Source organism: Artemia sp. Qi Xiang Cuo, chromosome 7 (genome assembly GCF_049724085.1).
Source record: "Artemia sp. Qi Xiang Cuo chromosome 7, ASM4972408v1, whole genome shotgun sequence".
NCBI classification, from domain to species: Eukaryota; Metazoa; Arthropoda; class Branchiopoda; order Anostraca; family Artemiidae; genus Artemia; species Artemia sp. Qi Xiang Cuo.
The window spans coordinates 77,581,297-77,636,975 of NC_142800.1; the positions used below are offsets into that span (position 1 = coordinate 77,581,297).

At 36.6% G+C, this 55,679-nt stretch overlaps 1 protein-coding gene and 1 pseudogene across 6 annotated transcripts; both read left to right on the top strand.

Annotated features, from left to right (window-relative positions):
• The first annotated feature begins 9,742 nt into the window (after positions 1-9,742).
• On the top strand, positions 9,743-54,961 carry LOC148950712 (RNA 2',3'-cyclic phosphatase ANGEL2-like). Of its 6 annotated transcripts, none has more exons than XM_089092585.1 (5): positions 9,743-9,840; positions 41,012-41,352; positions 44,954-45,123; positions 48,697-49,427; positions 51,259-54,961. In XM_089092585.1, exons 2-5 carry the CDS (start codon positions 41,070-41,072, stop codon positions 51,428-51,430), a joined length of 1,356 nt encoding a protein of 451 aa, XP_088948711.1. In that variant the 5' UTR covers positions 9,743-9,840; positions 41,012-41,069; the 3' UTR covers positions 51,431-54,961. The 6 variants fall into 6 exon arrangements, with proteins under 6 accessions (XP_088948711.1, XP_088948708.1, XP_088948710.1 ...); XM_089092582.1 differs by lacking the exon at positions 9,743-9,840 and adding an exon at positions 20,233-20,390; XM_089092584.1 differs by lacking the exon at positions 9,743-9,840 and adding an exon at positions 20,250-20,307.
• Positions 17,109-18,447, top strand: LOC148950713 (uncharacterized; annotated as a pseudogene).
• Positions 54,962-55,679: the final 718 nt, after the last annotated feature.

The following is a 55,679-nucleotide window of genomic DNA, read 5'->3' on the forward strand; positions in this document are numbered from 1 at the left end:
CTTTGGTTGGTTTCTTTTATTTTTTTTTTTTTTAGCACTGAGGACGACTCGGCGGAGGTCTTTGTCGACAAATTTGCTTATTTCTTCTTCTTCATGGCTCGCCACTGGCTGACAAAATCCTCGTTTTTTCACCTTTTTTATTTTATTTTTTATTTTGTTAGTTTCTTTCCTCTCTGAGTTTCATTTACCACGTAAATAAAAATTCAAGCATTGAACGACATGATTCTTTCTATGGATATTGTGGTTAAATAATTACCAGCGGCGTTCAGTTGTTGTAATGCAGCGGACTTCCCCATAGATGTCAGCCTCAATGTAAAACTTACTCCGTTGATTTTCCACAACCTTTATCGATGCACAATCATGTCCTTCGTGGATGTATTTATACAACAGACCTATACTGCCATCATTTCAAACATCTTTTTCAAGGTTCAAGATTTTTATTTCACACAAAATAAACAAACGCAAATAATTGAATAAAGCCAAGAGGGAGCTCGGTTTGAAAAGAAGTCTAACTATTATTACTTCAATCTTATATCCACCAAAAATAAAGATAAAATTATAAGGAAAGAAAGATAAACCAAAAACATCTCATAACATAGAGCAGGAGAGGGATAAAGGAGTCTACCCCACCTTGGCAAATTTCAAATATAATACCAAAAAAATATACATAAAGTTAAATCATCCCGTCATCAAAGGTTAATAGTATACTCTACTAATTCTTTAAAAATGATCGGCTATAAATACTTTTAAATTTAGTATTTTTTTTAAGGATATTTGCTATAAAAAAGATTTGCAATCCTACTCAAAATTTAGCTCTTTTACGCTCCAAAATGAGTTGACGAAGAAGCGAGTGAGGGAAGGGTGTGAAAAGAATAAGTGATTCATAAAATAATCTGCCGGAGACAGAATATAATAATACCAGAGCGATAATTGAAAACTCTCAAGTTGACTAAGATTATTTTTTAATTACATTGATGGGATTTTTCTCGATTGCAGTGGTCCAATCTACGGTGATAACGACAAAAATACTTTGCTTTTTTCATCATCCCCTAGAAGAGTAACTTCTTTCGATTGCATTGGAAAACCGAAGTGGTACTGTAATTTTCCATTTTTATTCATCATGCATCTGATGTCTGGATTTAGCTCCACTCCACATGGATTATCCTCTTTAACATTAGTTCTTTCAAAACAGGATAGGAAGTTTTGCAATTTCACCTGAAATTAGATCATTAATTTGTATTAGACTCTGGTTTTAATCATCATAATCCATGATGTGCAGCAGATAAAAGTGGTAGTCAAGGCTAATGAAATTAGGTTGTATGCACATGTTTGGTAACCTTTCCTAATTTTTGTTTTAATCCAAATTATTGCTTATTCCATCTAATATGTTCTGCAATTTGATTGACGAGATCGGGACTATCTTGAGTAAACTACTCTATGGTAACATCATAATCATCAGGTATAATACGCATTGCTTCTTTAATTTTCAACAAATTTCCAATCAGGATTACAAGTCATAGTGATGATGAAGTCTGATAAACCAGAGCAATAGCCATTGTATCGGTAAAATGCTCTGTATAGTAGCGCCTTGATCTGGTGAACGAGAACGGTAGTATTATCTTTTCACCAACAACAGTTTTCTGTTTCGCAGCTAATTCGTTGATAAGCCAGATGGTACCTATGTATTGATCAGCTAAAATAGTTTTCCTATTAAATTTTATCCATTGAATGCGATCATGTTCAACTTGAATAAAATATCAACAAGATGTTGTTGTAAAAGTCATCCATGAAAATGTAAAGTATTAAAAACTATCTGACAAAGGTTCAGGTCAAAAACGATACGATACTGCATCAATTCAAGCCGTGTTAGCCATGAAAACTTGCATAAGGTCTTTTCTTTGGCATACTCACGGAATATTCGGGTATTCTAGATGGATAACACAATGGTTAGTTTAAGGGCTCCAAACGGTGGCTGAGATTTTTAAACTGACTAAATTTTTACCAAGTTCTTTTGCAACCATTTCATTTAACGAAACAATATGGTAAGCATTAAGAGTAAGAACAACGCATAGTTCATTACGTGCATGAAGGTTGAACTGTCTTTAATCCACACCTTCTGGCACAATAAAAGTGAGCTGCACATTTGGAGGTTATAGTCTCAGTGCACAGCACGTTGATTTATTAATTGTTATTATATAAATTATACAGTACGTAAGGAACTTCGTGCCAACTATGACCCCAACTTTATTTAATAAAGATAAAATTTCAAATACTACAAAGTAGTTATAAATGCTATATTATTTATTTCAAATTTGCACTCCTAAACTTTTTGTACCCGAGGCGACTGCCCCTCAACCCCCATAATCTAAAATAAACTGTGTGGGAATAGGTTTTGGAAACCTTGTGAAAAACACAAGAATAAATGTGTTTTAAAGATGTCTGAAAATTCTGATATTTCTGTTCCGAATTTTCTCCTGTTAACCTAAGGTAAAATCAAGTCTCATTGTTGAAAGGAGCCATCACAAATATGAGCCAAAGCTGAGGCTGAATCATTAATTGGATCACATTTGTTAATTAACTGTTTCAAAGTTTTGGTGCTTTCATTGTTAAAGGTTCAATGAAAGCAATTTGAATCTTCATAAGACAACATTCTAAGGCCTTTTTAATTTAGAAAGTCAATAGTGTCATGTTTCAAAGCTCAAAATTCTTGAAGTTATTAAGGCTTTGGGAGAAAACAATTTATTTATGGCCCAGATAGAAAAATAAGCAAGGCTTATTTTCTTAGTATTGATAAAAGTATTGGTAATATTTTGAAAGACATTCAAATTAATAAATGACGATAAAAATACTTCCGAATAGAAAGTGCACCATGCCTGAGTGTGAGAGCATTCTTGGAGTCATTGAAATGACTGTCGCTAGGGCAAAAGCAGAAAGATGGTCTTTTAGTGCTAAAAGGGCTTACCCAGAATTAGATTTGAAAAACTATAGTCGAGTATGTTACCTACACGCCAGAAGCTACTTGCGTGCCAGAGATTCATTTTTTTAAAAGACCCAAATTGCTTTCATAGAGCCTTTAAGATTGTTTTCACGTTCGACAAAGCACAACTACATTATTCGGATTCCCGTTTCCCAACGCAGGCATTTGCTGCGGGTGAATAAGCCCCTACCAGTAGCAAGAAAAGTGATACATGATCTGGTTCAGTGATTATTGACTGAAGTGACACCCAAGCAAGCTTGTGATTACAGAAGGCGCAGAATAATCGAGTGATATAAACTATTGGGCTAACACGTCAAATCCTATGCAACAGCATCACATTTGACATCCAATTTCAACATATATCTAGAGCAGTGTTGCCAGATTGGCTTATTTTACGCCAAACTGGCTTATTTTGCTGGCGACTGGCGTGAAAATTTTTGGAACTGGCTTGTGGCTTAAAACTTGGCTATTTTTATTTTCAGCTGGCTTATTTCTTGGCGTGATTTACTTTTTCGAGAAGAATTTATATTTTTTGGCAATTCATCTGATTCTCGAACGAACGAACGAACGAATGCTCACGACAGGTCAAAATCACGTTTTAACTGTATGGTCAAAATACGAATCTATGTAATTGTTGACACCTTTAAGATCACTGTTGAGGGACAATGCAATTTAAGGTAATAATAATTTACTGGCCAACTTTTATTTCATAAAGACATGTGTGATGTAGAAAGGAGTTTCATGTTTGGTAACAAATGCCAATGCAATTAGACAAAATCAATCACATTTTAAAAATAAATTATGTAATTTTCCTGATGCAAACTTTTGTATAAAGAGCAAGCTATTGAGGAGGATTGGAGCAACCCCTATTGTATACATAGTAATTTCAGGTTGTTTAAAATTTTAATGTTGCTTCTTACTTTCAATTGAAAAAAACTTGCTTTTTTAATATGATATTCATTTTCACTTTTTGTCTAGGCCTATTCTGAGAAAATACATTTATTTATATTTGAGGTTTTCTTTGCATCACTTCAGTTTAAATATGCTCAAAGGAAGAAGCAAACTGGTCATGGGTTTTCTCAGAATGCATGCAAACGTGAAAATTGGTATGGGGCAGTTAGGGATATTAATTGTTTTATGTACTACCATCAACATAATGTACTACTTCACCCCTGCAGTAGTACACCACAGGATCTGTACCTAAGAATTTGAGTACTACACCCCACAATCAGTACTACATTAAACATGGTATAGGTCCTACTACGCTATATATGGAGTAGGTCCTGCTACGCTATATATGGAGTAGTACACTTGGTTAGATGTAGGTATCAAATTCTGAGGTACAGATCCTGTGGTATACTACTACAGTGGTGAAGGAGTACATTATATGTTGATGGTTGTACTTAAAATAATTAATCCCTAACTGGTATGGGGGGGTACCCAATGCATTGAGGTGTGTACCTCAATGCATTGGCTACCAGCAAATTGGGTACATGCCACAGAAAAATAGCTGTTGTACATGACTGGTTTGCACCCCCATTTTTAGCAGTGATGAGCATCAGCTGATGACATAAGCAAACCTGAAGCAATCAATTTTGTTTCAGACTCACTTTTATTCATTTTTCCCAATGTATTAGCCTATAGTTAAATACTAGAGAAATTAGTTATATATAATATAGGCTAATAGCTAATATGTAATAAAGTACCATATAATACTAATGAAAATATCAGAAAAAGATATATAAATACAGGAGCAGGATAAGTAGATGAGTTACCCTTGCTTTGATGTCTGATTTCTTTGTTACTGTTGCTGTAGCCTAGGCCTATAGGGTAAGACTCCTAGTGATTGGGCAGTGCCTAATCTGAGCTGTATCTCTGATTAGAATGCAGTATGTCCTTTACCTGGCAGCTGAGACTTTAATCTTGACCACTACTAATTTTCAGAATTATCAATCTTGGCCAATAATCTGCAAATCTTGACCACAACATTGATAATTAAACATGAGACATTACCTTTAACAGACAGGAACTATGGAAGTTATCCTATAGTTTTGTTATTTAGAAAAAAACCTTTCAGAATTTGAAATAAACAAGGTGCATTGTTATGTTAAATTTAATCAAACAACTGTAGACAATCAAGGCAAGTGTCCTGAAAATCAGATCATTGACCCCTCTTCTTTCTGGGCTGGGTTGACAATAGATCCAAATCTTTAATTTGTTCTTCTTTTCTCATGATAAGTTCATACACTTCTTCTTGGGAGAATTCAATTTTTACTGAATGAGATAATCCCTTGCTACATCGTTTTTCTTGTTGTAAAAATTATGTTACTGTAATAGTAAACTTCCTTGTTGTAAATACTGCTTATTAATATTCAAAATGTGGATAAATATGGAAAGATTTAAATCAGCTCTTATCTAAAAATGTGAGGTAATATCATAATAGGGTTTATCTAATTCAATATAGTCAGTGTATTTTGACCTACTATATATGGTGTTGTAGATTTAGAACATTTTCTTTCCAGTATTTTACAATTCAATAGTATGTGCTCAGGGGTTTCTTCTGTGTTTTTACAGTACCTGCAAAATGGGCTATTGGCAGCTTCTCCATTTGGCTGCTTTATTTTGTATGAAGGAGAGTGGTGGTTGAAGTTAGCTGTATTTGAACACAGGCAGTTGAACCAGACTGCTTGTATACTGGTTGGAAAGGGGGATAAATTTGGTGGCTTTAATTCAAGCAATGTTTTTAATCATAATCTAGTTGTATCCCTTATAGTTAGAGATTTCACTGGTTCCATTTGGCTTTTTGCTTCTTGCTTTGCTATCTTGTCTGCTTTTTCATTTCCTTCTTTACCTAGATGACTAGGTATATATTGAAATTTAGTAACAAAGCCTAATCTGCCAAGGCTGCTTAGGTTTTCTTTGGTTTGATGTAGGCCTATGCCCAGTGTTTCAAAGTTAGTGTTTCATAGGATATTGAGAGTAGATTTAGAGTCAGAGAATATTACTATATGTTAATTGCTCTGTTTCAGTTTAATTAGGGTCTCTAAGCCCAAATTGATTGCAGCTACTTCAGCTGTTAGTGTGCTGGTCCCTGCCTTGTGTTTTTTCATAATGCATAGGCTGAGCTCTTTTAAAAAGCATCCACTTTCACATCCCTCTTCACTTAAAGATCAATCAACATATACTTGGGCATATCCATTAAATTCCTTTTTTAAGAGCTGTTTGAAATAATGGATTGCAGTTTGGGATTCAATTTGTTCCTATTTTGAGGAGAGGAACTCTAGTTTAACCCTGGGGTGATTGATCTCCAATTAAATTTGAATTCAACTCCTCCATACTCTCCTCCAGACTGCTCATGCCAGGTGGGCTTATAATAAAAATTAACCAGCAAAATATTAATTTTTAAAAGATTTAATCAGTTGGAATAACATAACTACAAGTGTAACTTGACCCCACAAAACCCCTGGAGAAAGGTATTTAAGTTATGACATTTGTCCATTGTGTATATAAAGTATTTGCTATTGAGAAAGATGTATGAATTTTTTCTATGGGGGGGGGGGAAGGTTTTGGGCATTAGGCCTAATTGAAGGAAAACGCATATAAACTTCAGAGAGGGCTAATTTGATTGGAAATTGAAAGTTATATTTAACTTTTTAAGCATCAAAAGATATTGGAGGGTAGCCAGCTCCCCCCTCCCTCCAACCTCTTTTTTTCCTAATGCATCCAATAAAATTTTTAAATGTATCCAATAAAAATGTTCAAAGATCATATAACAAAAATTCTGGTGCCAACACAAACACCCAGGGCAAGCATTGTAAGTTGTGCCCTGGGGGCATATATGAGTCTTATGGAAGGGATGCTCATATTCACTTCAAAGAGGGCTCATTTAATTGGAAATTGAAAGTTCTAGTTCAGAGAGTCAAAAGGGATTGGAGGGCACCTAGCCCCCCCCCCTCCCCTCCATTCCCTTTTTTCCTCAAACCCATCCGATAAGAACTCCAGGGTCAACACAGACCCCCAGGGCCCAGGGGCAGGTGTTGTAAGTTACGCCCTGGGGAATATATGGCTCTTATTGAAGGGATGCTTGTAAAAACTTCAGAGATGGCTCATTTGACTGGAAATTGAAAGTTCTAGTTCAGTTTTTTAGAATAAAAAGAGATTGGAGGGCAACTAGCCCTTCCCCCCCCATGCTCCTTTTCCCCAAATGCATTCAAAAAAAATTTTGAGATAGCCATTAAGCTAAAAATTGCTCAAAAGTCAGATAGCAAAAATTCAGGTGTCCTCACTACCCCCCAGGGCCTAGGGCAGGCATTGTAAGTTGTGCCCTGGAGCATATATGGATTGTATGAAAGGGATGCTTGTAAAGGCCATTTTAAACTTAAGCTCGGCAGATACAAATACTTTTTAAAATTCAAACTCAAAACGACCAGAAATTACTATTAAACAATATATGAAATCTAAAACAAACAGAAATTAAATAAACAATCATAGCAAAAACATACAACAAGATATAATATAAATGAATAAATAGATCTTAAAGCAAGTAATGCTTGGATTGAATATGAAAGTCAAGCTTAAAACAAAAAAAAACATTTTTATTTTGAAGTATAAATGAAACTTAAAACAAACAGAAATTAAATAAACAATTAATGCAAACAAACATACAATAGATAATAATGTAAATTAATAAATAAACCTTAAGACAAGTGAAACTTAAATTGAATATGCAAATCAAGCTTGAAACAAACAAAATCACTACAAACAAGAGTTTGGGTATGATCTCCTTCTCTCACTGTAAAAGTCTAAAACCTACTGCATCATTGGTGCTTTACTGAAAACTATATGCATCTTTAACAGTCTTGGAAAGTATAAACAACATCAAATTGAATATTTGATGTATAATGATATTAATTGTTGAAAGATCCATCAGTTCAAGAATTCATTTCACTGTAATTTTATTTTTATTTTCAATGCTGTAAGAACTGGCAAATAAAATTTTTAATATAATTCGTTTTCCGTTAAGTGCCAATGACGCAGTAGGCTTTTGGTTTTTATTTACAGTTAGGAAAGGAAGCAGTATCCAAACACTTGTTTGTAGTGAAACTATATTCGTCGTTTGTTATCTTTAAACATCTTTAAAAAGAGTTAATAAATTAAACTGAATATTTGATGTATAATGTTATCAATTGCTGGAAGCTCATCAGTTCAAAATGTTACTATAATTTTAATGTTTATTTTCAATATTAAGTACAAAAGAAAATATTTGTCATAAAATTAGTTTTCAGCAAAGCACCAATGACACAATAGATTTTAGATTTTTACAGTGAGAGAAGGAGATGATACCCCAAACTCTTGTTTGTGATGATTTTTTTTCGTTATAAGCGTGATTTGCATACTCAATTTAAGTTTCATTCGTTTTAAGATTTATTTATTAATTTAAATTAATATCTATTGTATGTTTGTTTGCATTGATTGTTTATTTAGTTTCTTTTCGTTTTAAGTTTCATTTATACTTCAATAGGAAAATATTTATATTTGTTTTAAGCTTGATTTTCATACTCAATCTAAGCATTACTCACTTTAAGATCCATTTATTCATTTATATTATTACTTGTTGTATGTCTTTGCTGTGATTGTTCATTTAATTTCTGTTCGTTTCGGGTTTCATTTATTCTTCAATAATAATTTCTGGTCTTTTTGAGTTTGAATTTTAAAAGGTATTTGCATCCGCTGGGCTTAAGTTTAAAATGGCCTTTACTTTTCTTTGGAAAACTTATTTTTCAGGAAGTTTTTTTTAATTAGTAGAAAGAAATAAACATTTTCAAGTTTCCAATAAAGGCTTTAAACTGAATTAGTAAGAAAAGCAATCATTATATTCAGAAAGAGCCTAAAAAATGGCATCTAATGGCAGGTTCATCTTATTTGTTGGTCAATAATATGAACTGCTCAGTATTTAACAAATAACTTCTGGAGAAAAACTCACCATCTCCCTGTGCAAACAATTCATGCATATTTCCCAATAATAAATACCATACGTAAACAATAGAAACCAATCTCTGGCAGATTCAAAGCTTATTGGTTCTGCAGAATTATCAGTTGCAAGAGCCTCCATGCAAGATGACCTGAATGTGAGTTCACTATGAGTTGATGAGTAGAAACTTAAATTTAACGTTCAGAAGTGCAAGTCAATGTGCTTTAGGAGAAAAGGTGGCAGCACCATATGAGCAGATGGTTCATTGAATGTCTTGAGCAGATGGTTTAGGATAATTGATTCCCTCTTTGGCAGAGGGGAGAGATTTGAGAATTGCTGTTGATGAGGAACTAAAATTTAACAAACATGCACAAATAGCTGTTGCCAAAGCATCCAAGACCCTAAGCATAATCAAGCATATTGTATGCAGAAGATCATCCAAAGTTATGACCAATCTGTACAAGGGTTTTGTGCAATCATTGATAGAATTTGGGATGTGTGTAGCAACACCCCTGAACAATGGCAATCAGCAAAAAATAGAATGTGTCCAAAAACAGCCAACAAAAGCTGTTGATGGATGCAAGAATCTTGATTATCCATCTCAATTATATAAGCTAAAGTTCCCAACACTTTTGTACAGGCCTTGAAGAAGGGATGTCATAATTAGTTATAAGCTTTTTAATGCTGATTCCTCATGTCAAGATCCATTTCAGTTTGATGAATTCTCTAGGACAAGGGGGCATAGTAAGAAGTTGTCCTGGAAGAGGGCAGATACCAGAGTCCATAACCACTACTTCTCAAATAGAGTGATTACCCATTGGAACAATCTTCTTGATAATGCTGTAATTGTTGACACCTTTAAGATCACTGTTGAGGGACAATGCAATTTAAGGTAATAATAATTTACTGGCCAACTTTTATTTCATAAAGACATGTGTGATGTAGAAAGGAGTTTCATGTTTGGTAACAAATGCCAATGCAATTAGACAAAATCAATCACATTTTAAAAATAAATTATGCAATTTTCCTGATGCAAACTTTTGTGTAAAGAGCAAGGTATTGAGGAGGATTGGAGCAACCCCTATTGTATACATAGTAATTTCAGGTTGTTTAAAATTTTAATGTTGCTTCTTACTTTCAATTGAAAAAAACTTGCTTTTTTAATATGATATTCATTTTCACTTTTCGTCTAGGCCTATTCTGAGAAAATACATTTACTTATATTTGAGGTTTTCTTTGCATCACTTCAGTTTAAATATGCTCAAAGGAAGAAGCAAACTGGTCATGGGTTTTCGCAGAATACATGCAAAAGTGAAAATTGGTATTGGGCAGTTAGGGATATTAATTGTTTTATGTACTACCATCAACATCATGTACTACTTTACCCCTGCAGTAGTACACCACAGGATCTGTAACTAAGAATGTGAGTACTACACCCCACAATCAGTGCTATATTAGACATGATATAGGTCCTACTGCACTATATATGGATTAGGTCGTGCTACGCTATATATGGAGTAGTACACTCGGTTAGATGTAGGTATAAAATTCTGAGGTACAGTTTCTGTGGTATACTACTACAGTGGTGAAGGAGTACATTATATGTTGATGGTTGTACATAAAACAATTAATCCCTAACTGGTATGGGGGGGTACCCAATGCATTAAGGTGTGTACCTCAATGCATTGGCTACCAGCAAATTGGGTACATGCCACAGAAAAATAACTGTTGTACATGACTGGTTTGCACCCCCATTTTTAGCGGTGATAAGCATCAGCTTGTGACATAAGCAAACCTGAAGCAATCAATTTTGTTTCAGACTCACTTTTATTCATTTTTCCCAATGTATTAGCCTATAGTTAAATACTAGAGAAAGTAGTTATATATAATATAGGCTAATAGCTAATATGTAATAAAGTACCATATAATACTAATGAAAATATCAGAAAGAGATATATGAATACAGGAGCCTGAGCCTTTGTAATTGCCACTGCCCATATTTAATTTTCCCTTTAATTTCTCTGACTCATATCAGTACTTAAACCTTGTATAAACATAGTTGTTGGGAATGAAAAGAAAGATGAGGTTCTGCTCTGCCAAATGCTATTTGTTCGCATCCCTTTATCTGTTGAGAGGCCCCTGTTTAATAGTTCTTGATATGTCAGTACTGAAAGATTTTTCTAGAACCGTCAATATAGCCATTTTACAACCTTTATTTTGTGGAAGTATATGAGAAAACTCAACATTGAGGCCGTTTTCCATTGCTCAATTTTTCTGAGCTCAGTTCAGCCTCTCTCACAATTTTTATTCCATTTGTGTTTGTGCAACCTTTTGGCCGAGCGCAGTTAAGAAATCCCTCTTCTATTGGTTTTGTGAGAGCTGTTGGCTGAGATTTTGCTTGCACAAATTTGACCCCGGGCTGAGTTTTTTCTGAAATTAAACTTCTGAAATCAAAAATTAAACTTCTTTAAGTCAGTATTGCAATGTAAATCAATAACCCAGCTATGTTGCAAGATGTTTAAAAAATCATCTTTTAGTAATTAGAAGTTGTCAGAATAGGCAGGATATATTATTCAAATATTGTTACAAGTACAAGCTTAGCTTGGACATTATTGTCAATTTTTACTCCAAGATGAACTTACAGATTCAGTTTATTTTTCCATACTCTTTTCAGATTGAATGTCATTCACCCCGAGTGAAAATAAAAATGAAACGTTCAACTGGATATGATGGAAACGGGCAGGAAAAAATTTCAAATTTTTTCACTGCTACTAGGCCTTCCAACTCAACTGAACCGGACAGTGCTGGAATAGATGGTGTTGATGGTGGTGGATCCGAGCCAAAACGAGCTTTAATAGACAAATCAGCACCTGAAATTAGTATGGGGACGAGAGATAGCAGAGCAATCACCAAATACAGACGAGTTGTTCCATCAAAAGTTAAAATAGTGGCAAATTTGTGTAATGATTCATCAGCCCAAGATTGGGTGGAACCTGATGAGTCAGATGACAGTGACTCTGAGACTGACAGCATGGACAGTGATAGCAGTGCCACCAGCCACTACAGGCGAAAACGAGCTGTTCTGCCAAAGTCTAGGACAGTGGCAGAGCTGTTAAAAGAATCAAAATTAGTCCAAGAACTGGTGGAACTAGACATAGCGGGCTCTACCTCCGAAGTGGTGAACAGTCACTCAGATACTGGCAGTCCGACACCAAAACTAGTCCCAGAAAGGGTAGTTAAAACCTTTCTTTTTAAACTTGGTGTACCTCAAGCATCTACTGCCAAGCACATTGTTACCTCAGTCTCTACTAAAGTACTTAAGCCTGTCCTGGTCCCAGAAAGGGTGGTTCAAACCTCTCTTTCTAAACTTCGTATACCTCAAGCATCTACTGCCAAGCAGATTGTTACCTCAGCCAACCAGATTGCTACCTCGGGGTCTACTGACGTAGTTAAGCCTGCCCCGTCCAAAATTAATTGTAATATGCAGACTTGACTTACTTACTTGACTTATGTCTCCTGCCGGGCGCTGCTCGGCGTAGAGAGTGACGTCTGCCTCCTCCATCCACTTCGGTCCATGGCAAGCGTTTGCACATCGCTCAACCTGATATTTGCCATCGCCAGGAACTTGGACAGGCTGTCAGACCATCGTTTCTTCGGTCGGCCGCGAGGTCGCTTCCAACCGGCTTTGACAGGGTCGAAGTCATGGATCGTTTTCGCAGGTATGTGTGGAGGCATTCGAAGTAGATGTCCGAACCATCGTAGTGTTCGCTCGGCTGCTTGGGTCGAAAACCGAGACTGCTTGGTGAGCTGCAGCAGCTTCTCATTGCTGACAAAGTCGAACCATCGTAGACCTTCGATCCTCCTCAGGCTCTTCGACTGAAAGACATCAATTGCCTTGAGGGTTGCGGCTGAAGCTTGCCACGTCTCAGCTCCATAGAGCATCACAGAACCGACGAGGGCGTTGAAAATCCGCAGCTTCGTTGTGTGACTGATGTTCGGTTTTCACCAGAGGTAACGGTTCAGTCTGCCCATGGCAGAAGACGCTTTGGATATTCTCGCTTGTAGTTCAGAAAGAAGTAAGCCATCTGAAGAAATTATGGAGCCCAGGTAGGTGAACCTTTGGACAACTTCGATTCTAGTGGTGCTATCCAGGCTAACTGAAGGATTGGCAGCAGGAGAGGATGGGTCAATGGCCATAATTTTCGTCTTAATCCAGTTTATCTGCAGTCCTACTTTTGCAGACTCTTCTCGTAGGATTCGAAGCGCTTCCAGCAACTGCTCCATGGAGTCCGCCAGAATGGCCAAGTCATCGGCAAAATCAGCATCTGTAATGACACGATCTCCAAACTTGAGTCCAAAGCTGAGACGTGAAGTAGTCCTTGTCATAACGTAGTCTTTGATGACATTGAGGAGCTCTGGGGCAACTGCACATCCTTGACGCACTCCTGTCGTGATTTGGAAGAACGGGCTGCGGTGGCCGTTCACTTGAACACAACTCTCCGTCCCATGGTGTAGAGCTTTGAAGAGTCTGCATTATTTCTCAGGGAGGCCAGTTGATTCTAGAATCCGCCAAAAAGCTTCTTGGTTCACTGAGTCGAACGCAGCACGGAAGTCGACAAAGGCAAGAAAAGCTTTTTGTCGGAACTCCGTGGCTTTTTCTATGATTTGTCGGATCGTAAAAATCTGCTCGATGGTTGAACGGTCCGACATGAAACCAGTTTGCTCCGGTCGCCGGATTTTACGAATGATATTTTGACAGCGATCTAGCAGGACCATTGAGAAAAGTTTTCCCGGGACAGACAGTAGGGTTATTCCACGGTAGTTCAATCCGTCGCTTCTAGAACCTTTCCTCCTCCATAAAGGGATAATGACACCCTTCCGCCAATCTTCGGGAATTATCTCGGTTTGCCAGATTGTAGAGAACAAGGTGTGGAGAAACAGGAGCATAACAGGACCTGCATATATTAGCAGCTCCGCACTCAGGCCACAGATACCGGCAGCTGTATTGTTCTTGAGCCTTTTTACTGCATTTCCAATTTCTGATGGGCTGAAAGGCTCGTCTGGAGGAGCATCTGTTTCGTATCTTGTACTGCCAGGTTGGCTGGGACTATCAGTAGGAGGCATAGACGGGCTAGTGTTGTTCAGGAGTGAGCAGAAGTGGTCCTTCCACCGCTCGAGACAAGAACCCTCATCAGAGAGAAGTGTCCCATCCCTGGATAGGACGGGTCCCAATGCTGGTGTTTTATTTTCTGTGAGATTGCGGAGGTGCTTGAACAGGCTACCCATGTCTTTTTTTTTTGCTGCTAGTTCGATTTCATCGGCTTTCCTTGCAACAAACTGAGTTCGGTCTCGGTGAATAAGTCTGTTCCGCACTCCATTGAGCCTTCGATAGGTGGCCATGTCCCCAAGAAGTCTTGCCCTCCGCCTTTGCTCTATGACCTGCAGTGTTTCGTCAGTTAGCCACGATTTCTTCGGGAAACTCCGCTTGCCAAGCACCAGCTGTGCTGCTTCGCTGGTCTGTGATTTAAAATACTTCCAGGCGTCTTCGCTGTTGTTGAGTGTGCCCAGGAGCTCAAAGCGATTTGATATCTCAACACTATACTTCTGGCGAGTATATGGCTCCTTCAGTTTCCCAATATCCGCTGCTACTGGTTTTCTTTCCGATCACTGTGCATGGAGGCGAAGCTGGACGTCAGCACACACAAGCCTGTGATCTGCATTTCCGAGCTCTGCTGATCTGTAAGTTCTGCAGTTCTTCAGCGATGATCTCCAGCGTTTAGAACTAATGACGTAGTCAATCATCGTCTTTGTGCGACCCTCGTTACTATACCACGTGTATTGGTGGATAGTCTTACGTTGAAAGTAGGTGTTTGCGATCACAAGTTCATGGGATCGGCACAGTTCGAGTAGGCGAAGGCCGTTATCGTTCAGTGGGTCGGGGGATACAGGTCCAATTGTGCCACGCCAAACACCCATATCATCTCACACTGTGGCATTGAAGTCACCGAGAAGAACAGTGATATCGTAGGGAGAAACTGTTGACAGATATCTGGACAGAGCAGATTAGAACTCTTCCTTGGTTACGTCGTCAAAATCGTTGGTCGGGGCATAGCATACTAAAATTGTCATCTTGCCATGCTTGTGCCCAAAGCGGGCCTTCATTATTCTGTCCGATACAGCTTCGTGCAAGAGTAAGGCCTTTCTTGCAAGGCCGTTTAGCGCGAGGCCAACACCATTTCTTCTCATGCTCCCTCCAGACCAGACTAACGAGTGATTATCGCTTATTCGCTCTTCTCCACTTCCAGTAAGACGGGATTCTGTGAGACTTGCAATCGCCACTTTATTCTTACAAAGTTCTTGAGAAAGTAGGTTCTTTGATGCAGGTGCATTCAGGGTCAAAACATTCCAGGTGGCTATTCAAAGCCCCCTTTAGTCTAGAATGTTTAGTCTGTCAGTCTTTCTGACGTCGTCAGCATGTCCGTTGACGCGCGTTGGTCGAGATCTTAAAAGGGGGTCCGGATCCGAGGCTATGTAGTCACTTTGCGTAGCACTTGATTTTCAGGTGGATGGTCGCTAGCCCAACCGACCCTAGGCCTGGAATCTGATTAGAGCTAGGTTTAACCTAGATACTGATATACCCGGGGTGGGCTCCGCCCGCCACATGAGGTTGCAGCAACCCTGATCGGAGTGTTTAGTTAGGGGATGACCCCATATCCAGAGGCACGTGGTCAGCAGACAAGATCTGCATCATTCCGGACGAACTTCATTCGCCTCCAATATATATGCAGAACCCTAACAAAAAGACTGAAACAAACAATCAGAATTGTGTTGAAAGTGAAACAGGAGAAATGGTGTCCAGAAGCCAAAATGAAGGAAGCAGCAAGTGTGGGAGAAAGATACAAAATTCCAAGTGGCTTCAGCCTGTTCAAGGTGATGACACAAAAGCATCGTGTAAAATCTGCAATGGTACAGAGCTTAGGGCTCACAAACATGATCTGGAGCAGCACATGAAATCGAAAAAGCATGAGAAGAAGGCAGCAAGTCTGAAAATACAGAAACCAGTCACTGAATGTGGTGAGTACTTTTCTTTTGAGCATGGCTTAACAATAGGGGAGGCCCTACGTTCTTGTCATCAAAACACCTACCAGAAAGAGTGGTCTTTGTAGCACTCCTCCGAAACTTCATAGCAATAAGGCCCAATGTCCAGTGTGTGTTTTGTTGGGAAGTCTTAACCCTAATCTTGATTTCTGTGTGTATTTTAGAGAGGCCCTCAAATACGTCATTCAACCAAGAATATCTACCATTTAGATCTCAACAGAATTTGATAACGATTAATAGCCAGTGGCCCGTTATTTTGTGTATGGGGGACCCAATCGGAGTTAGGGGACCAGTCATTGAAATCAACCAAGGAAACACACTTGTGCTTCTGTAAAGAGGCATACCACAACAGTGTTAAGCGATCTTTGGTCCCAGAGAGGTGGGGAGGGCTGCGTTTCGTAGGTCATGTCCTAGCCAATAAACATGCAAAATTTTATCCCTCTCAGACTTTATCTTCCTGGGTAAAACCAAGACGGAAGTTTTGCCCCCCCCCCAACCAATTACCCGTTCATAGTAAAGCTATGAAACACAGCCGAAACACACTGTTATTAAGCATAGCTAAAAAAAAAACGAATAAATAATGATAATTTTAAAGGAGTCAAGTGATCGCACTTGGCTTCACAGAAAGCGGAGCTGGTCTTGGTTGCTCATGTAGCCTATCACTCGTCGGTGAGAACAATCGACCATCTTTCTACTATCATCAAAGACTTATTTCCTGGGCCTATTGGTGAATCGGTGAGGCTAAAAAGAACTAAATGTTCCGCTCTCATTAAGAATGTGCTTGGACCAGAAACCCTGAAGGAGAAAGTGGTTGACATTGGAGATGGTAAGTACTCTTTAATGCTGGATGAGTCAACTGATGTCTCTACAATGAAGTCCATGTGTATATGCATTCGATATTACAGCCCGAAGTTGAAAAAGATAGTGTGTACTGCGTTAGGAATGGTTGAAGTACCATCAACTACAGCTATTATACTCCACGCAGAACTCACAAAATTTCTTGCAGAGTGCAAAGTACCTCTCAAAAACCTGATTCGTATTGGTACTGATGGGGCAAATAACATGTGTGGCGCAAATAACTCTCTATTTACATTGCTGAAAGCAGATGGGTTACCCCACCTTCAGCTTTTCAAATGTGTTTGCCACTCTCTGCACTTGTGCGCTTCCAAGGCGGTGGAAGAGTTGCCGAGCAACCTAGAATTTATGCTCTCGGAAACGTAAGTGGTTTAACGTAAGCCCGTTGCGAAGGGAAGCGTACAGCCAGATATGTAGGCTGATAAATCATGGAAATTCGCCCCTTAAAATTGTGGCCCCTTCTAGTACACGCTGGTTGTCGCGATACACCGCAGTGTGTAGAGTTGATGAGCAATACCTCGAACTGAGAACACATTTCCGCTTCGTCAAGGAAAAAGAGCGGTGCTATACTGCAAGAACTTTACACGAAATGTACAGTGATTTGCGCAACCGTCTATACATTGTCTTTCTGAAACCGCTATTGGCCGACTTTCAGAGGGTGAACATACTATTTCAACATTCGAATGCAGACCAATTTCGTCTGTTTCAAGAGCTGAAAGATTTGGTCATGTGCATCCTGTGCAGGATCCTTCCACCGTCTGCAGTGTGCCTTAACGTCAACCTTGAGTTTCTAATTTACTACCTTCCTGTCGACCAGGTAGACTTTGGGCATTTGTTTCTTTCTGATCTCAGCGAAGCTGATCTTCCAAGCGAGATGATAGAGGAAATAAAGCTTTGCTGTCACGGCTTTCTCAAGACGGCTGCAAGGTCAGTTCTGAAACGTTTACCTCTTGCCATTGATTCCCTTCTGAAATTGACAGTTCTCTCTCCGATAATATGTTTATCTCAGACTAGACCCAGATTCGCCGACCTACCTCTTAGTGTGATTACAGTGAAAGAATTTGGAGACATGGAAAACCAGTGGAGACGCCTGCTCGAGGTTGACTGGAATGAACATTGTGGCGGAGAACTTCCAAAAGACTCCTCTGAGTACTGGGTCCACGTGCTTCAGTTTCGCGACCCTATTGGAGAGCCAGTCTTTCAGAATTTGGCAAAGTGGGCATTGTCGTTGCTGAGTTTGCCTATCAGCAACGCAGTCGTTGAGAGAGCGTTTTCTATGATGAACTGTGTAAATTCAAAGCTTCGGAATAGAATGCTTTTACCAATGCTAAACGCAATTTTGATTTTTCGACTGAGGATGTCTGTCAGGGGCCACTGCTGTTCGTCATTCGTACCATCGGCCAAAATGACTTCGTTCAACAATTCCATATATTCGAAAAATCGAGCTGAAAATGCGTCTGACAGTGGACGATGTGGCAGAGCTGATGCGCCTGACGCTGATGGCGAAGAAGATGAACTCAGTGACATCTTAGAGGCATTTGGTTAATCTTAAAGGGCTATGAAAGACGGATATTCTTAATAACCGAAAATTCCACCCTGGAGCATTTTTTTTCAAACTGCCACTTTTTTTTAGTTTTCCCGTCATAAAGCGCCTTAAAAGGTACGCACTCACTCAACGACTGGCAGCCAGAGTTGGGACAGCCATCTTGCGCTAAAGGTCAATATAATTATGATAAAGTTGTAAACTTCTGAAATCGATGAGTGAGTTGGCTCTCACAGCACAGCAACAAAATTCAATTCTTAGTTTGTCTTACGTAAAAGTATCGAAATTTATAACGCGTATCATTCCCAATCTGGCCCACGATACTTCCTATCCATGTTTAAAGTGGTGGAATGTTCGGACTTCGTTAAAATGTGGCTCATCAAACAGGAAACTGGAGATTCGTCCCAGCAAGAACAAATAAAGACTAAGAACCTTCGTCTCCCTATCTCGATACTACAACCATGCGGAGTCGAATAAAATACGGTTGATACCCGGCGAATTTGAGCGGAGGTGGAGCTGGTGCGGAACATTACAATTCGTTACCTCTACAACTAACTCATCGCAGTACAGCCCCGGAGAAGAAAAATTGAGTGAGAACAAGTGAAAGTGTTTGATTACACTAATCATACACGCCTGGAGGCCTGCTACGGTCTTTTCCTCGAAAATGCGTGGCGGCGATGAGGGAAAGTAGACGGCCGTCAACTCAGTGCTCACTCAGTTCTCAAATTGGCTCCACAACCACTCAGATTTTACGGGTTATCCAATAGTCGGTACATGGACTAAAGACGGATGTTCTACTCAGTCTTATTTGTTCTTGGTCCCAGGGACGTATTGTGGTTCGTGATAACCAATTATGACCCTGGAATGGACTTGTGATAAAGACAAAAGTACGATTGTGTTCCTTGTGTATCTTTCGTAGCCCTTTAAGGGCGTTTTAGCATCGCATTTAGCATTGGGAAAAGGATTTTATTCCAAAGCTTTGACTTTACACAAAGTGATTTCCATAATTTTAGGAATATATATGTGATAATATCCCAATGATCTGTTTTTTTTTGTGTATCTATGTGATAATAAACCAATGATCTAATGATCTTTTTTGTTTTTGTCTGCGGGTTACGGTTGTTATTAAGTAATGCATCATTATGTCCAACCAATACATAAGGGCTGGGACACAATTTTAAGAATTTGTTCTGGCAATAACTCTATTGCGCCAAAAAGAACCTCTGACTGAATCGAAATGTTGACATTAAAACGCCTTGGGTCACAGAGTATCATTATAGTAATCGGAGGTCCGACTCAGTGAAATTATGGGATACAGAAATTGCGGCGCACACACGGACAGTGCTCGAACTAACACAGGAGAAATCGAGCCCGTGGGCGTCCGCGTCAATAATTTTCCCCGAACTGTTGGACAGGAAAGTAAGCACGGTCGAGCATTTTCTGAACATAGTACGCGGGAATTTCTGTAAAGTCTCTAAAGGTCCACATGGGGTAGCGGTTTATCGCAATTGTACTAAATGCAGCCTCAAAATAATCTCTACACTGGAACTGAACTTCCTCAAGCCAGGGGACGAATTGAAAGGTGGATAATGCCAGTAGGATCAAAGGACCTGAATAGTGGTGAGTATTTCTATAAAACGGCCGTCAAAACTTGGACACCTTTAAAAGTAAAGTTAGATTTTGGGCAAAAAATTGTCTGGCTTATTTTTGGCTTGTTTTTCAAAGGCTGCGGCTTACTTTTTTGTTCACGATCTGGCAACACTGATGTAGAGCAAAATAATTCAAAAACTCAAGGCGAGAACTCTATATGAATCAACTAACACAAAGGAAGACGTCCTAGGGTCACCAGACTAGAGAGGACGGGTAATCATATGACAGAGGAAGAGGACGACAATCAACCATTATCATATGACACAGATAGCTAGGCTGCATGGGACGTTTTAGTGGTGAACTCTTGATTGTGATAGGCCTAGTGGAATAAATGAAACATTGAAAAATATTTTCTTTTATTGTCCATCATATGAAAATTATAGCCTAGATGGAAGATTCAGGCTTATTTTTTCACATCAAATGGTTTACAAGGTAAAATTCTGCTTTTGCTACCTTTGGCTATCTTGGAAAGTGGTTAGATTAGGAAAATGAAATTTTCATTGATGGTTTACAGGCTAAAGTATGTCCTGGGAAGGCAGTTTGAAGGGTAAGTTTCTACCAAATCATATTATTGAGTTAGGAATAAAGTGAATACGTCATTTGATGCCTTTTTTTATGCTGATTACAAATATAATAATCATTTCTGTCAGAAATAAATTTTGGTAAATTTCTACCAAATCATATTATTGAGTTAGGAATAAAGTGAATGCACCATTTGATGCCTTTTTTTTGGTAAAATTCTACTTTAGCTACTTTTGACTATCTTGGAAAGGGGATAGGTTAGGAAAATGAAACTTTCAGGAATGGTTCTACAGGCTAAAGTATGTCCTGGGAAGGTATTTTGAATTACCTACCTCCACTCCTTATCCCTCTAGAGGTTCTTAACCTTTGATAACCTTTCGAAATTTGTGTGGTGCAATCGTGGAACCTTTCAAAATAGATTTTCTGTTTACATAAAACACAAGAAGAATGGTTACAGTCTTACAGCATTGTTCAATCCCAATTTGCAAGGTTTTAAAGACATGAAAATACATTTCCTAAATTTTGGAAATAAACTATTTATATGTCTTAAAATTCTGCTTACATAACTGAAATTGCATTTTCAGAGCTAAAGCCAGAGAAAAAGAAACTGATAGGCTAACTGAAAATTAAGGTAAAATGTTGTTTTGTCAAAATTTCAATGGGTATAGACCTGTCATGTAGGCAAATTTCATGACCCTCTAGAGGGAGAAGGAGTGGAGGTAGGTACTTCAAAATACCTTCCCATGACATACTTTAGCCTGTAGACCCATCCCTGAAAGTCTCATTTTCCTAACCTAACCCCTACCCAAGGTAGCCAAAGGTAGCTACAGTAGAATTTTACCTTTTTTTTTATGCTGATTACAAATAGGCCTATAATAATCATTTCTATTGGAAATGAATTTCAGCCCCCCCCCCCTATATCGGCCAATTCAGGGTTAGGTTAGGTTGTAGAAATATATACCCTGAATTGGTATATATAGAGGGGGGCTGAAATTCATTTCCAATAGAAATGATTACTATATTCATAATCAGCATAAAAAAAGACATCAAGTGGTATATAAAAAGGCATCAAGTGGTATATTCACTTTATGCATAAGTCAATAATATGAGTTGGTAGAAATTTACCATTTGAAGTACCTACCTCCACTCATTATCCCTCTAGAGGGTCCTGAAATTTGCCTAGCCTACATGACAGGTCTATGCCTATTGAAATTTTCCTTAAACAACATTTTACCTTAATTTTCAGTTATCAGTTTCTTTTTCTATGACTTTAGTTCTGAAAATGCAATTCCTGATATTTGAGTAGATTTTTTAGCCATATCAATGTTGTTTTTTTTCCAGATTTAGGAAATGTGTTTGCATATATTTAAAACCTTATAAATCAGGATTGAGCAAAGTTGTGGAGCTGAAAACAATTTTTTGTACTTCATTTAAGCAGAAGATCTATTTTGCAAGGCTTCCCTTTTATAACACACAGATGTTTAAAGGTCATCAAAGGTCAGGGCCCTCTACAGAGAGAAGGAGTGGAGGTAGGTACTTCAAAATACCATCCCTGGAAATATTTTAGCCTGTAGATCCATCCCCAAAGTTTCATTTTCCTAACCTAACCCTTTTAGAAGATTGCCAAAAGTAGCTAAAGTAGAATTTTACTGTTTACAGTTGCAGGTAGGCTAAATCATCTAACATGGAATTGTGATTTATTGTCAATAATTGAACTAATATTGGTATTTTAGTGCAAGATTGATAAACTTTAAAAGGTGTGGGCTAATGCTATTGCCTATCTATAAAATTGTACATAGTATTGTCCTTTAATTTAAGTGCAGTTGAGAGTTTACTTCAAATTGAAGAAAGAGAACACACCCCACTAGGAATTTGGTTAAAAGGTCTTTGAAGTTGAGAGATGTTCTTAAATCAATAGAACTCAGCATTAATTGATTTTGTCCTGTTGTAGTACTGTGGGTTTGATCACAGCTTGGTTATACAGAACCCAGAGTTTGAAATCACCTTTAGCAATGCATTCTAAGGCATGGATGCTGGTAGTCAAGAAGCATCTTTAATCCAATGCACAGGCTACATCAATTAATTTGCTTGCTGAAGTTTGAGTATAGCTAACCTCTTGACATATCTTCTAAATGCCCTTCACAAACATTATAATTGTTACCATTTGAAAGTATTAGAGCCAATTCCCTACCAATAAGATCAGAAATAGCCCTTGGCCTTGTTGAATATCCCTGGGATTTTCATCATCTACAATGTAAAGCTCTCTTGAGGGCCTTCTACCTATTTTGGTGGGTAGTTGAGGTGAGTGAATAAAACTTTCTGGAAAAACTCCAAGGCCTAAATACACCTGAGAAGGTACTACTGAGCTACTATGTGCACCACTTTATTTGGTATCAGTTTAGAGACCATTCTCTTCATCAGGAAATTGAGGCTATATTAACAAAAACAAAAGATACAATTTAAGTTTAGGGGTGTCTTGTTATCTGGAAAATTAATTTGCCTGTTTGAAATTACTAGGGGAATAGAATTTTCAGGAAAGAATACATGATTAAAAATATACCATACAAGAAACTGCCAAACTACTATGTCAACCTTTTCCTTATTTTCAGGGCTTGGAAGATTACATACAAAACAGGTCTATATCCCTCTGAATTCTTGCAAGAAAAGTTTTACCTTACCTTAAATTGCATTGTCCAGTGAAATAAGAAAAAATCCTGTAGAGTTGCTGGTCAGTGATGATTGGGAGCCATTGGTTTGGGGACATCCCACTCTGTTTTCCATGGTTTGGTAGACCAATTTTTATCAATGGCAATCTTGAATGCATTGACAGAGGAAGTGTTGACAGCTGCATTGGGAAGCCTGTTCCAGGGGGCCACTACTCTATTGGAGAAATATTGGTTGCAGAGTCTGTTGTGAGCTCTTTTCTGGAGCAGCTTCTTACTATGTCCTCTTGTCCTGGATCATTTGTCAAGTTGGAAAGGCTTCTGAGAAGAGGAATTGGCATTCAGTAGCTTGTAAGCCATGATGACATCAACCCTCAGTTGTCTGTAGATAAGTGTTAGGAGCTGTAGTTTGTTCAGGCAAGATGGATATTCAAGGTTCTTTCATCCATCAACAGCTTTGGTTGCATGCCATTGAACAGAGTCTATTTTCTGTTGGTCATCCTTATTCAGGGATGTGGCAACACACATCCCAAATCCCAGCAATGGTTGCACAAGATCCTTGTACAGCTTAGTCATGACTGGATGATCTGCTATGTACTGTATGCTTAGTTATTCCAAGGGTCTGAGATGCTTTGGTAACTGTTATTTGTGTGTGTTTGTTGAATTTTAATTCTTCATTGATGACTATTCCCAAATGTTTTTCAGCTGCTGAATCTCAATAGAGACACTGGAGAAATTTTTCTAAGTCCCATTTATGACAAAATTATTAATTCTGATCGTTTTTACATACATCCACAAAGTTATATTGTGCAATCGAATAGAGTCTCCGATAACAATCAAACTGGAAAGCAATCAGCCTTTAAAAGTGCTTTACGCAAAATGAAATTCTGAAATGCCATTTAGACTTGTGTTTTTTATTCAGTTACCCTTTCACTGTTACTAGGAAAGGGTCGTCCAATTTTAGTTTGGTGTTTTTATTTTAAGGTTTGGCTTTCATATTTTTACCAGTTTTATTCTGCACTGAGGACGGTCAAGCAGAGGTCTTGACCGAAATATTTGCATAATTTTTCAATTTTTTCACTGGCTGTTAATTGTCCTTGTTTCCTTTCTTCGCGATTTTTTGTTTATCATGATTAGCCAGTGTGGTCTCAGAAATTATTGACAACCCTCCCCCCCCCACAGCCCTCAGGGCAAGAGTTGTAAGTTGTACCCTGGGTGTATGTGTGGTTTCCATAGAAAGTGTTGTAGAAACTTGAAAAAGGGCTCATTCAGTTAAAAATTCACGGGGCTAGTGCCCTTTTTAATAGTCAAAACTGATTGGAGGGCAACTAACCCCCCTCTCATGCCCACCTTTTCCCCAAACACATTCAATTCAATTTATTCGAATAAAAACATAACAATAAAGATCCTAGAAGATAACTTGTTAAGGACCAAAGAAAGAAAAAAAAAATTAAAATAACACTGAAAAAAAAGATAGAATAATAAAACATGGGTAATTAAAGAAAATAGGTTAAAAATTGAAAGATTAAATTATATTATCAAGTTTTGTTACATTTTTATACAGCTTGCGAAAACTTGTGGCTAGTTCAACACTGGGGTATTTTGTTCCATTGAATAATGGATTTGTAAATGGGAGATTGCTGGGCAGCGCTAGAAACACATTTAGGGATTATAAAGGCTCTATTGGATGAACGGAGACAGTGGGCTTCCGAATTATTACTGTTACAATAGGTTTGTAGTTGAGAAGGAATATTATTGAGGAAAGCAGAGTAAGCAAGTAATAAGTTTAGTTTTTGTATGATTTGATCTAGTGGAGCTATGCCAAAATCTGAACACAAATCATGGGTTGGATATAGACTGGGAATCCGAAAAACTGCTTTAATGGCATGGTTTTAGGCAAATTTGAGTTTTTTAGTGAAGGACCGTTTTGTGTTTCCCCAAACTGATCCGCAATAAGAAAAGTAAGGAAAAATAAAGGAATAATAGAGGGTAACTAGGATGTCAGGAGGTAGAAAATAATTCACACAATTAATCATAGCTACTTGTCTCAAAATTATTGCTGTGATGTAAGAAATATGATTAGAGAAGGACAAACATGAGTCAATAAATACACCAAGAATCTTGGCAACCTCCACTTGTGGGAAGATGTTGGAGGAGTACTTGAGACCAAGAGCAGTTTGGATTACGTCTTGGTTTAGGGGGTTCTGAATAATACTATTTGACTTTTTTTGCTATTAATGGTCATGTTATTTGTAAGGCACCACGCCTGGACTCTGTTCCAAAGGACTTGGACAGAGGCTATTGCCGATGGTAAATTGGTGCCGGTGGTGAAGAAGTTGCTGTCATCAGCAAATAGTACAGGATACACTGAAGGGCCCAGGTCCATAACAAGATCATTGATATATAGGAGAAATAAAATAGGGCCTAGAACGGAGCCTTGCAGGACACCCCACCAAACAAATAAGGGCTGAGAGGATACTCCACCTAAGCTTACACTCTGTACCCTTCCAGATAGGTAAGAATCAAACCAAGAGAGGGGTACACCACGAATACCGTAACTGTTTAATTTTTTTATTAAAATACTATGATCGACCATGTCAAAGGCCTTAGAAAAATCCAAAAACAAACCCAATACAGTTTTTATAAGGTCGAGTTGTGAGTGTATGAACTTTGTGGCGTCAATTAGAACATGAGAAGTGGAAAATATCGTCCGAAAGCCATATTGGTGTGAAGAAGTCAAGAAAAAGTAGTGTTGACTGCCAAACAAACAGGGAGACAGACGTCTGAAGATGACTCTCTTGAGCAATTTGGATGTGATAAAGAGAATTGATATTGAACGATAATTCCGTATCTCAGTTGGATTGTCCTTTTTAAGAACTGGGATAACAATGGCTAACTTTAGTAAATCAGGGAAAACTCCGTGGGTTAAAGATAGGTTGGCAATATGCATGATGGGCTCGCAAACAAAAGGAGATATGGTCTTCAGGAGTTTATTACTTAATCCAAGACAGTCAGCTGTAAAACTATTAGGAAGGGAACCAATGATTTGAAGTACCTCATTGCTATCAGTTGGGCAGAAAAATATGGATCTAGAATTGAAGCAAGGGAATACAGCCTGTACGGAGGAGCGGGAGTCAGTATGAGGAACATTAGAAAAATAATTATTAAATGCGTCAGGTGCATGTAAAGGGTCAATTAATTTATCATTTGTGTCTTTAAGGCGAATAAGTATAGACTTTGATTTTCTATTTTTGAGAGTATATCATTAATGGTGGACCAAATCTTTTTCAGGTTTCCTTTGCAATTGAGAATTTTTGTATATTAATAATTTTTCTTTGCTTCACGGATGAGTTTAGTGTATAAGTTTTTATAATTTTTATAATTTGAAAGGTCAATATCACTACTGGTCTTACAGACTAACTTATATAATTTGTTTTTACTATATGAGGAGACAATGAGGCTATGTGACATCCAGGGACATATAGGGATAGTTTTCTGGTTATGTTTAAGAATAGGAAAAGTTGAATGGATAATATCACTAAGCCGTTGAGCAAAATCATTTGTGGCACAATTAGCCACTTGACCATTTAAAACATCAGACTCGTTAGTGGTTCTTAGGCAATTGATAAAATTGGTCGTATTTGCAGAGCTGTAGTTCCTAGTAGGTGTTGGGATATTAATTCTAGAGCGTAGAGGTAGTGGTTGTGAAGGTAGTGACAAGTAAATAGGAAAATGGTCTGACAGATCCGAAAATATTATATTTGAGGACAGGTCATTTCCCAGGGAAGTGGATACAAAAATGTTATCAATTAATGTTGAAGTTGATCTCACAGGATTGACTCTACTGGGGTTAAAAATTGTGGGTAGAAGACCACTCACGGTTACCAATTCAAAAAAAGTGTCAGATTCAATATTTTTACCAACATTGAGTAGGTTACAATTAAAGTCCCCAAGAACTATTGCCTTTTTATGGGGTAGATTAATAAAATTAGAAAAATCATCAAACAGATTACAAAAACATGAGGTCGGAAATGGTGGAGGTTTATAAAATAAGGAGAGTATATAGGCGTTTTGGCCGATAACTATGTTAACAATTATTGAATAAATACATCTGAGATTTATTTGTGTAGAGAAAATAGATTCGCACTTTGATATCCTGATAAAATTTACATTCGAACAGATGTAAAGTGAGATGCCCCCAGAACACTTTGTCAATCTCCTGGGCATATGGATTATTTGGTAACCAGGGAGTGAAAAATCACTAGTGTCATCATTATCGGAAAGCCATGTCTCTGTTAATCCTATTACGTCAAAAGGGCAGACACCATTGAATGAAGTTAAATCTTTGAACTTGAGCCACTTATCCCGGATGCTTCTGATGTTGAAAAAAAGAACATTAAGGGAATTATTAATAACTAGTTTTGGTTTCACATTGGTAGCAAAATCGAGAATATCAAGGTATTTACAACTAGCATGAGTTAAGGTACCATTGGGGCTGCTTATAGGGTTGGCGTACTGATTACTTTCTATATCGGAATAATTAAAAGCAATGTTATTAGAAAGGGATAAATTAGTTAAAAACGAAAAGTCACACATTAATTAGTCGTCAGGCATTCTTGTTGGGTATCATCTTGCTTGGGTTTTGTTTTGAACTTCATCCTCGCCCAAAGCGACTTGGTGAGGGGTCGTAAATTTGTGTGTTACTGTGTTGGTCGGCTTTTTCTTTTTTTTTTTTTTTTTTTTTGCTATGGCTTGGTGCTTCTATCATCGTTTCAAGTGCTGGTGATTCTTTCAAATTTCTAGGGGACTTGGTAACAGTCGGGATCGTAGAAAATGTTGAGTCAGAATGACATTCCATGCCTTCCTTGAAGGATAAAAGTTAGACCGTAGCTTTTTGCCAGATTTCCTCTCCTAGGAGTATAGTAATGGCCTTTTTTTAAGGATATTTTTCAGTTCAACTGGTTCACTGCCAACCTCGATAAGATGGGAAACTGCGAGGTATGTGGCTAACCTTTGCCATTCTTGATTGTGATGATGAATAACTTGTGGATGTTATAAAACTGGAAGTTGGGAAGAGGAAGGCTGCGATTTGGCCTCAAGTTGAGGAAATTGAGTGGACCATTAGGTAAATGAGAAGCCTTTATCTATTGGGGGTGGGACCTTTTTACTCTGGTTCTTTAAAACTTCAGTTTGGCTGTTTAAGGGTCGACTTGGAGTTGGTTGTCTAGGGATTGTAGCGGCTACAATGGAGTAGGGCAAGTTTAATCTCACAAAGGTTCGGAGGATCTCGGCTCTCTTATGATAGGCTGGACAAAGTTGCTTCTCAAGTGCCGTGTGCTCCTTATTATTACAATTTTTACAGTAGGCGTCTTTCTTGGTGCAATTATCTGTAACATGGCTAGGTTTACCACATTTTCGACATGATTGGAGTGACTGTTTACAATTATTTTTGCTATGACCATGAGCTAGGCAAATTGCACATTGCCTAGGGGCTTTGGTTTATAGGACTTATGGTGAAGGGCCATACCATACAGAAAAACTTCTCTTTGCAACTCATTTTTGCATACAATGAGCACTAAGATTACCATCATTTTTCAAGCTGAGTCTTGTGGCAGTTGTTGGTTGGACGGGATGACCCGAAGAATCCAGTAGTTCAGCTGTAAATTCCTCTATTTGTATACTGGTGTCAACACCATAAACCACGTATTTATACGACGTTTCTACTTCTTTTGAAGTGGCAAAGATTTTGGAACCCTCAACGATTAATTCCTTGGACCTTGAAAGGACCGAATCTGCGGCCTTGTGAAAGGTAAAATAAAAATCTATCAGACCATCTTTCAGGAAAACTACTCCAAAAGTTGAGTTAGCTAGTAGAAAGATAGGCTTTCTAATATCCATTAACTGCTCTCTAGTAAAGGGTCCACCACTTGTTTTCTTGATGGTCACAATGTAATAGTATGGCTGATTTAAAGACCTAGGAAGCAATTCAATTGGTTGGGAATCATCAGGAAGTGATATAATCTCGGGTTGGAGTTCTTCAGGGGATGATCTAATTGTATAATTTTTTCTTTTTTTGCAAGGGGTGTCACTAGTCAATAGGGCGTTAAGGAATAGTCGGGCTTGTGTCCCCTGATGTTATTGTTTTTAGTTAGACATAGGATTCGGGGGTATGGTTCGAGGGAATGGGCTGTTGTTGGGAATGACCGGTAAAAAATCTATGTCTTTTTTAGGAGGGTCATGTTTGGCAAAAATTAGATCTTTGTAACTAAAGATTCCGCAACTTGTTTCTTTTATTTTTCAGAACTATGATTCAGATCCTTTAATCAATTTATAAAGAATTAAGGTCAGTAATATCACTTAGGAAAGTCCAGGGACATGCACGGTCTGTAAATGTTCAAGTTACACACGGGGAATTTCGACTGGCAAATACCAAGAGTAAAAACACCAATTAGATGTTAACACAGCGGAAGCAAGTTCATAACTAACTTTTGACATCCAATCAAAATTTTTAGATAGCCATTTTGTTCAACATAGTTGTAAATTTGGAAATTAGGTCTTTAAGGATGACACCCCCCCACAGCCCTCAGGGCAAGGGTCGTGAGTTATGCCCTGGGAGCGTATAAGGTTTTTATAGAAAGCATTGTCGTAAAAACTTCATAGAGGGCTCACTCAATTTGAAATTGAATCGGCTAGTGCCCTTTTTATAGTTGAAAGTAATTGGAGGGTAACTAACACTCCTCTCACGCCTATCATTTCCCAAAACACATGCAATCAAAATTTTGAGATATTCATTTTGTTCAACATAGTTCAAAGTCCAGAAATTATGTCTTAGAGGATGACACTCCCCTCAGAGCCCTCAGGGCAAGGGTTGTAAGCTATGCCCTAGGGGCATATACGGTTGTTATAGAAAGTGTTGTTGTAGAAACTTCAAAAAAAGCTCATTGGATTGGAAATTGAAAGGGCTAGTGCTCTTTTTAATAGTTGGAAGTCAGTGGAGAGCAACTAACTCCCCTCTCGTGCCCACCATTTCCCCAAACACATCAAATCCAAGATTTTGAGATAGGCATTTCCTGCAACATAGCTGAAAGATCTGGAAATTAGGTCTGTGAGGATGAAAACCCCCCAAACCTCTCAGGGCAAGGGTTGTAAGTTATGCCTAGGGGCTTATAAGGTTTTTATAGAAAGTGTTTTTGTAGAAACTTCAAAAAGGACCAGTTTGATTGGAAATTGAACAATCGAATGAGTCCCCTCTAAAGTTTATATAACCACCCATTCTATAAAAATCTTACAACTTATCAATGGGTAACTTGCATAATTTCCCCCTTGCCCCCAGGCTGTGATTGTGATGGGTTTTGTCAATCCTGTAGGCATGGTTATTTGATATTTGAATTATTTTTCAACAAAATTTCATCTCAAAATTTCAATCAGATGAATTTTTGGAAAGAGTGTGTCTGTGGCTTGTTTTCCTTCAATCACTTTTGCCTTTTAAAAAGGGCACTTACAATTTATAATGAAATGAGCCCCCTTTGCAGTTTATACTACAACTGCTTCTAAAAGAAACAAAAGGGTCAATATAGAGAATTTAGAGGAGAGTATCAATGTTGACAGATAACAGCAATTGAAGCAAAGCTTAGCAGAGACTCTGGAAGTATATGAAGCTGATATGGGGGGTTTGAGGTATTATGTTAAGAGATGACATGTGAGAAATTATAGTTGAAAATATATAGATATTATAAATATGTATAGAATGCTAAGATAAATAAAAAAAAATATGTCACATGATAGAGTATTACTATTGTTGACTGTAAAAAATGAAGAAAAGCAACTAGAGGCACATACAAAATTGGGAAATTCAAGAAGAAAAAGTTAGTGCAAGACTTTGGCTCACACGAGGACTCACTTGTACAGAGTCTGCCCTCTTGGAACCTTTTCTCTTCTACAGTTGTTGAATGACTCATGTATGCCAGTCTTTGGGATGATCTTTAAAATCCCATATTGTATTTAAAAGTATTTTTGATCAAACTGGGGATTTTTGAATTTCCAAGTGAAATTTCATAAAAAGTGGGTCTTTCCAATTAAAAAGGACACCTCAAGTAAGTTAGTGTCAACAGACCTCATGGGATAGAACCTATGCTGGCTGTTTGGCATTATTACCTTAATTTTACATTTTGGAACAATTAAAGTCCATACAGGATCTGTTGTGCTCTGGGTCAATGATGGCAAAGTTTTTTCACTGTGTTAGGGCCCAGTGACACGCAATAAGAGATGTCTGCAGGAGAGATGCAATTTAAGCCCAAAGTGGCATCAGCCTCCTAGCAAGACACTCATTATGATGAAGTTGGCACCAGTCGGTAGTTGAGTGGGATGGACGGTCCCAATCATATTTCCATGGCTTGTCATTCCATTCCTTGTCCAGTCTGGACTTGAAGGACGCAGCCGTGGGTGCAGTTGCCGTTTCAGCTTGAAGGCTATGCCAATCCTTGAAAACACGCTCGGAGAAGATTATGTACTCTAAATTATACTTGTTAGTGATAGGGAGAATTTGTGTGGATGTGGGTGAGTGATGAAGGTGACTTAGCTGATCATGTACATCCCAATCCCAATCAGAAATAGGAGTTGGGGGGGGGGGGGGGTTCTAGTTAAGTTTATTTTTTAAGGCAGGAAAGGTTAGACATCTAGGGCAAAGGCACCAATGAATCGACAGTTTTGTAAAAAACCAGTTTTTCTACTCTAGAAGTCTTAATTTAAAGACTTTCGGTACGAAAAGGGTGTCAGTATGTAAGAAAAACATCTAGGAATCTAGCTGTTTGATGAGAAATTTGAACTTTTGTCTGGAAAGTGATAATAAAGTCCAATTTTCCGAAATTAAAGCATTTTCACCTGCAAATTCGACACAACAAAAAAGTTACCTGTTTTCAACGCAAGTCGGAACCCAATTCAACACCCGTATTGGGTGTCGAACTGATGATTCGACAGTTTATTTAAAAAACCAGTTTTTCTACTCTAGAAGTCTTAATTTAAAGACTTTCAGTTTGAAAAGGGTTTCAGTATGTAGGAAAAACATCTAGGAATCTAACCGTTTGATGATAAGTTTGAAGTTTTGTCTGGAAAAGGTACAAAACTCCAATTTTCCGAAATTAGAGCATTTTCACCTACAAATTCGACACAACAAAAAAGTTACCTGTTTTCGACGCAAGTCGGAACCCAATTCGACACTCGTCTAAATACTTGGGGAATACTTGTGGGCGGAACCTGGTGTATTTGACACGTATATTAGAACTAGAGGCAACTAGAATTAGAACGAAAAGCAACTAGAGGCACATACAAAATTGGGAAATTCAAGAAGAAAAAGTTAGTGCAAGACTTTGGCTCACACGAGGACTCACTTGTACAGAGTCTGCCCTCTTGGAACCTTTTCTCTTCTACAGTTGTTGAATGACTCATGTATGCCAGTCTTTGGGATGATCTTTAAAATCCCATATTGTATTTAAAAGTATTTTTGATCAAACTGGGGATTTTTGAATTTCCAAGTGAAATTTCATAAAAAGTGGGTCTTTCCAATTAAAAAGGACACCTCAAGTAAGTTAGTGTCAACAGACCTCATGGGATAGAACCTATGCTGGCTGTTTGGCATTATTACCTTAATTTTACATTTTGGAACAATTAAGGTCCATACAGGATCTGTTGTGCTCTGGGTCAATGATGGCAAAGTTTTTTCACTGTGTTAGGGCCCAGTGACACGCAATAAGAGATGTCTGCAGGAGAGATGCAATTTAAGCCCAAAGTGGCATCAGCCTCCTAGCAAGACACTCATTATGATGAAGTTGGCACCAGTCGGTAGTTGAGTGGGATGGACGGTCCCAATCATATTTCCATGGCTTGTCATTCCATTCCTTGTCCAGTCTGGACTTGAAGGACGCAGCCGTGGGTGCAGTTGCCGTTTCAGCTTGAAGGCTATGCCAATCCTTGAAAACACGCTCGGAGAAGATTATGTACTCTAAATTATACTTGTTAGTGATAGGGAGAATTTGTGTGGATGTGGGTGAGTGATGAAGGTGACTTAGCTGATCATGTACATCCCAATCCCAATCAGAAATAGGAGTTGGGGGGGGGGGGGGTTAGAGTGAATTGGCTTTTTGAAGGCAGGAAAGGTGAAACATCTATGGCAAAGGCACCAATGAATCGACAGTTTTGTAAAAAACCAGTTTTTCTACTCTAGAAGTCTTAATTTAAAGACTTTCGGTTTAAAAAGAGTGTCAGTATATAAAAAAAGCATCTAGGAATCTAAATGTGTGATTAGAAGTTTGAAGTTTTGTCTGAAAAGGGTACAAAACTCCATTTTAAGACATTAAAACATATTCACATACAAATTCGACACAACAAAAAAGTTATCTGTTTTCAAGGCAAGTCGGAACCCAATTCGACACCCGTATTGGGTGTCGAACTGATGATTCGACAGTTTATTTAAAAAACCAGTTTTTCTACTCTAGAAGTCTTAATTTGAAGACTTTTGGTTTGAAAAGGGTTTCAGTGTGTAGGAAAAACATCTAGGAATCTAACCGTTTGATGATAAGTTTGATGTTTTGTCTGGAAATGGTACAAAACTCCAATTTTCCGAAATTAGAGCTTTTTCACCTGCAAATTCGACACACCAAAAAAGCTACTTGTTTTCGACGCAAATCGGACCCCAATTTGACACTCGTCTAGATACTTGGGGAATACTTCTGGGTGGATCCTGGTGTATTTGACATATATTTGCTTGTTTCTTTGTTTTTCTTCTACTTCATTTAATGTATAAAAGACTATGGAGAAAGTAGAAGTAATAAAACTAACAAAATTGTTTCAAGTATGTAGTATTTGGTATAACAAAATCGGTACAAAAAATTTTAATATACATTATTAAATACAAATAGTATTTAGCATAACAAAATTGTTTCACTAGCATTTCGGAAGGGATAGGGTCTAGGAAAGCGGGAGTGGATTTCAAGCAATTTAAGAAGTTTATTTGATTTAGTGGATTTTATTTTCATATGCAGATTCTTAGTTTCGTCCAAAACATAGGCCTACGCATCACTTCATATAAGATTTTGTATTCAATAAAATTTGTATTTTTTATTTGGATGAAGGATAAATAAGGGTATAATCTAAAAAAATCTGGGGGGGGGCAAAATCAGGTCTGGGGGGCAACTGCCCCCCTGCCCCATAGCAATTTATGCCCCTGCATGGTATGAGGCCAAGTGGCAGTTCCTCAGATGATGGAAAAATCCAGTGTCTGTAAGTAAAACTTCAAAGTTTAAAAAAAAAACTTTTGTTTAAATGTTCTTTCATCTGAAATATTATTAGAAATAATAATCATCAAAATCTCTTGTTGCGCAGAAAGTACCCGTAAATTCGACAGCTATGGTGTCTATGGTTTCGTCAGTGGGTCCTGGAATTTCAACACGTATTATTTGTCATCTGTTTTAAACGTTCAGTGATGTTTTGACAAAGTCGGGTATATTTTGAGAGGGTCCGTTGTTTTCTGTACAAAATTTTGACAAGGTTACTACAAGATATTTTTCAAAGAAATAACTCCCTTGATAGAAGCCAATGTTTGAACTTGAATGCGGCTGAAGGAACATTTTTATTCCACCTGGAATTCCACTACATTGAACAAGAATTTTCGACACTTGGAGCCTAGTTTTGACAATACAATTTCCGTTGCCAGTTTCATTTAATTTTATCAAGAAAAAGCTAATGTGGCTACACTTCAGAGAAGATCAGATGTATCTCGACACATTGGAGCTTATCCCAACTTTTTCTTGCTATAAATAATCAAGTAATGACAGTTTGAACATTACATACCTGAAAAATTGTCGGGAGCTCCTTTCGTGTCAAAAACAGGAAACTGACCAAATTGAATGTTCTTTTCTTATCTGGATGTACCGGATATAGTGTCCACGTTTTGCACCGTCGAAATATAATGACGGCTCCAAGAGATGGTGCTCTAAGTCACGGTTAAGCAGAGCTATCCCGTTTTGAAGGAAAATTTCGACAGTGGTTCTGAAATTGCACTGTCGAATCATCGGTGCCTTTACCCTATGTCTTTTTCAGAAGGTTCCTTTGTGTCAGACATGAGCTATTTGGAACTAAAAACCTCACCTCTTATTTCTTTCACTGTTCAGAACTATAATTCAAATACTATAATCCAATTAACAAGAACCAAGGTCACTAATATCACTTAGGAAAGTCCAGGGACATGCACAGCCTGTAAATGTTCAAGTTACACACGGGGAATTTCGACTGGCAAATACCAAGAGTAAAAACACCAATTAGATGTTAACACAGCGGAAGCAAGTTCATAACTAACTTTTGACATCCAATCAAAATTTTTAGATAGCCATTTTGTTCAACATAGTTGTAAATTTGGAAATTAGGTCTTTAAGGTTGACACCCCCCCCCCCCCCCACAGCCCTCAGGGCAAGGGTCGTGAGTTATGCCCTGGGAGCGTATAAGGTTTTTATAGAAAGCATTGTCGTAAAAACTTCGTAGAGGGCTCACTCGATTTGAAATTGAATTGGCTAGTGCCCTTTTTATAGTTGAAAGTAATTGGAGGGTAACTAACCTTCCTCTCACGCCTATCATTTCCCAAAACACATGCAATCAAAATTTTGAGATATTCATTTTGTTCAACATAGTTCAAAGTCCAGAAATTATGTCTTAGAGGATGACACTCCCCTCAGAGCCCTCAGGGCAAGGGTTGTAAGCTATGCCCTAGGGGCATATACGGTTGTTATAGAAAGTGTTGTTGTAGAAACTTCAAAAAAAGCTCATTGGATTGGAAATTGAAAGGGCTAGTGCTCTTTTTAATAGTTGGAAGTCAGTGGAGAGCAACTAACTCCCCTCTCGTGCCCACCATTTCCCCAAACACATCAAATCCAAGATTTTGAGATAGGCATTTCCTGCAACATAGCTGAAAGATCTGGAAATTAGGTCTGTGAGGATGAACCCCCCCCCAAACCTCTCAGGGCAAGGGTTGTAAGTTATGCCCTAGGGGCTTATAAGGTTCTTATAGAAAGCGTTTTTGTAGAAACTTCAAAAAGGACCAGTTTGATTGGAAATTGAACAATCGAATGAGCCCCCTCTAAAGTTTATATAACCACCCATTCCATAAAAATCTTACAACTTATCAATGGGTAACTTGCATAATTTCCCCCTTGCCCCCAGGCTGTGATTGTGATGGGTTTTGTCAATCCTGTAGGCATGGTTATTTGATATTTGAATTATTTTTCAACAAAATTTCATCTCAAAATTTCAATCACATGAATTTTTGGAAAGAGTGTGTCTGGGGCTTGTTTTTCTTCAATAACTTTTGCCTTTTAAAAAGGGCACTTACAATTTATAATCAAATGAGCCCCCTTTGCAGTTTATACTACAACTGCTTCTAAAAGAAACAAAAGGGTCAATGTAGAGAATTTAGAGGAGAGTATCAGTGTTGACAGATAACAGCAATTGAAGCAAAGCTTAGCAGAGACTATGGAAGTATATGAAGCTGATATGGGGGGTTTGAGGTTTTATGTTAAGAGATGACATGTGAGAAATTATAGTAGAAAATATATAGATATTATAATTATGTATAGAATGCTAAGATAAATAAAAAAAAATATGTCACATGATAGAGTATTACTGTCGTTGACTGTAAAAAAGGAAGAAAAACAACTAGAGGCACATACAAAATTGGGAAATTCAAGAAGAAAAAGTTAGTGCAAGACTTTGGCTCACACGAGGACTCACTTGTACAGAGTCTGCCCTCTTGGAACCTTTTCTCTTCTACAGTTGTTGAATGACTCATGTATGCCAGTCTTTTGGATGATCTTTAAAATCCCATACTTGTTAGAGATAGGGAGAATTTGTGTGGATGTGGGTGAGTGATGAAGGTGACTTAGCTGATCATGTACATCCCAATCTGTGTGTCATGGCTTTTTGTAGCAGTAATTGGTTTCTGGCTGAATCCCAAATCCCACTGCTTGGTTGGAGAAGGATTTGTTTTGCAGCTCTTTGCTGTCATGTTTCCTGTAGACTTTTATTGAATTTCCTTGTACCCTTGAAAAGCTATCCAATTAGAATAGACTTGGGATGATACCATGATTTTAGTCAGGTTGTCGGTCATTAATTATCTTGCCCACATTATCTTGCCATTGGTGCTTGAAAGATGGTGTTTTCAGCTTCCAAAGTTGGAATATGAATGTGTATGTTGGAGACACTTCGTGCATTTTATAGCTAGTTGCTCAACAAATTCCAAAGTTGCTTGATATCACTTATTGATTGGGATAACAATGTACGTTCTGAATTCTTATTTTGGTTAGATCTAAATCTTTAGGAGATTGGTGACCTATTGCAGAACGCTTTCTTTCCTGTACTAAAAGTCTTAGATAGATAGATAGTTTTAATCTTACATGATAGTTTTAATCTTGCTAGTGAAGTCAATTCGGTTATTGACAAATGCTTCCAAATCTTGTTCAGCTTGGCCATTAACAATAAAACTTCAATAGTTTTATTCTTGCAAATCAAGTCAATTTGGTTGTTGACCATTTCAAATGTTCTTCAGCTTGGCCCTTGACAAGTGGTTGTTTTGAGCTGTCTTTGTATTCCATGAAGTACTGGCACTGGGTATTATTTTTTCTGAAGTGGATGACTATAGACTTTGGGTATTGTATTCAAGTGACCAACCTCTTGCCCAATTAGTGAGTGCATCATGGTTGGTTTGGATCACTTTAGTGTATTGGAGGCTGTTGATAGGGCCAATTATTATGGACTCAACAGTTTACAGGCTAATCTTGTCTTTATATTTAGGGGTGCATCATTAAATAAAATCAGGCCCAAAACTGTCCCCTGAGAGACCCCACTTTCAATATTAGCTGATTCAGAGGAGAATTTGCTCTACCGTCCTCCAATAACTTTACAATCCATTTCCTTTCTGTTAGAAATCGCACCATTAAGGTCCATTAAGTATCATGTTGACCAGGAATGTCTTTTCTATAATTTGTGTTGCTTACTCATACTTATTCATTTATATATCTGAAAACCTGTTGTACAAAAAAGGAAAAAGACAGAGTGTAAATAAAAGAAAAGACACTAATCACAAAACGAATTGCTAAAATACTTTTATAAAATCCAGGTAAGGACCAAGATCGAGCTTCAACAATTGAAAAAAGAATAACATTTTAAAACTTAACCAATACTTAGGTAATTTATTGGCTCAGTACCAAAGTCCAAAGACTGCTTAAGTTCTTTAATCAAATGCTATATGCAGCTGTAGTGAGGTTATAAATGCTGACTTCTAATGAACATGAATTAAAGGTCAAGGGGGGGATTAAAGAATAGATTAATTATGGTTGAAACTATGCTAGCTTGGTGATAGTAGATTGCTATTGTATTCACTATGATGGTTGTATTTGCTATTTTTTCAAGAAATTTCCCAAATGCGAAGATGGTAGTTGTCCCTGGTGTTAGGCTCATCTCTGTTGCCATCTTTCTGTATTAGGTTAGTGTAGCCTTTGTTCCAATCTTATGGGATGTATATTGTGTTGAGGGATTTCTGAAGTAGTTATATAAGAGAATCTGTCAGTTATGTATGGGTCTCTTTTAGGAACTGCAGGAGAATTCCATTTCGGTTGATATTCTTGAGTTGAACATCTAAGCCAGATGTGGTAATATTAATGGAAGACACACTTCTTGTGATGTCACACTGTGGGGGATCTGAGAGTGGAGTTTAGATTATCTGCAGTGAACTTGGAGATAAATTTTTCATTTAGTCAATGTGCTATTGCTGTTTGGTCACAGCTTTTGAAGCTGTCTCTTACAAACTGGGTCACAAACCATGCCAGCCTTTTTTAAAGATATCCATCCTCTTCTAGGAATCCTCTCCATGATTTTTACAAGATATACAGGCAGGTTTGATAGATCTGTAGTTTGATGCAAGTGCTCTATTGCCTTCTTATAGATGTAATTAGCTATATTTTTTTTCTTCAGTCCTGATGAATATTACTGAGTTGAAGTGAAAGGTTCAGTTGGAATAAATTATGTTGTATAAATTTCAGCAACCAAGGCCTAAACAGCTCATGCTGGTGAATAGAATAAAAAGGGACAGAACTGATAGCAGCTACTAATAGCACCCCAGATGGACCCCCCCCCAAAAAAAAAGAAGAGATATGTAGTGTATAACATTGTTTGTTAAAAGACTTATTTAGCGCTTGACTTGCCACTCAGTGCTCCTTCAAAATATAATAATAGCCACTAGCTTCATTATATAGCTTTCCTCATCCCCCCTCTATTCTGCCTGTAATATATGGGTGTAGCCCCAGGCTTTATACACCACTGCCCTGGTTTTGTTGGTCCGTATTATTTTTTCTACCCATTTCTCATAAATAATTGGCTCATAATGTCAATAAAAACTGGTATGGTATAAAAAAGACTGGTATGTAGTTGTGTTGCAAATATATTACTATTTACAGATATGACATTAAAAAATAATGTCAGCACAAGGTATCATCTTACTATGTATCTTTATTTTTTTTTTTTTTCCTTCATCTGTGGCAGTGAATGGTTTTATTTTTTTCATTCTGTAAGGGTAAGCCATCACCATAACACCATATCATCTATCAGCATAAGTTTTTCTAGTTTATTAGCTGTTTATGTGTGTGGCAACATTTGTCATGCATTTAAATTGATGTTGGTAAGCTAAAGAGTCTATTTGTAAAAATTGTCCACAATCTTCCAAATTTTTTAATGTCTGTAAGTATAGTCACCCGAAATAGCTATTACGCCTTGTCTTTAGCTCAGATTTTTCCTTAGCTATATAACTGAACGTTACTTTAAATCAGGATGCTGATGTATCTTGCTAACATGTAACAAGCCCAAAATTCTCCTAAAATAGAACACTAGCATGAAGTATCAGTATGGTAGTTTAAGTTAGTTGTCAGTCTGTAAGACCAAATGATTTATTGTCCTCAGTCTGTAAGAAATCAGGTCATCGGTATATTATCTATCAGTTTAAGTTCATTTACAACCTCTGGGAATGAATGGTTTATTGTCTGTTTGGTTTTCTTATTTCCTACAGTTAGAGCATCAAGTAACCTTATTTCATTTTTTGAATTGGCAAAGGCTTTGAAATCACAGGCAGCACAATAATAATATCCTAATTTTAAATCAACTTGTAAAACATCTATCACATTGCTTACATTGGTACGTAAGATATAATGTTTATAGCTTCCAGATCTGGGATATGAATGTGTATGTTAAAAACACTTCATGTTAATGGCAGCGCTGGCCTCAGTGTATTATTCATTTATTCAGCTTTGAAACTTTCCCTGTTTTCTAATGTTGGCTATAAATTAATTTCAGTTAGCTTCATTGACTTAGTACAACAACTTGCAAAGATAGCAAAAAGATTATTTGCTTAAGTTTTACTAGATAAATAAGACTAGATAAAGCTACTTAAAAATGTCTGTGTGAACTACTTAAAAATTTGCTTGATTCTTGGGATGTAAAAAATTTGCCATTTCTCTCCTGGGTGTCAGTTTGCCTATGAAAATTTAGTTGAATTATATTTAGTTTTTTGGTTTCTATTTCCTATATTTGGGTATCAAGCTACCTTCTTTCATGTATTTGAAAGTAGTTTTAAAATCTTAAAGCTTGTTCAAGATCTATTATAATAACATGTTTGTGAACTTTCATAATTTTTATCATTATAGACACCAAGACTTTGCTGGGTATTGATGTTAGCCATTTTTTATTGGATTCATTGTGTTCATGATCCAGTTTTACAGCTGCAGAATTGTATCACATATCAAATTGGCACCAACACTTCCAAGAGGCGCAAGTTCTAAGAAAATGAGAAGATCCATGGAGTATAATAACTATAACTATTACCAGTATGCCTCATTGGGGCACGAGGCAGCTAATAGCTACTTCAGGGAATATCATACATCCACTGCTAGGTTTGATTCAGGACACGTAAGAAGTCAAGGCTTTAATAGAACTTTGACTGAAATCAGAAAGTGGGAAAGTGCAACAGACTGTCAGAAGCTGAAAGGTGAGATGGTTAAGAATTCTAGCTTTGTATTTTCATATCTTCTTTTTAAGTTTTTTTGCATTAAATCTATTCATGCTTCATACTATTACAAAATTAAACCTTGGAAAAAAAGCATAAATTAGCAAATTATATGCTAATTAATACATTATATAACCCGGCTGACTGACTGTATTTCTAACAGTGGGCTGTAACAAAAGTGTGTTTCAATCCCGCTTTCTAGGGCTATAATGGGAGAAATGTTGAGATGGCTAGGACACGTTCTGAAGAGGAAGGATGACAGATTGCTGAAGATTGTCCTTATTGGCTAAATGGAAAGTAGGTCGTCCGCTGTTGGGGTGGGAGGATGTCATAAAGAAAGATCTAAAGGAAGTGGGAACTTTCTAAGAGGGTGTAAAAAGTGAGGTTTTGAATAGCTTGGGATGGAGGAGGAGCGTGCTTAACGGTTTTGGCCTCAGGCGGCTTGGTGTTGTGGTGAGTTGTTAGTAGTAGTAGTATAAATTATAATTTGGGGTTTAATCTAGGTGTGTTTATTCCAATCCACTTTTTCTTGTGTATATTGTATTATGACATCAATGATCTACTCGCACGAGGAGGGTGATAGGGTAGAGGTTCTCCTAAAATTGGTCACAAAGAACCTTTGGGAAAAAAATGATACAACCAACCACTGCACTTCTTCTGAAGGCCCCTCTCTCTTGACCCTCTACTAACCTCTCTCAAGACCCCTCTTTCTTGGAAGAACATCTAGTAACTAACTAGTACAGGAAGTCTGTGCCATAAGAAAGGAAGGATGAGATTTTGGATTGAAGAGAAAACTTGTCGTAAAATTGTCCTTGATTTTACCATGAGGGCACAATATTTGTCCTTCATTGCAATGGACTCTTGTTGCAAGGATTGGAACAGTTGCTACAAGTGAAAATTCATTGAAATTCTGTTTTTCAATCACAGACCTTAAGTTTTCAAAAAGTAATCTTTCTTTCAGTAACTTTGCAGCTAAGAAGTATTTGTAGATAATTTTGGAATAATGAAAATGAAACTTGCCTGATATAAACTAAAAAAAGAAAAAAAAACTGGAAATTTGTTGTTCTGATGACTTGTGAGTAAAGGCTGGAGGCCCGAAATACTGACCATAGTAAGTGGATGGATGGGATCTCAGGCTATTTTCGAAGGCCCGTTGTTTCTCAGGGCTAAAGACTCATAACAGTAATTGGGGAGGGCCGAAGTCGCAAGTCAGCAGAGGGAGGTGACAAAAGGCGGGCAAAACTGGCTTAGTTTCCAGCTAAGATTCAACTATACTGCCGCAGAGGAAAACTGATAATCTGTGAGTTTTGGAAAGCTATGTTTGCAATCATTGATGACAAAAATGCCGCAGAGGAAAACTGATAATCTGTGAGTTTTGGAAAGCTATGTTTGCAATCATTGATGACAAAAATTTGGGCAGAAAACTCTTTAACCACCATCAGTCCATCTTAGCATACTTTTTCAATTTCAGAATCAACATCTTTTTAAGCATGTCTCTGCTGCAACTAGATGCACATTGAATGTCTTTATCCAGTGGAAAAATTTATTATTTCCCGATTCCGGGAATTTTTAATCCTGACGGACTGGCACATGAAGAGCTTGTTTGTACGTCAGAAATTCAGTTTTCTCAGTATTAAGCCCAAATCTCCTTGAAAATGTTGTCTAGAGTTTATATCACTTCAAGGTCTTATTTAAACTTATTAGTACTGCATATTATTCGGATTTTGTATTTTTCGTATCTGAAGGAGAGCCCAACACCACTGCCTGCAATATCTGGCTATAAACCTTTCAACAAATTTTAATTGATAATTGAAACTTAATATTGACCTTGATATTGATACAAATGTTACAGAAGAAATAATACACTTAGTTTCTTTGAGTTTCTCTGAAAAAATTTGAAATTTTTGGAAATATCTGAAATTTGAATTTAAAAATTTGAAATTTCCCTGAAAAAATTTGAGTTTCTCTGAAATTTTTTTAGTTTTAACGCTGTTGCCTTCTTTTAAAAAACAGCAACTAAAAAATGAATTTGTGGAATGCAATATCAACTAAACATTGTAATATTTAAGGCATGTTTTCACCTCCTATTGCTGATAAAGTGGAATAAGTGTGTTCTTTCTTTTTATTCGTTGAACAGAAACAAAAAATTAGCTGAATTATTTAAGCAAGAAACTTGAACTTTTTTAAATGTTGTATAAAAAGCAAGAAAGATTTAATGTTTTTGAGATACAGAAAATTATCATTAAAAAAATACTTTTCCTTTTTGTTAGTTTGAAAGGTAGCAACACCCTTATTTATGCTAATTTCTGTTCATTTTAAATTTCGTTTATCCATTTCTAGAAATTTATGCTTGTTTTAGGTTTGATGTAAGCTAATTCCTACTCTTTTAAAGTTTTAAATTCGATCTTACTATTCATGATGAATTTTATTGTTTGTTTTAATGCTAAAAAATAATGCTTACTTCGAAGACACGCTTTTGCAGTTAAAATAGCTGGGGAATCCTCATTGAAACTTGGGCAAATTTTTTGAGCCTTTGCTAAATTATTTCGCATTAGCAGACTTTAAATCGATTTTGCTGATTCCGCCTGGAGTCTTAAGTCTTCGGACTGTACCGCATTTTCGACAGTGTTGCCAGGTTGAACCGTAAAAATTTACAAGCAAAAGTTACTATTTAAATGTGGCAATAAAATACTACTTTTAGGTAAAATTTAAGCACTAGTAATCTGTTTATTCCAAAGACAACCTTATCCTCGAAGTAAAGCTACATTGTCTTAAGCTTGGGGGTGAAATATGTTCCTAGCTTTTTATTTCCAACTGGATCGTTTCTTTTTTATTTGGCACCCGCTATTACCATAAACGGCGTAAGTGCATACGGAGGTTCCTAATTTCTCCTAATTCTTTTAAGATACATGTGGTGGAGTAGGGTTTCACTTCATCAATTCAAAAATCAGATTTTATTTTCGCGGTTCTTGGTACTTTAAGGTTCTACCCGCTCTTCCATCCTCACTAATCATCCTCCTTGAAAATAAATTTTCATCCCCAAGGCCTCTTTAGCCAACCCATACAGCCCCGGGGACGCCTAGGCTAATTGCTGACTCTGCCAACTTTGGATTTCTTGTTCTATTAGTCTATCCTTCACTTTTTTTCCAACTGGCACCCCATTCCAATCTTGCATTTTACCCATGATGAGCTTGCTCTTTGATACTTGGATACGATGCCTAAACTGTTCTGTCAGTGATTTTCTATGATTTTTGGATGTTTACTTAATGCATTTTTTTTTACAAATAAAAAGAAATGAAAATATAGAACAAAAAGGGTATGATATTTCAAATAAGACAGTGAAAAATAAAAAATATACCTTTTTCACTAATAATGATAATAGTCCGAATATTTGGCTCCATGTCCGGAAGCTCTTATCAGTAGGGGAAACAAAAAAATAAAACTCACTTAGACTATTTTTCTTATTTCCCACTGTCTTATTTGAAATATTATACCAGTTTTCTATATTTTCATCTCGTTTAATTTGTAAATGGAAAAGTTCTAATAAATTATTTGCAATTTTTCATCATTTGATTTTTTTAAGAACGACAAGAAAGTCAGTTTTTGGACTTTACGATTATGTCGTATAATGTGCTTGCTCAACAATACCTAGAGACAATGCCTTATTTGTACTGCAAGTGCTACGGTGAGGATTTGGAATGGTCATTTAGAAAACAAAGACTTTTGAACCAGTTCAAGGCGTCCAAATCAGATGTAAGCTTTTTTTTTAATGCCCTTTATCGTAAAGTCTAGCATCTTTCTTTATTATTTCCTGCATATTGTCTATTTATAAAATATAATATGAGTCTCTAGTTTGAATGCAGTCGTTTCAGGTAAACAAAATGTGTTATATTATTTAAGGAGCAATAATTGTACATCCATATTCATCTGTAAATCTTATGTCGAAAACTGCACTAAGTTTTCTCTGGAAATTGTCTTATTACCATTTTCCAATGTGAAAAACAACCTAGATAGGTCACAACTTAGGGTAAACTCGTTTCCCGCTCCTACCACCCTAAATTTTATTCATAATTGACTTCTGACTAAAATGAGAGATCCCTGAAGGTTTAAAGCCTTGACAAAATAGGAGTTCCAAATGTTATTTTTTTGTTTACAAATCATTTGGTTCCGAGCGTTTGAAGAAAGAAATTCAGCTTGATAGCTATGAAGTGAGTCTCGGATTCTTAATTGCTTCACACTAGATGCTACGCATTGCGGCAGAAAATGAGAGTAACAATGTTTGAGGACCGATTTTTATGCCAGAGGACAGAGGCTCGGTAATTATTTTTCGTTTAATAAGATTTTTTCGTAATAAAATAATTTTTCGTTTTCTGATATGAATAAATGATCTGTCTTGATCACGTTTCCACTTTTCAACTGGGACAAGTCCAGACTGACTACTACTTCTCAATTTCTTAACATGACGGTGCAATATTTTACTATTATGCTGTCTGGCTGCATCTTCAAGACCCTCGATAATTTTATCTATTGAACGCCTCTTTAATTTGTACCCAAACTTTTCGTACAAACCCCATCCTCTTTTTTTACCAAGCTTAAAACATTTTTCGCTAATATTCCGAAGAGAGTGATCAAAATACATTTCAGCGAATTATTCGGCTATATAACCCATAGCCTTCTTTAGTAAAATAGAAGAAACACTGTAATGACGTCCGTCGTCATTTTTTGATAGTAATGGCCATTACGTTTTCGTCATTTTTTTTTTATAGTAATGGCCATTATATCAACTATTCCGTCGGTTAATGATGGGTTTTAGATTATTTTTAAAATAGAAAGACAAACACTTTTTTAGATAGATAAAATGATGCAATACCTTAAATTAGGTGTGTTTTTTGATGCAATACCTTAAATTAGGCATGTTTTTTCGATGCAATACCTTAAATTAGGTGTTTTTTCGATGCAATTTCTTAAATTAGGTGTTTTTTCGATGCAACACTTTAAATTAGGTGTGTTTTTTCGATGCAATACCTTAAATTGGGTGTGTTTTTTTGATGCAACACCTTAAATTAGGTGTGTTTTTTCGATGCAATACCTTAAATTGGGTGTGTTTTTTTGATGCAACACCTTAAATTAGGTGTGTTTTTTCGATGCAATACCTTAAATTGGGTGTGTTTTTTCGATGCAACATCTTAAATTAGGTGTGTTTTTTCGATGCAATACCTTAAATTTGGTGTGTTTTTTAGATGCAACAACTTAAATTATGTGTGTTTTTTCGATTCAATACCTTAAATTGGGTGTGTTTTTTTGATGCAACACCTTAAATTAGGTGTGTTTTTTCGATGCAATACCTTAAATTAGGTGTGTTTTTTCGATGCAACACCTTAAATTAGGTGTGTTTTTTCGATGTAATACCTTAAATTAGGTGTGTTTTTTTCGATGCAATACCTTAAATTAGGTGTGTTTTTTCCCAAACCACGCTGCCCTCCTATGACGAACAATTAAGCGTTCAATTGGGGATAAATCTATTTATTAGACAGTCAAAACAGATACTAAAGTCTGGATATTTCGACCACATATACAGTGGTAATTTTGATTTTATAATTTTAATTTTCAAGACCCTTGGTAATTTTATCTATTACACGTTTCTTTAATTTGTACTTTAATGCCTTCTCTACTTCCGTTTCTGTCCGCTTATTCTCATATGATCTATCGTCCAAAAACTTGTTGTACAACTCCATCCTCCTTTTTTTTTACCAAGCTTAAAACTTTTTTCGCTAATATTCCTAGCTGTGTTTCTAGTTTTCCTTCCTAAACGCCATCTGCAACTTCGGAAAATATTTTCTTAAGATTGTAAACTAATGCATCATACCCAACTGGTAAGTTCCTTTCCGATTCTTATGCTGGAATCTACCAACGTCATAACTTCTCGGGAGGTAAGTTATCCCTCCTGGATTTTAGTCAATTATTGTATTTTTATAGTTTATTAAAATAAATTGATTACTGGGTGAAATTTGGCTTTTCATCAATCAATATCTTTATTACCCAAAAAACCCAAAAGGTTTCAAAAATGAAGTAAGAGAAAGCGAAAAACAAAGAAAGAATAAACAAAATAAGAAATACACGCATAGAAAACATAATATTCCGAATGGCATAACATACAAATAATACAAGTAATATACAGGCTATTTGACTTGACCAGCTTAAACAAAAAGCGAACCAGATGCTGCTCAGCCGCTAGTTGTGGCTAAGTTAACTCGTAAGCTGAGATCAGACGTTTGTTTCTAGCCCCTAGAGGTATCCCTAAAATAAACTTCGCAAAATGAAACAATACAGACCAGATAAAAAAAATTTTATCCGTTGCTGTAAACATATTCCAGAATGGAGTCAATGCAAGGGTATAAGGCATGTTAAAAGCGTTATGCTTAGAAATAGTAAATATAGTATATTTAGAATTAGAAACTAAATGATCAAACATAGACATTCCTGAAAAAAGGGCAATTCCAAGCCCCCTCCAAAAAGGTTACCCTTGTTCTCTTGATAAACAATATTAGCCAATTATCAGTTTTTCTTTTCAAATATTCCTGCTTTAGAGTTCGTGGTATTGCATTCAGGCTCAAATTACTAAATGGTTTGAATGTATTCAGTGTTTAAATAGCTAGTTGCATATTTTTTTTAGTGTGGTTAGTTTTTTCGAGTTTAATAAATTGGCTCGCAATACAAATGTGACGTATTATGGGACTCTTGTGATTCAAATACACCTCGAGTAAAAGTAAAAAAAAAAATTCGTTACCCGTGTTTAAAACACATAATAAACGGCAAGCTTGAATACAGATAAAGGATGCTGGGCTGCAACTGAGATTATTTGGAAGGGCGCCAGAATAATTTTAAAAGTTTTGGTATAAAAGTTACTTCAGTTTCCTCCTCACTCCTGTACCAATATATTGAAAAGATCACTCTCGGCATATTTGGCTAGTCTACTCTTTCGATTAACCTTTTTTTAGATTGTATGTCTGCAGGAAGTGGAAGCCTAACTTTTCTATTCTACCTACCTTTCTTTCAATACTACTTTTCTACACTTCTATATTCTACATTTCTTTTTATCTATCTTTTTCTTTTAGATGGTTTGCCTATAGGAAGTGGAAGCCCAACGTTACTATGACACCTTCCTACCTATCTTTCAGTTCTACTATTGCACATTTCTGCATTCTAGATTTCTTCCTTTTCTACCTTTCTTTTTTTTAGATTGTATGTCTACCGGAAGTGGAAGATCAACATTATTGTTACATCTACCATCAATTCCTTCAATTCTAACTTTGTACATTTTTTTAGATTGTATGTCTACAGGAAGTGGAAGCTGAGCACTATTATGATACCTACCTACCGTTCTTTCAATCCGAGGGATATTATGGTACCTTTAAACAGAAAACCCGAAAAAAGGTTGATGGATGTGCTACCTTTTTCAAGAGATGCAAATTCAGTCTAAGAGGGGAACATTCCTTAGAGTTGCGAAAAAATGGGAAAAATATTCTTGATCGAGACAATATTGCACTCATTTCGATTCTCGCTCCGTTAAAAAACCCTAGTAAAGAGATATGTATTGCTAACACGCATTTATTATATAATCCCAAAAGAGAGGATGTTCGCTTGGCCCAGCTCCAATTGCTTCTTGCAGAAATAGACCACGTTGCTTTCAGAGATGCTACCTACCTTCCAGTTATATTCTGTGGCGACTTAAATTTGAATCCTTCAAGCAATTTGTACTCTTTTCTAAGTCAAGGGCGGCTTAAATATGAACATTTAGAGCAGAAGAAACTGACCAACAATGGTTCAAAAATAGTTGGGAAGACATTTCTTCCAAAAGACTTGCATATTTCTGATTCTTGTCAGCATTTGAAAGCACTAGAGAAAAGGAATTGCATTGAAAAAGCTGTATTTTCATCGGGCACATTGACGCATGCGCTTGCATTCAAAAGTGTTTATAATTCAGATAAATTTCCGAAAGCTCATATGGCTTCGACTTATCAAAATGATTGGACTTTGGTTGACTATATTCTTTACAGGTTAGAGGAATTTTTCATCTTTTCAATGAGTTTTTAAAATTTAAAAAAATTTTTCCCCATGTAGAGTAGGATTTATTTTCGAAATACATTATACTCACACTCGTCGACAAATTAAAATTATGCATAACAACAGCGTCATTCGTACTTTTTGGTCTTGGGCTGGCCACTGTTTTCGGTCTAATTTCTGGATAAATCAAAATTATGCGTGCCAACAGCGTCATTCATACTTTTCGGTCTTGGGCTGGGCAGTGTTTTCGGTCTAATTTTCGGATAAATAAAAATTATGCATGACAACAGCGTCATTGATACTTTTTGACCTGGAGCTGGCCATTGTTTTCGGTCTAATTTTAGGATAAATTCAGCGTCATTCATACTTTTTAGTCTTGGGCTGGTCAGTGTTTTTGGTGTTTTCGGTCTAATTTTCGGATAAATCAAAATTATGCTTGACAACAGCGTCATTCATACTTTTCGGTCTTGGGCTGGCCAGTGTTTTTGGTCTTTTTGGATAAAGCAAAAATTATGGATGACAAAAGCGTCATTAATACTTTTCAGTCTTAGGATGGCCAGTGTTTTTGGTCTAATTTTTGGATAAATAAAAATTATGCATGACAAAAGCGTAATTCATACTTTTCGGTCTTGGGCTGTCCAGTGTTTTCGGTCTAATTTTCAGATAAATAAAAATTATGCATGACAACAGCGTCATTCATACTTTTTGGTCTTGGGATGGCCAGTGTTTTCGGTCTAATTTTTAGATAAATTAAAATTATGCACAACAACAGCGTTATTCATGTTTTTTTGTCTTATTTCTTGGTTGGCCAGTGTTCTATTTTAAAGCGTAAAACTTGTGATTGACTGGTCTGATTTAAGGTAGAACTTTTTGAAATAAGAAAAGATGGATATTCATAAAAGCAGTTCTCTATAATTGTTCAGTAATTTTCATTTTCTCTAATGTTTTATTACGCTATGATTATGGACAAATTACTGTTGTACACAACCATTTCAAAGCAATATCATGCCATTTCAATTTTCTGCTTTTGGAGTACAAACGTGGTGTAAAAGCACATTTAATTCATAAATCTTTGATTTTTATCGACGGGTATCTCTAAGGAGTGGCTCTGGTATTCAGCTCATTATGCCCAATCGGGCATGGTATTTCTCGTGATAGTTCTCATGCAGTCACGGCACGCAGGTCTGAACATAAGTATATACTGCAAAGATGTTTGCAGTATATACTGCAACGGCTTTTGGCCGTTGCAGTATATTAGGCCAATGGCCTAAGGACTTTGGCCTTTGGCTCCTCCTCTCTCTCTCTCGTCATCTCGTAGAAAAAAAATCATTACCATTTGAAGGTCTTTTGCCACTTACTCACCATCAAACATCTTATTCCTAACCCTACTAGCATATTTTCACAGGATTTCCCATACTCGTTGACGTTGTTGTTTTTGGACTTTTCTATAAGTTAAAATTATCGAATCTCTTTCTCATGTCCTAAAAATCCTAATTTGAGAACATGTTGATGGAAGAAGTGTTGATGGGGAGTGCTTCTTTCACTTTTTTTTTTTTATTTCATGTTTGTTGTGTATCTGTTGATAGACAAAGCACAAAACCGAAAAGTTCAAAAATCATTGCGTTGGATGCTGTTTTTCGGTAAGCAAAATTGCCTCTTATGTAGCCAAGAATAATAATTTTTTTATTTTTTAATCCATTATTAATTACTTTTTTTGCGTGATGATAATATTTTAATCTTCAGAGAATCAGGGAATGGACTTGATATGGATGAATTGGAGTTTTTAGATTACATTTTTTTATTTATTGTATTATTTTATTACAGTGAAAATGGCGAAGAATTTGATGAGCCAGAAAAGCGAGAACTTACCCTTTTGAAGAGACTTCGTCTTCCAACAGATGAGGACTGCCAAAAACTTGGCCCATTGCCCAATAGTCAAAACGGATCGGATCACTACCACCTTGAAGCAAAATTCCGTTGGCACTTCAACAAATAAAATATGTATTTTTGGAGATTTTTGTGAAAGATGGTTTTTAATTTTGTATATTTTGTGAATCTAAGGTACAGTGTCAAATTGGGTTTATTTTGTATTTAAGTTGTTAAAAAAAAAAATTGAAAAATATATTTTTTCCCATGTGGTAAGGTCTGAGTTCCAATCCCTCCCAATGAAACACAAAAATATGAACTTTTCGGTGTTGCGTCAAGAAAATCTTTGTATAGCCGACACCTTCCCTCTTTCTTACTTTTGATTATAATGAAAACATCAGTGTGTTTTTTGGAAACCTATCTAATATAAACATGTTTTGATCACCGTTAGTACGATAAAGTGTTACCAGGTTGAGATATAACGATTTTCTGGAATGAAAGCTTTTTAAAAATGATGGTTAGTCAAAACTACAGATTAACATTTTACAAGATCATCAATTTATTATTTTAGTTACACCACAAACAAACATACCAGCTTGTCTATGATAATTAAGTGAAGTGAATTTGATGGATGCCAGTTAATCTTCTGTTTATTGGTGTATAAGCTAAATCATTTCGTATCATATTGCCAATTCATTTAAAACTGGATCAGTGCCGCCAACGGATTAGTTTATATTAGTTTCCTGATTTTTTCGCAATCATTAGCAATTGGAAAATAATTTTGATAAAATCCTCCATTTTAGATAAAAATAGAAGGAAAATCATTTACATTTTCAAGAAAGATCAACTTTCATATGTCAAATCTTTCTTAACATAAGTAAACAATGATGGTGGCAAAAAAGGGGGGGATAGGAATTATTCAACATGGCAAAATTCAAAAAAAAAAATGTTGATATGCATTTTTGTTACTTTTTTTTACGAGTTGAATAAACATTTCGCGGGGGAGGGGGAGGGTTAAACCCGGCATTCCTCCGCCCCTATATACGACCTTGGCTACAGATGTCGAAGCTTGAATGTTATTATTAATTTGTTCCCAATTACTGTGTAATAGTAAGTCTTTTTCTTCCCAGGTTTTTCTTACAGACACAAAAACTACTGCTCTGAGCTTTTATCATATCTAATTTTTAAAAATTGTGACTTAATTCCTTACGTAAACTTGAAAATTGAACAAACCCCAACTAGAAAAATTAGGAACGGGATAAATAATTGGCGTTGTTGACGGCAGTAAAATAGAAAATTTTTTAAATAGCTATTTTGTTCAACGTAGTTGAAAGTTTTGAAAATTAGGTCTTTAAGGAAGACAACCCCCCCCCTCCCCACAGCCATCGGGGGAAAGGTTGTAACTTATGCCCTTGGGGTACATAAGGTTTTTTATAGAAAGCGATGTTGTAGAAACTTCAAAAAGGGCTCATCCGATAGGAAATTAAAAGGGCTAGTGCCCTTTTTAATAGTCGAAAGTGGCTGAAGGGCAACTAACCCCCCTCTCACACCCACCATTTCCCCAAACACATTCAATCAAAGTTTTGAGATATTCATTTTGTTCAACGTAGTTGAAAGTTCTGGAAATTGGAACTGGAATCAGGAGACGAATACTTATATATAAATATAATTAATTCGTGCGCAATTAGGATTTATTCGCAAGATGTGATTAGAGTGTGAGCCGGACATTTAATCATGGAAAGCTGGGCTGATGAATTAATTTGTATTTAATTTAGTATCACTAAAGATAATGAAATAGATGACAATGTAATAGTTTCCTATAAAAATTGCTGGTTTAGGCTTTTATGCTTATTCTATGTCAAAATGATTGTTTTTATAATTCGTGTAGATAATAAATACTTGGAATTTCATCACTTTGAAAATTGTGTTAACTTTCCTAATTATCTTGATGTGATACTTATTTCTGCCATCTCAATTATTGACAGTTGCCAGCAACAAGCTCTTGTAAATTTGGCGAGATATTTTTGCTAACAAATTTCATGGCTTGTAGTATTTAGACGCGACTAGTCTAAACTGGTATATTCAAACTCACACTAGTAGTTTGGTGAATTTTGCAATCACATTCTAACACCGCACCCTGATGTTGGATTTTTTGTATTTGTACGGTGTGTTTTTTTTGTTTTTTTTTTTGCGTAAAACCAGTTGTGTCTCAAAGTTATAGCTTGGATTAGATCGAAATCTGGTGTTTTAGTTATGGCTGTTGATTTGATGTGACGCCGATTATTTTATAAACATATTCTTAGAAACTTTCAGAAGGTAGATGCTGCATGTATGCAACTGCAACTCTATAGAATGTGGGTTCAACCCCTCTCCTCTAAAAAGGGAAAATCGAAATAAATCTAAGCATCCCCTTTGGTTATTTGACTTTAAAAAAAAACCTGTTATGCTTGATTTGGCAAAAATTGGGTTCGTAAAAAAGGAAATGTTTTTTAATAAGATTTTGATAAAAAATTTTAATATAAAATTTTAATGTAAAATTTTAATATTTTTAATATAAAATCATGAAATCTTTGAGGCTGTAGTCTGAGATCATCTCATTTCTATAATTATCAATTCTATATATAATTTTTAACGTTAAATCATAAAATTTTTGAGACTGTAGTCTGGGATCGTCTCATTTCTATAATTATTAATTCTATATATATAATTTTTTATATTTTTAATATAAAATCATAAAATTTTTGAGGCTGTAGTCTGAGATCGTCTCATTTCTATAATTATTAGTTCTATATATAATTTTTATATAATTTTTTAATATAAAAGTTTTATATTTTTAATATAAAATCATAAAATTTTTGAGGCTGTAGTCTGAGATCGTCTCATTTCTTGTTAAAGTATTCATTTTGGGACTGTTGCACAATTTCTTGAAAACCAAGCGCCAGCTATAGCCTCTTGCTCAGCAACAAAATTTTTTTCGATGAGTATGCTCCGGCGTAACTGATATATTCAAAGGGTCGAACGTTGGTATCCCTTTGATGAGTCTTGATTAATAACATATTCTTGTCGATTTTTGATTAGATAATTTATATGGATCAAAATAATATAATTCAAGAAACTACGGCTTTCAAAGATGTGGTGCCAATACAACAATATAGAGGGAGGGAGCAAAATACATTTTTCAAAATCTAGGGGGGAAATTTTGTTGTTGCAATTTTTCTGAATGAGAATACCTAAAAAGGCATTTTTCTGTTACAATACCAAAGAAATCATTTTTCAAATTCTAAGGGGGGAGAGGAGGGTACATATTATGTTAGGCAAAGCATTGGATTATTTTTAAAGAATTTTGGATTATTTTTAAATAATCCAAATATAATTATTGCTTTTGGATTATAGATTGCATTTGATTATAGATATAAATGTATCTTTTCAAAATCTGAAAGGGGGGGGGGGGCAATTTTGTTATTTTTGAAATTTAAGCATATTATATTTATTTCAGCATGATTATTACTGTAACTCGGAGAATGAATAAATGAAAGAATTATAGATATCGATTCTTTTAATATTTGAAAGTAGGGCTCTAACTCTGAATCCTAAAATTTGTGACGCTATACTTGAGCCGATTTTTAATAATATTAAATAAAAAAAATAAGTTTTTTTAACTGAAAGTAAGGAACGACGTTAAAACTTAAAACGAACAGAAATTATTCCGTATATGAAGGGGGCTGTCCCCTCCTCAACGCCTCGCTCTTTACGCTAAAGTTTTTTTATTGTTTAAAAAAATAGAGTTGTGAGAAAGTCAAACTTTAGCGTAAAGAGCGAGGCGTTGAGGAGGGGACAGCCCCTTCATATACGGAATAATTTCTGTTCGTTTTAAGTTTTAACGTCGTTCCTTACTTTCAGTTAAAAAACTTGTTTTTTTTTATTTAATTTTTAAACGTTTTTGAATTAATGCAGGTTTTGATTTTGGCTCACCGTACATGAATAATTAAAACAAAATTTGCATATTATATTTGGTTAAATGGCTTTCTCGAAACTTGTTTAATTTTATTTACGAACGTTTTTATTAGTAATAAATATACGTAACTTAGAATTAACTTACGTAACGAACTTCTATATTCATAAATTTTTAACACGTATATTAGGGGGTTCGCCCCCTAGTCAATACCCTGCTCTTTAAATTATAGTTCGAATTTTTTTTTCAATTCTTTAAAAATGACCTCTTAATCACAATCAGTTCATCAGTTGAAAAACTTGTGTTTTTTTTTATTTAATTCCTGATCTTTTTCTTTAATAATGCTGGGAAATCTGGCGCCCCCTTCATAGCAATGTCCCTTCCCCCGTGAAAACTTCCTTCATGGAAAGATCCTTCCGTATAGCCC

Excerpts from the sequence above, each read along its gene's own strand:
- LOC148950712 (XM_089092585.1), top strand. The coding sequence starts at position 41,070 with ATGATCCAGTTTTACAGCTGCAGAATTGTATCACATATCAAATTGGCA. Across the intron at positions 45,124-48,696 it reads TCAAGGCGTCCAAATCAGAT|ATTGTATGTCTACAGGAAGT; the intron begins GTAAGCTTTTTT and ends ACATTTTTTTAG. Across the intron at positions 49,428-51,258 it reads GTTGACTATATTCTTTACAG|TGAAAATGGCGAAGAATTTG; the intron begins GTTAGAGGAATT and ends ATTTTATTACAG.